Here is a 72,089-nt window from a genome sequence, read left to right on the forward strand (position 1 = left end):
CTTATTTATCTATTTAATTTTTAAATTATAAATAAATTAATTATTGTAATATAAGAGTGAGTATCACCTCTTCTGAATTTCAATTTTATATTTAATTTATTAAAATATATTATTATATATAATAAAGATTAAATTTTTTATAAAAAATTTTAAAATTACTATCAAATTATTATCGTGTTGATTTTAAAGTAATAATTTTATAATTACTATTAAATTTTAAAATAATGTAATACTTTTTGGAAATACTTTATTTCTGAATGAGACGACTCTTGATAAATAGAACTTAATCTTAGTTTAAAAGGCTGAGAATATATGCGATTGATTTTAATTTTTTTAAAGAGGGAAAGAGAGAAGAAGAGAATGAAAGAAAAGGTCATTCCTAATATGTTGCCCATGTCGTGTTACGGCCCAATAGCTAAAAGTCATTGTTTTGAGGAATATATATAAGCGTGCCGTTCTCTTAATCCACTAGAATAAGAAATTGAATAATTTCTTTGATCTTAAATAAGACAATCAGCATCTTCCCAAAGTTTTTGTTCTGTTTCTTTCTATACAGAAAACAAGAATCTTTTTATGTTTTGAACTCACAGAGTGAACACTAGACAGTTACATACATACCCATTTGATATTTCCGATGATTGTTGTCTGTATTTTCTACCCTTGAATATTCTGATCGATTGGAGGTGCTCTAGATTGCATCAGGGCGTTTTCTTCTTGATAGTGCATCTCATGACCATATCCTTTCTCGTCTCTTTCAACTATATCAACCTTTATCCATCTAACTGATCCCATGATTTCCAAAAAGAGTTATGGAGTCAGTTATGTCTTGTCTACAGTTTTCTGCACTTACCCTAATGTTATTAATCGTCTGCTGCACTTTTTCAGGCATTCAATTTTCCTTTTCTTTGATTAAAAATTAATATAGTTTTTTTCTGGGTTTTTCAGTTAGATAGAGAATGATCGATTCTGCTGAATTATCTTCATTTTTTGTCATGCTATGCAGATTGCTATGATCCTCTGGATCCCAATGGAAGGATTACTGTTACTTTCGATATCCATGAATGGAGAACTGATGGATATTTGGTTAGTATTCTTCTTCTGCCCTGAACTAAAAAAAAAAAAAAATTATTTAAATCAACCTTTAGAAAAATTCCTGAAACTTGGTCCTTATTCTTCCATGCTTCTTTTCCAGGCGAGAGTCACAATCCAAAACTACTATCAGTACAGGCATGTTGATAAACCAGGATGGAGCATAGGGTGGGCTTGGACTCAGAAAGAGATCATATGGTCAATTTCTGGTGCGTTTGCCACCGTTCAAGGGGATTGCTCTGCTTTCAAACACCAAATCCCTCACTCTTGCCAGCCAAAACCTGTCATTGCGGATCTGACGCCAGATGCTTCACCTGAAAACACGTCTGAGAACTGCTGCCGTGGTGGCCTTCTTTCAGCTTGGGCTATTGATCCTTCTAATTCGTTCTCTTCCTTTGAAATTACTGTTGGCAACTTGGATATAAATGCAACTCTACATCCTCCAGCTAATTTGACTTTATCCGCACCAGGTCCTGGTTACACTTGTGGTCCAGTAACGGATACTAATCCAACGGAGTCGTTAGATATTGGGGGCAGAAGAAAAGTTCAGGTTTACAGTAAGTACACTATGCTTGAGCTATTAGAGCAAACTTGCAGATTTTTTTTAACCATGCAACTAACCATATCCATAAATTTGCTGTTCTAATTTTCAGAAACATGGAAATCAACATGCACTTACTCTAGTTTCTTGGCAAACAAAAAGCCTGTTTGTTGTGTTTCACTCTCAACCTTCTATAATCGTAAGGTCACAACATGCCCTGAATGTAGCTGTGGATGCAAAGAGACGAACCAAAACGCAGTTGAATGTATAAGGTGAACAATTTCCTAGTTACCTGTGTGAGTATAATGAGCCTACAGTTTCCATATATAGTAACATATCAATCTCTGTGTGTGTGTGGAATATCAGTGAAGGTTCCTCCTCGTCATTGTCAGATTTGAACAGCCTAGACATGGTGCAATGTACAGATCATATGTGCCCAGTAAGAGTTCATTGGCATGTTAAGAACAATTACATGAGTCATTGGAGGGTGAAAATTACAGTCTCTAACTACAATTATAAGAGAAACTACTCAAACTGGAACGTATTAGTACAGCATCCTGGCTTCAGCGAGAAAGTAATTACATATAGCTTCAATAGTACAACGCTTCCCACCTTTGGCTTTACTGGTACTCATTCCATTTCTTCTTATTGCCTGGGCTTTGCAGTTGTAATCTCTATCTCTATTATTATATTTCAGGGTTTAGACAATAATACCGTAGCATCAGTGGTAAACTTATTATCTTAATATTATTAAGCTAATAGTTTGACAAATTTTAAAATTGCTATAAAGAAAATTCAATTTTTTACTATATTTAATAAAATACTTCAATAAAATATTTATTTTATATTTAATAAAATTATAATTTTAATTGTATTTTTTATCGATCGCAAAAAAATAAGTAAAACCGCTGCCTTATACTTCGACATCAAAGACATATCAAATGCTTTCAAACCCTTGCTATCGACTTATGGCGGCAATATTAAAATGTACAAGGCAATAATTTACCATTGTTGCATTAGACCGATTTTCATAGTAGTTCTTAGGACTATTGCAGTAATGACTACTTGATTTATCAATAAAGTGATTGGGATTCCTGCAGACAAGATTGCCTTGTTCTGGGGTTTACAGTTCTACAACAACGAACTGTTGCAAGCTGATGAAGAAGAACAAGGCTCAGTGACAACAGATATACTTCTGGAAAAGGATTTGAGAATTTTCACTTTAAGCAACGGATGGGCCTTGCCACGGCGAATATATTTCAGCGGTGAAGAATGTGAGATGCCTCTTCCGGACACCTTCCCGGTGCTACCAAATATTAGCTCCAGCGTAAAACACCCTCATTGTCTGATGCTTATCCTTCTAGTTTATTTGACTTGCAAGATGCTAATAACTTGACCTTGATAAATAACTCTGCACATGCTTACAGTCCAATGCATAACTTAAAGCTATCCAGGCGATTCTTAATTGGGTACCAAGGTTCAATATTGTAGATGGTTGCCTTGCCTATAGTAATTGCTTGTGAATGTCAGGCTGTCTTTTGTTGATATTGTTACTTCCTGAAGGCAAAAGGTCTTTCACTGTATTTGGAGGAGAGAATTTATTTTTGATAACTGACAATGATACTTGTTCATTAAAATCAACTTGAAGACTTGATTGATATTTAAAACCCTTTTCGTTTCATTGAAGGATTAGTTTTCAAGGATGGTTGCAGCCTTTAGCTGTACTACATGTTTTTGTTTCCTTACTAAATGTGTGGATGACTAGCTAGTAAAAACTGGCCATATGCATATATTTTGTTGAGAAATCAAAACAAGCATATTAGTGTTGGATTCAAAATGAAAAAATAGATGTTTAAAACTAAAATTAGATATCTAAAAATAGAAAATAAATATCTAAAATCAAACAAAAACAACTCAAAAAATGTAGTATTATGAAACAAAATAAAAGTTTTTGTAAAATATGTAGTAACAAAATAAAGATGAAAAACAACTTGTATTAGATTAATAAATACATCTAAAAACATGAGTATATCATAACAAAGAGAAAAAAAAAAAAAAGATGAAGACAAATAAATATAAAACTTCATAAAAAAATGTAGGGAAAAATATAAAAAAGTATCATGTGATTATATTCATTTTAATTTCAGGGTCTGTAATTTAATTTGTGTTAAAATAGTACTTATGGTATCGTGCCATTAGTAAATAGCGATAATTTTCTAATTTTATTAAGAAATGCTGCTGTAGCAAATAAAATATAATTATTAATTAAAAATATATAAAAAAGTATAATGTGATTTTACTCATTTGATTTCACTTATTTTTATTTCAGAATTTGTGGTTGAATTTATGTTAAATTAATATCTTATTATATAATTTTCATATCAATATTCTTAACGGGCGTCTGAAAATTATCACTATTTACTAATGGCGTGATACCACAGATACTATTTTGATACAAATTGCACCACAAACCTTGAAGCCTGATGTGGTAAAATTTTATACAATTATTTATATATTTTTAGACTCACATCCTTTTAATTTAATTATTTTTTTTATTTTTATTAGGTTTTTATATTTAATTTTAGAATTTTTAATTTTAATTTATTATTTGATATTTTCACTTAATTTTTAATATTTTTATAGGTCAAAATAAGTAAAAAAAAAAAATGAAGGAGGCACGAGAGAAATTCAGAGAAGTTTAAAGATGTCTTTAACACAGCATAAATCACGAAGAATTTAAGGAGAAAGATTTGGAAGATCTAGAAGAAAAAATTCATGAAAAAATCCATATATCTAAAGTTTTTATTTCTTCTTTTATTCTTTTATTTGTTGCTCACAATTATTTTAGGATGATTTTGAATAATTTCTCAATAGATTTTATTGTTGAATTCTTGAAAATAAGCAATTAAATTTTGTTGTTAGGATATTTGATGTAACTTAGATTGTTGATTCTCTTTAATTTATTTGAATTGATTTTTTTTTACTAATCTATTATTCAATTTTTGAGATTAATGCTTTTGAGTATTTATGAGATGTTTGAATGATTATATTTGAGATTAATACTGGAAGGAAATGTTTTAGAACTGAATTAGAAATTGAATATCATAGGAATATTAATTGGATTGGGAATAAAAATTTGATCTGTGGAGTCTTCGACAAAATAGTCACAATATTTATGAAATTAATAAAAGAATTATCAGATTATTAGGAGATAGATGATAATTTTTAGTTAATTAATTTGTTCTTATATATGTGAGAGGGTCAATTACCTTAGAATTATTTACTCTAGATTTGTTAACTAAAATTGAATGATTAACCAAATGAATTAATTGAATTAGGTCTAAGTGAAATCAAGATATTCTAATACTTAATATTAATTATTTCATGAATTATTCATGTCTTATTGAGTGTTTAATTTTATTTTCTTATTTTATTTCAAATTTACAATCATACTTCATAATTGGTAGTCTAAATAATAATTAAATTTACAAATATTTTGGTACTTAATTTTCAATCTCTCTAGATACGATACTCTACTCCCTCTTTATTATTTGAGACGATTCCATACAATTGTAGATATCGCCACCTATCAAGTTTTTGGCACCATTGCCGAAAACTAGCAACATTAATATCAGAATAGTAAACTCTGTTGTTACTTAGATATTTTATTTTATTTTATTAATTTTTATTTTTATCTTTTTTTCTTAGAGCTAGTATATGAGAAATAAGAGTATTGTAAAATCTTTTGCAGTATGATCTAGAGATCAAATTCATTTATCGTCAGAATACAAAGAAAGTTAGAGAAAGCAAAAAGTGCTACTCCACTAGCAACTGAATTGAAAATTGAACCAAACATGGCTGAAAACAAAGTTGTTGAAGCTGGTGATGGAAACAATAACAATATAGTAGTTGCAAATCAAGTGGTTGGAGGAGAAGTTAGACCATAGAACCGCAGAACGCTTTGAGACTATGTCAAACCTGACATCAGACATATCAGTTCAAGTATTGTTAGACTAGGAGTGCAAGCCAATAACTTTGAGTTAAAATATTCATTGGTACAGATGTTTTCAGTTTTGCAGGTGACTGGTGCCGAATCCGTCAATTTAAGATTTACTTCCCTTCTCTTGATTGTTAAGAACTTGAAGATAGGGTGAGTGAGTATCGATCCCACAGAGACCTTAAATTTGTTTAATTTAAATGACCAAATTGAAATAGAGAAATAGTTTAATGAAAAAGTGAGAAGAAGAGATTTTTATTTTCTATGAAAATGGTTGTACCTTGGGCAAGCCAATAAAAATAAACTTAAGAGAAAAATAAATAAATGAATAATGTAATTGAAAATTTAGAAACAACTAATTAATAAAAACTTTCAGCTGAAGGCAATCAAATTGAGGTATTTTGCAGTTGATCATTGGTTAGAAACAAAATATTTCATATTATTATCTATTGTTTGGTTATAGTGGTCAAACATGCGAATCCCACCAATTCTTCCTTATTCTTCCTTATGAATACATTAATCCGCTTCGCGCTTAAATTAATTCCTAGTTAACTAACAATCCCAACACGCGTGTAGATTTAATTAGTCAACTGCATTAAGAGAGAAGAACCCAAACTTGATCAATAAAAACACGCGTTTTATTTAAATCAAATCCACTAATTTCTTAATATAAACTAATATATTAACTGCTACTTATTATTAACCCAATTAAACAATTACGGATTTAATTAGATTAATTAGCAATATGTTGTCTTCCCAAGAGATTCAATGGGCCCCTTGAATTCTCAAGAAAATAACAATGGAGGTGGTGTTCCTCGAATTCAGAAATTAATAGAAAATAGAAAATAAGATGAAGAGAATTAAAGCACATAACCTCACAACTTAAACAAACCTCAAATTAAATTAACCTTCAACTGAAAAATAATTGTCTAGCCACTCATGGCCATAATAAAATTATAACAATTAAGTAAAAGAAGAAGAAAAAGAAAATGGAGAAGAAGGTGGAGGACAGCAAGAGAGGAAATGAGAGTGAGAGGTAGAATCTGTCCCCTAGATTGAATATTAGGGGCCTTTATATAGGCACAAAAAGATAAAACTTAATAATTAAAATATATTATTCTTATCTTATCTCTATCCTAATCTTATCTCTATCATCATCTTATCTCTATCCTCATCTGATTGAGTTTGTTTCAACTTGACCCATTTGAATCTGATCTTATCATTGCTTAGGTGGCAAAATCTATCTTTATCTTCCCATCGATTGTAGCTTCCCAGTATAAAAATCCTTTAATTTTCAGCCTTTTTTTCTTCATTTTCTCAACTTCTGCTCACTAACCTGTTCAAAATCAAATTCAAATTAAAATTTCAATATTTATATCAAAATTACAGTAAAATCAAGAAATTAAATGAGGAAAAAAAATGTGAATTTTGCAACTCATCAGCAGGTTACCTAGTAAAGAAAAATATTTTTACACACTTTGATGTCCTAAGAGAAATCATCACCGATGGAGGTAAGCATTTTTGTAACTATTATTTAGATCCTTTACTAACCCAAATATGATATTACTTATCGTGTAGGTACACCATACCATCCATAGAGGAGTAGACAAGTGGAGGTATTTAACAGAGAGCTAAAACACATCCTTGAGAGGACAATCAATGCTTCCAAAAAGGATTGATCCAAAAAATTACACAATGAACTATGCGTTTATAGGATAGCCTTTAAGACCCTAATTGGCATGTTTTCTTACCGATTGATATTTGAAAAAGCATGTCATTTTCCTGTAGAGTCAGAACACCGAGCCTAATAGGCAATCAACTTGCTGAATTTCACTAGGAAAGTTGCAGGAGAAAAGTGCTTATTGTAGTTGAATGAGTTAGAAGAACTTTGTCTACATGCTTATGAAAATGCCAATATATAGAAAAAAATAACTAAGAGGTGGCATAATAAACATGTTGCTAAATGTGAGTTCCATGTGGATCAAAAGGTTTTAATCTTCAAATCCCGACTCCGTTTCTTTACAGGCAAATTGCATTCTAGGTATTTGAAGTAGTTCAAATATTTTCCCATGGGGCAGTTGAAATCAAAGATGAGGATTAAAACTTCAAGTTTAATGATCAGAGGTTGAAGCCATGTGTTAGGGGGGGGGGGTTTGAAACAGTATAAAGCCTCCATAATTTTAACACAGCAACCTTGTAGTGACCTTAAAGAAGCGCTACTAGGAGGCAATCCAGATTGATTTTAATTTTCTTTAATTATTTACTCTTTTCTATTTCATTAACTTAATTATTATTTTTTAATGTCTTTTTTTTGTGTTTTATAAGAGAAAAAGCTGAAAAAGGAAAATTAGAGTCAGGAAAAGAAAGTCGAAGAAAGGAAATTAGAGTTAGGTATGTTTCTTTACTCTAACAAAAAAAGGAAGAAACAACAGACTACATAGGGTATTATCCGTTTACCCTATATTTTTGTTATTCAACACGGGTCCATTGTAAAAAAACCACAAAATAGTGAAGAACACGGGGGTGGCGGGGGAGCGTGCAATCGGCACCTGCCCCATGTTTCGCTGTTAACAGTGAAGCTGATGAGTTGCAAAACTCACAATTTTTTCCTAATTTAATTCCTTGATTTTAGTATAATTTTGATATAAATATTTAATTTTAATTTGAATTTAATTTTGGACAGGGTTGTGAGCAAAAGTTGAAAAAAGGAAGAAAAAAAGGCGAAATTAAAGAATTTTTATACTGGGAGGCTACAACCTTGATCAAACCTGTAACCCGAGGCGATGGAGAGATAAGATAGATTTTGTCACCTAAGCAATGATAAGATCAGCTTCAAGTGGAGTCAAATTGAATCAAACTCGATAAGATGATGATAGAGATAAGATAGGGATAATAGATTTTATTTTAAATTTTATCTTTTTGTGCCTATATAAAAGCCCCTAGCATTCAACTTGGGGAATCATATTCTACCTCTTACTCTCATTTCCTCTCTTGCCGCCCACCACCTTCTTCTCCATCTTCTTTTCTTTTTCTTCTTCTTTTCCTTAGTTGTTATAATTTTATTATGGCTATGAGTGGCTAAACAATTTATTTTTAGTTGAAGGTTAAATTAATTTGAGGTTTGTTCAAGTTGTGAGGTTATGCACTACAACTCTCTTCATCTTATTTTTATTTTCTATTAATTTCTGAATTCGAGGAACGCCACCTCCATTGTTGTTTTCTTGAGAATTCAAAGGGCCCATTGAATCTCTTGAAAAGATAACATATTGCTAATTAATCTAATTAAATCTGTAATTGTTTAATTGGGTTAATAACAAGTAGCAATTAATATATTAGTTTATATTAAGAAATTAGTAGATTTGATTTAAATAAAATGCGTGTTTTTATTGATCAAGTTTGGGTTCTTCTCTCTTAATGCAGTTGACTAATTAAATCTACACGCGTGTTGGGGTTGTTATAGTTAACTAGGAATTAATTTAAGCGTGAAGCGGATTAATTTATTTATAAGGAAGAATTGGTGGGATTCGTGTGTTTGACCACTATAACCAACCAATAGATAATAATATGAAATATTTTGTTTCTAACCAATGATCAACTGCAAAATACCTCAATTTGATTACATTCAGCTGAAAGTTTTTTAACTATTTGTTTCTTCAATTTCAATTACATTATTTTTTATTTTTCTTTTAAGTTTATTTTTATTGGCTTGCCCAAGGCAAAACCCCTCTCCTCAAAAAAATTCTCTTCTTTTCACTTTTTGAATTAAACTATTATTCTGTTTCAAATTGGCCATCTAAATTAAACAAGATTAAGGTCTCTGTGGGATCGATACTCACTTACCCTGTCTACAAGTTCTTGTCAATTGAGAAAAGGGAAGTAAATTTTAAATTGACGGATTCGGCACCCGTCAAATTTTGGCGCCGTTGCCGGGGACCTCTAACAATTTATTTTTGTTTTTATGACCAGATCTGAGAATAGCAGAATTCAATTTGATCCAGAAATCGAGAAGACTGCAAAAAGGTTGAGGAAAGCAACCAAGTTGCAAAAACAGGCCAATTCGGGAGCCTCTCAACCATCTGCCCGATCCCCTTTGCGCACCGAAGAGACTTCATCTTTAACACCAACCGAGCCTCCAATTGACACAAACCAAAGAGACAATATGGCCGCAACTGCTGCCACTGAAGAGCAACCCCTTTGCATCACATACCCAATACTGAATGCACCTTTGAAATTACGAACATGTATGATTCATATGTTACCAAAATTTCAAGGCTTGGAGAATGAAGACCCTCATCGTCATTTAAAGGAGTTTTATGTGGTTTGTTCAAGTATGAGGTATAACTGACGAACAAATAAGGTTGGTAGCTTTCCCTTTCACTTTAATTGAATCTGCTAAGGATTGGCTCTACTATTTGCCCCCAGGTTCAATCACCACTTGGGTGCAAATTAGAGACTTATTCTTAGAAAGATTTTTCCCAGCGACCAAAGCATCATCAATAAGAAAGGAAATAGGTGGAATTAAACAAAGAAAAAATGAAACTTTACATGAATATTGGGAAAGGTATAAGAAACTAATTGCAAGTTGTCCAAAACATGGAATCACTCCAAAACAGCTTAACCTTCATTTCTACGAAAGACTTTTTCCATTAGAACGAAGGATGATTGATGCTGCTAGTGGAGGTGCCATTTCAGAAATGGAACCTGAAGAAGGTAAAACCTTAATCTCTAAAATGGCCGCCAATTCTAGACAATATGGCTAAGAAGAGGACATTCCAAGAAATGCCAATGAAGTAAGTATTGCATCTTTAGATTCTAAAATCTCACAACTAACGGCTGCAATTCAACAATTGGCTGCAGGGAATAATGTACGAACTTGTGGCATTTGCAAACAAGCAGATCACCCCATAAATATGTGTCCTATCCTTCAAGAAGGAGAGCAGCAGGTAAACGCCATTGGAGGGTTCAATGGACAATAATACAATGGACAACAAAGGAAGTATGACCTATTTTCAAGCACTTACAATCCAGGGTGGAGAGATCATCCAAACCTTAGCTATGGGAATAGACAACAGAACTTCCAGCCAATAGCAAACTATCAAACTGCAAAATCAGGTATGTCTCTAGAAGATATTGTTCAATCCCTTGCTAATAGCACTCTTGCTTTTCAACAGGAAACGAAGTAAAGCATTCAAAATTTGGAGAATCAAATGAGCCAACTTGCTACATCAGTAAGCAAGCTGGAATCACAAGGGAAACTGCCTTCCCAAACCGTGCCAAATCCAAAACAGAACGTAAGTGCAATTATGCTGCGAAGTGGGAAGGAGTTAGAATCTGCCAGCCCGAAGAAGCTTGCCCAAGGTAGTAAGGCAGACCAGAAGACAGAAGCAGAAATAGAGATTCTAGAAGAGAATCAGCCTAAAAAATATGAGGAAGAACAATCCCCAATGCAGGTAATACGTCCACCTTTTCCTGAAAGATTTGCTCAATCAAAAAGAGAAAAGGAAGAGAAAGAGATCTTGGAGATTTTTCGCAAAGTTCAGGTAAACATACCCCTTATTGAGACCATAAAGCAAATATCCAGGTACGCGAAATTTCTAAAAGACCTTTGCACTAATAAGAGAAAATTGTATGGGTACGAAAAGATTAAAGTAGGGGAGAATGTATCAGCTGTACTCCAAAGAAAAATTGCACAAAAATGTAAAGACAAAGGCATGTTTGCTATATCATGTGAAGTTGGAAATCTTGAAATCAAGAAGGCAATGTGTGATTTAGGAGCTTCCATAAATGTTATACCTCTGTCAGTTTATTTGTCTTTGGATGCAGGTCCTTTGAAACAAACAGGAGTTACACTCCAACTCGCTGATAGATCAATAGTTTATCCTAAGGGCGTGTTGGAAGATGTTTTGGTCTAAGTGGGAATATTAATTTTCCCAACTGACTTTTTTGTCTTGGATATGGAAGATAACAATTCATCCCACTCTATAGATTTATTGCTAGGAAGACCATTCCTCAGCACAACTAGAACGAAGATCGACGTGCATGAAGGCACGCTTTTAATGGAGTTTGATAGAGAAGAGGTAAAGTTTAATATTTATGATGCAATGAAACATTCTGATGATAATTTTTCTCTTTGCAGCATAGATATAGTTGATCCTCTCGCTCAAGAAGCCTTTGAACTAAGCAAGAAAAACAAGTTGGAGGTAGTTTTAATCGAAAACTTGACAATGGGCTGCCTTGACAATAGCACATCGCAATTCAATGAAGAAATCATAGAAATAATCCACTCATTGGACACTTTAAACCATAAGGCATCAGAACTTGAGTTAAAATTACTTCCAGCTCATTTGAAATATGTATTTTTGGAAAGTAATAACACATTTTCAATCATAATCTCCTCCAAGTTGAATCCTTTAAAAGCAATGAAGTTAATTTGGGTGTTGAATGAATATGAAGAGGGAAGTGGATGAAACATAACATGCCACTGTCCAGCCTTAGACAATAAACAAGGGCGCTGTTTGGGAGGCAACCCAAGGTTATAGGCTTGTCCAAGCCTGTAGAGTCACAAGTAAGTTTTCCTTTTAATTTTTAGTTTTAAATTAATTTACTTATTATTTTTGGAGCAGATTGAACTTTTTAGGCAATTCGGGACTTTATGGAATCTTTTTGGAGGTAAGTTATTATTTTTAAAATTGCTCCCAAAGAAAGGTAAGTTATGTTCTACTTCATCTTATTTTTTACTTAAAAATAAATAAATAAATAAATAAATAAATAAAAATAAAAAAAAAGCAAAATAAAAAAATAAAAAAATAAATAAAAGAAAAAACTAATTCTTTCTCTCTCCTGTCATCTTCATCTTCTATCTTTTTCTTTTTCTTCTTTTCTTTTCTTTCCTACAGATGTCGTCTCCTCCCACGCCGCTCCCTCTGCCGGTCGCGAAGCCTGCACAACCTTCATCGCCGGACACAGCGCCCCCTTCGCCAATCGCGACGTCTTCGCTGCCGATTGCCAGCCCAGCCACGCCTTCTTTGCCAAATCGCGAGTCCAGCCTCATCGGTTGCCACCTCCTCAGCGCCGACACCGCCTCCGCCGCCGTCAACCTCCTCACAGGTTGTAGCCATGCACCAGCGTTTGCTGATGAGATAGAGTTATGATGATGAGGAGGTGAAATCTGAGATGATCCAAAAATGCAACCCAACCACCACCGGCTTGAGCTTTATACGACTTATCCTCGAGGAAGTTCTCTTTGACTTACTTTTATTTTATTTTATGGACATTCCCCCGTTGATTGATTTTTTTTCCACATTGAGGACAATGTGAGGAGTAAGTGTGGGGGGAGATATGGTATAGAAATTGAAGTGTTTTTTTTGTGCTCGATGAGAGTGATTGATGCTCGATGAACATTCTGAAATTTTTGGAAATTTTTATTCTTTTTCTGTCATTTTTCTATTTTTTTTTCTTTGAGTTTTTTGTGTTTGAGTTAGAGGCTTGCCCAAGCCTATAAACACTTGATCTGTTTTTATGATTTTCAGTAGTTTCTCAGCACTTGCACTTTAAATTGTTTCTCAGATTTAATTTTTATGATTTCTAGTATTGACATCATTTTGTTCAAAAAGAAATAATAAAAAAATAATAAAAGAATAAAAAATATTTTTTATACAGCCCCTCTCTTAGCATGAGAAATTGATATGTCCTCTATTATAGAATTTAAGTTTTTATGTCATTTGCATGCTAGCTTAAATAGAATAAAATCATCATTGTTCATTTTGTTAGTTTTATTTTTAAGACTTATTTTGAAAGCTCACGAAGTATGGTTCTTATTTAAATAGTTGGGTAAAAAATGCATGTTCTTTTAAATGAGTTGCCTTTGTTGAGAATAAATTAAAGGACATTTTCTAGACTATATATTTATGTGAAAATCAATGGGTGTCTTCAAAGAAAAAAAAAAGAAGAAAAAAAATATTAAAAAAAAATCAGAAATAAATGCACTCCTATGACCCATTCCTCTAGTTGCTTGATCAATTGGTTACCAACCCGATGGTCCAAGTAGTGCGGTACTTGGTGATCCCTTAAGGTGATTCCGTATGGAGAAATCGGTGTTTGGAGAGTATCACCCATTTTGGGCCGTTTAAAAATTCGCCCATACCAATTATTGGGTAATTATGAGTGGAGCTAGTAGCCACCTGAGCTGAATAACCTGGGGCAAGTTGCTCAATAACTATTTGTTTCACGTTCACTTTATCGGTTTCAGGCAAGATATAGTAGGAACTGTAAAAATAAATAATAAACCCCTAAATCTTTAAATTTCATTGGTCTAGTTAAGAAATCCTAAGATTCTATTCTTTAAAAAGGGCAGTTTAATATTATATAACATTTTAATACTTTATGTGCTTGAAATTGAATTGAGGACCAACTTTATGTCTTCAGAAATACATTTTAAATATAAAACTTGTTGAAGTGAACTTTGGTGAATTAAGCTATTTCTGCTATCATCCTATTGCATGACAATTTGGTTCTTGACTTTTAGATTGGTTGAGGACAGGGCTGTATTGTTTCATTTTAATTTCTGTGCTTGAGGACAAGCAAAGGTGCAAGTGTGGGGGAATCTGATGAGTTGCAAAACTCACAATTTTTTCCTAATTTAATTCTTGATTTTAGTATAATTTTGATATAAATATTTAATTTTAATTTGAATTTAATTTTGGACAGGGTTGTAAGCAAAAGTTGAAAAAAGGAAAAAAAAAAGGGCGAAATTAAAGGATTTTTATACTGGAGGCTACAACCTTGACCAAACCTGTAACCCGAGGCAATGGAGAGATAAGATAGATTTTGCCACCTAAGCAATGATAAGATCAGCTTCAAGTGGAGTCAAATTGAATCAAACTCGATAAGATTAGGATAGAGATAAGATTAGGATAGAGATAAAATTAGGATAATAGATTTTATTTTAAATTTTATCTTTTTATGCCTATATAAAGGCCTCTAGCATACCTCTCACCCTCATTTCCTCTCTTGCTGCCCCTCACCTTCTTCTCCATCTTCTTTTTTTTTTTTCTTCTTTTTTTCTTTAGTTGTTATAATTTTATTATGGCCATGAGTGGCTAAACAATTTATTTTCAGTTGAAGGTTAAATTAATTTGAGGTTTGTTCAAGTTGTGAGGTTATGCACTACAACTCTCTTTATCTTATTTTTATTTTCTATTAATTTCTGAATTCGAGTAACACCACCTCCATTATTGTTTTCTTGAGAATTCAAGGGGCCCATTGAATCTCTTGGGAAGATAACATATTGCTAATTAATCTAATTAAATCCGTAATTGTTTAATTATGTTAATAACAAGTAGCAATTAATATATTAGTTTATATTAAGAAATTAGTAGATTTGATTTAAATAAAACGCGTGTTTTTATTGATCAAGTTTGGGTTCTTCTCTCTTAATGCAGTTGACTAATTAAATCTACACGCGTGTAGGGATTGTTAGTTAACTAGAAATTAATTTAAGTGCGAAGCAGATTAATTTATTCATAAAGAATTGGTGGGATTTGCTTGTTTGACCACTGTAACCAACCAAAGTTTTTTTAACTATTTATTTCTTTAATTTCAATTGCATTATTTTTTATTTTTCTTTTAAGTTTATTTTTATTGGTCTGCCCAAGGCAAAACCCCTCTCCTCAAAAAAATTCTCTTCTTCTCACTTTTTGAATTAAACTATTCTTTTATTTCAAATTGACTATCTAAATTAAACAAGATTAAGGTCTCTGTGGGATCGATACTCACTTACCCTGTCTACAAGTTCTTGTCAATTGAGAAAAGGGAAAGGGAAGTAAATTTTAAATTGACGGATTCGGCACCCGTCAGAACCATCCCGCATTTTGCTGTTAATAGCGCTCTTTCTAAAAGAAATTAAAAACAAACTAACAGCCTCGTGCCCTCTTCTCTTTCCCTCGTTTCTTTCCTCCTCCTCTCCCTTTTCTTCTCCCTTCCCCACGGACATCACAACGAAAACACCCACCACCTCGTTCCCTTTCGCTCTGGCCATTTCCTTCTTAGCAACCTCCTCCAAAGTAGCCCAATCCCCTTTACCTGATGGTAGATTGAGAATACACAACCCAGCGGCAGCAACTTGCAACCAGCACCAATTGCAATGCCACAACCCCCACTGCCACCAATAGCAACCCAGCCACATCCCGCTGGCCACTCCAGCCCACTTATGGCTGACCATAGACCACAACACACGCGAGATTTCCAGTTCACCCAGCCGCCGATCATTGCCATCGATCTTCCGGCCGTCCCTCACTCCTCCCTGGTCACACTGGTCGCGATTCTGGCAACCCTCCATCACCTAAGACCCACATTCCTTGCTTCTTCCATCTTGATGTGATTTCACCATCTCACCGATCCAACACTCTTCCTGTATTTCATATTTTCTTTGCATTATTTTTCTCTCAGGTATTCTTACTCACTCATCCTTCTTAGGGATGTAAACGGGTAGGGTACCCGCGAAAATTGAACTACCCGAATCCGAACTCGATTAAAAATTAATTTAAACTATCCGAATCCGTTCCCAACCCGATTATTATTATCCGAATAAAACCCGAACCCGTTTAATCTTATATATTTTAATTAATAATTTATATAAAAAAATATTTTTTATTAATAATTTTCATTTAAAAAATATAATATTTCTAAAGAATATTTAAATTTAAATTTTTAAATAAAAATATATAAAGAAATTTATAAATATTATTATAAAATATATTTTTTATATTAAATTAATTATTTATATAAACGGGTTCGGATAGTGGGTACCCTGTACATAAAATTCGAATCCGATCCGAACCCGCAACGGGTATTATTTTTAAAACCCGAACACATCCCAAACCCGATTATAACTACCCAAATCCGTTCTATTAGGGTTCGGTCGGATCGGGTACCCGAAAATACCCGATCCGTTGCCATCCCTAATCTTTCTTACTACTGCTACAGATACATGATTTTGTTTAGTTTGCATTTTTGTCATATTGTGATATTGATGCATTTTCTAGACCACTTGAGATTTGATTATGGACACAAGTATATGTGTATTATTTGGTTAACTAGAAAAAGTGTTTCCCAAGCATGGCTTGGGTGCTTTGCAGATGAGAATAATGTGTATTTTTGGACCTGATTAGATAATGACTATTATAGCTAAATATTTGCATGCATGATGCTCAGATTGATTGCCTTGAGATATGAATATTGTTGTTTCACGTAAATTGTGGACATTTTGTCTTTGCATGATTCGGTAAGCATATGTGCATTGACTCATTTCTACATGCTCGATCACTTTTTGTCGTTATGTTGCCCATGCTTCTATCATTGCTTTTATGTTTTTCGCTTGACTTTTTCTTGATATTTGTTTCATTACATACACTTTTCACTAGATAATTTGCACACTATTTATTTGTCAAGTTTCATATGTTTTTCTTTCGTCTTATATGTCCATTCACCCCTTTGCTCTTTTACATTTATCTGCTTTATTTTATTCTATTTTAATTTGTTTTTTCTCTTTATCTGGTTCCTTTACTACATATTTTCCTTTGTGCAGGAGTTGAAAATGCCCCCCCAAGCGCAGATCTCATGGCCACGAGGCATCATCTTCACGACTTTAGAGACTCTCTCAAACAGTTGCACACCCGCTCAACGCTCACATCGTGCACCCTCTCCACCGCCTCCACCACCTCCACCAGTCTTCCCATGGAGTTTCTGTGATCTACAACACGAGATAAAATATGAGTCTCTTTTTGTCAAACAAATTGTCAGTACTAAATTTGTTAATGAGTATACCTTGCAGATCCTCAGTTTAGATGCAGATGTCGCTGATTATTTGCAATGTGTCAACTGACACGTTTTGCATACTTGGGGGCACTTACTTACTGTGAGATTACATTAGAGTTCCTCAGCATCCTTACTAGCACAGTCTATATTTGGATGGGGAGAGAGCACTGGAGTGGTTACCAGACATGAGCTATTTATTTTATGGGCTATGATGCAGAGGACGTAGCTTAGCACCGGGTTTTGGCTGTGTAACCACTTAGCACATGTCTCGCGATATGAGGTGGGACGGATAGTAGTGGGCGACCTTATTACTACCATTATTGAACATTTTGGATTTGATGAGACTACATTGGGCTTCCAGTCAGTTTCAGCTAAGACATGCATAGACTTTGTCATCTATCCGTCTATGTGCCTATGTGCTAGAGGCCCTGTTAGTTAATCCAAGAGACCGTGGCAAATCAAAATTAGCAACGAAATAAAATTTTGATCTCTAGATTACCTTCCAAGAACCAAGTGATCCGTTTAATTCGAAAAGAAAGATTCGAATTGTAACCTTTTAGAAACTTTCTTCGAAATATTCAGTGGACTTTAGGTGTTACTTCTCGCGAATACTCTTCGCTGTGTATCTACACAAATGCTTGCCGTCTAGAGTGCTAGCTCTTGAAAAACGGTTAGAGATTCTCTGTTTCCCTTTTTCACTCAGAAGAAGAATTGCACACGCTTATTCTCCAAAGAATAAAATGCGAGTCATCATCTCAAAACGTGAGTTCTTAACTCCTTACTCTTTAGAGAACATGTATCTATTACGTATGGTCTAAAAAAAAATAGACACTGCTATATTTATCCAATTCAAATTGGAATTGAGAGAGAATCGATTGATATTCAATTCATATAAAATACAAATTGGTTTGTTAATATTATTATTATTATCTAATAATAAAAATAGTAATAATAATAATAACGAAGATTAATATTATTATTAATATCAGATTAATAGACATCAAGTCCATTAATAATGCTTAGCTCAATAATGCATTCTTTGTGTGCGACTCGACAAGTTACATTAATTGGCAGTAGACCTAATCTTTATTAAAGTTTATAAGTTATAAATAGCCTCTAGCAAAACATTATAACTATCTAATTAATATGAGGATTAATTGTCCAATTAAAGTCTTATAACAGAACATGCATTAATTCATTTGTCACATAATATCTAGTTTGAATATAAGTCATGTACAGTGTCATACTTATATTGTTCAAACTTATTATTACTCGATCTCTAAGTAGATTGATGAAATTAAATTTTATTAATCACACTATAAATTCATTTGAGTATGACCATGCATTTCTCAGTCTGACTTATCAAAGGGCCCAAAAGATATCTCTATCAGAAAGAGGGATAAATTCTATCTTGATTGTTCAATATCCTCTATATAATTTCTATCATGCTCGATCATAACCTTTATGATTATTTGAATAAAAACAACATTTAATTATGTCAAAATATAGTAGTCCTTATGTTGGAAACTATGACAATCTCAAGTTTAAAGATTAATTCCTAACTATTATGAGATTCACCAATGACACTAGTCCATGTTAGTGATCTCAGTGTGGGTCTATCCAATGCTTTGTTCTCTAACAGGCATCTAGGATATTGATTTGCATCACCATATACATAATTATCTCATGATCATCAATCAATATGCACACTAATTATATATATTATTGTCTCTATAATAATAAAAACCAGGGATGTAAATTATTATTATGTAACATGCAAACAAATAATAATGATGACAAAAATCTCTTTATTAATAACAAAATGAGTAACATAAAAGTCCAAATTAATAGCCTAGAGTACATACACTAACAGGCCCTGACAGAGTATTCCACTTGCTTGATCCAGAGGATTAGCCTCTACTTAGGCAAAAACATGCAGCTGTATATCCACTTGGTAACCCTATTGCTTAGTTGTCGCACCACCTATCGAGTCTCGTCTACCTTCTACATCCATCGCTGCTGATCCAGTTCCACAACCATCATACTTCATTCCACCAGTTGCTAAGCCATCTACTACACCACTCACCTTAGAGATGCTAATGCAACACCTAGATAGACACTTCGATCAACTCAAGCTATAGATTGCTATTGATCAGAGGTAGACCCGTACTAACATCGAGTGGCTTGAGCAAAGAGTTTAGACGCTAGAGGAAGACTGTGCCACTCATTTTGCTACTATTGAGGATAGGCTGTGGGACACCAAATCCAATCATTGATAGGAGTTTTCTTAACCTTACTTCGCCTTTTGCTTATTATTCTATATTTTGTTTCTTTTCTTTATTTTCTTTTATTGTTTTTTTTATCTCCTTGCCTGTATATAATATTATCCACTCTTTTGACTCTTCTACATTAGTATGCTACACCTCAGTTCTCGATGTCAAATGGATAGTCAAACATTAAGGACAATGTTTATTCTAGGTTGGGGGATCTCATATATGAAAAAGAATTTAAAAAATATATATATATATAAAGAGAGCAATATCATAAACTTTGTGAAATCTGAGCTTTCTTAATGTGAGTGTTAAATTATATCTTCTTCTCGCAATCACTATAATTGTGCATTCTTGTTTAGTTTATTTCATTTATTGCTTTTAATTATGTATCCACACGTAGATTATATAGCATCTAGCATGTACTAATTAATATGTATGTATACACTTGACATGTAGACTACCTCACCAGTCCTAAGTCAGATTCAATAAAAGTAAAATAATCAGTGCTCACATTTAGAGAGAAATGATATATGCATTATTTGTTTTGACCATTAAACCTTAGCCATCCTTTTTTAGTTATTCTTTATTTACTATTTTGAAACTTTATCATTTAGCATATTTTCCTTTCTCCTTAAGACCTACCAAAAACCCACCTTTTAAATGGAAGTTGAATACCTGCAAAAAAAAAAAAAAAAAAGTAACTTTCTACTCCAATATTTTGAGTTGCTTAGTAACTAGGAGTATGCATAAGTCTCATGTGTACTTTTACGTCAAACAGTAGCTCAAGCTAAGTATGTAAAGCACTTTGAATAGTTTTATCTATTGAGTAACATGGTACTAGCATCGCAAATGTGAGTATTTGCGTAAAAAGACAAATGTCAACTCAAAAAAGATGTTACAAAATAAATAAATATTTAAGTCATGTGTCTGACTTCCATTCAATTTTATTGTCTATTGTCTTTCTTTCTATAGCTTAATCTTACCATATATCCATCTTTATCCCATGTGAAGTCCTCTTGATCTCTTTATTTGTGAGTACCATAATAATAAAAAAGTGATGAATTTGCTTAGGACTGGAGAATAAGAAAAAGCTTGAGCTATAGATTTGAGGTGATTAAGATGCGAATAAATACATGTCTCTCTTTGATTACATGATACATACTATGTGATTTAATTATGAATATCTAATTACAAGTAAATATTTGAATTCTACTAAACATTAATGCATGAATAAGTTTTATTGAGCTATTATTTAAAATTATATTTTTTTATTGAGTTTGACATAATTATTGAGATAAGTTGGGTTGCACTCTATTTATCATACTATTAACATTTGACATAATTATTGAGATAAAGTTGGGTTGCACTCTATTTATCATACTATTAACAAATTAATACTCCTATTTATTTTTCTCTATTTTTTTTTGCTTGAAGACAAGCAAAAAATCTAGGTTTGGGGGTATTTGATGTGGTGAAATTTTATATAATTATTCATATAATTTTTAGACCCACATCCTTTAAATTTAATTATTTTTATTCTTGTTGAATTTTTATGTTTAATTTTAGGATTTTTAGTTTTAGTCTATTATTTGATGTTTTCACTTAATGTTTAGTATTTTTATAGACCAAAACAAGTTAAGAAATGGAGGAGAAACTTTGGAGAGAAACTCAAAGAAGTTTGGAGAGATTTTTTAAGAAATTTACAAAAACATGGGGCATCATGTCCTGTGTTTTTATCTTTTCATAGTATTTTGGTCCGCTCCTCGTGTTTCTCTCTAGAAAAAAATTTGAAGGGGTATAAAATATCATAATTAAGAGACGGACACGAAGAACTCAAGCAGGAAGATTTAAAAAATCTAGAAGGAAAAATCCATATATCTAGAGTTTTTCTTTCTCCTCTTATTTTTTTGATTTGTGTTCACAATTATTTTAGGATGATTTTAGATAATTTCTCAATAGAGTTTATTGTTGAATTCTTGAATATGAGCAACTAAATTTCTTTGCTTGGGGACTTGATGTAATTTGGATTATTGATTCTCTTTAATTTAGTTGAGTTGATTTTCTTTACAATCTATTATTCAATTCTTGAGATTAATATTTTTGAATAACTATGGGATGCTTGAATGGTTTTATTCTGAGATTAATACCGGAAGGGAACGTTTTATGACTGAATTGAAAATTAAATATCACATGATTATTAATTGGATTGGAAATGAAGATTTGACCTGTGGAGTCTCTGAAAAAATAATCATAGTATTTGTGAAATTAATTAGAGAAGTATCAGATTATTAGGAGATAGATGATAATATTTAGTTAATTAATTTATTCTTCTTAGGAGAGATGATCAATTATTAACCAAATGAACTAATTAAGTCTAAGTGAAATCAATATACTCTAGTACTTGCACTCACAGGTTTACCCTGGTAGTAAGTGTATCTGAGTAAATCTGAGAGGTCTCAGGTTCTACTCTCCCAATTCCCAATTCCCATTTAAAAAAAAAAAAATACTCTAGTACTTAATTTTAATTGTTTCACGAATTCTACTTTGTTGAGTGTTTAATTTTATTTTCTTATTTTATTTCAAGTTTACAATCATCCTTTATAATGGTAGTCTAAATAATAATTAGATTATATGCTTGGACATAACGCCAGCCTGTCACGCGGAATTTTAAGAAGGGAGATGTCCTTATCTTTCCTCTCAGACCAAATTATCTTCATTCTTTCTCTTTTCTTTTTTTTTTTTTGTTCTTCTTCTTCTTCTTCTTCTTCTTTTTCTTCTTCTTCTTCTTCTTCTTCGCTTCTTCTTTTTTAGGGAGGAGGAGAAGGAGGGACTATTTCGTTGACAGAGAGAAAAGATAAGGACATTTTAATAAGGTTCTGAAAATGTAGAAACTTACTTGTTAATAATGGCAATATCCGAGACTAAATAAGTGGTTTATTGAGGGCAAAATTAGGTTCTAAAATTTTTCTCTCTCATTCTTCATCTATTTTTTATAAAAAAAAAGGACAAAAAGGACTATTTTGTTAATGGAAAAAAAATATAAAAACGTTTTAATATATTTCTCAAAATATAGAGTCTAATTTGTTAATAATGAAAATAACCAGAAACTAAGTAATAAATCTTCTTTTCAATAATTATTTCCATTTTCTTTTAATATATAGTTTTTGTACTCACTGGGACTAACCATCTCATTCCTTTTTATGTCCATCTCTTCAGAGTGAAAGAAACAACCAATAAATTTTAACAATTTAGCTCCAAAGTTTGATGCATCACTTTTACTAATGAGATATAATTTTTGGTGGAGCTAGTTATTTTGGATGTGTATTATTTTTTACTCTCCCTCAACACCTTTCAATTTGTGGTGCATTTGAATTTCCTTTTTTTTTCCTTTTTATTTTTTAGAATACTTCATTTAAGATGTTAATGGAAAGTAAAACATAATTATTATTCTTTATGCATAATTATTAAATTCAAAGAGGATATAGTGTGATAAATTTATCACTTGTGATAGTCAAATTTAAATTTAAACAGGAAATTTAGAGATTAGTTTTTCAGAAGTGAAAGCTTACAGTTATGTATTAAGTATGACTAAAAATATATATTTTCAGTGAATAAGATCCCTTCCAAATCGTTTCTTCTTTTCCTCTTCTTACTATTTCACGTTTTCTATCTTGGTATCAGGTTCGCTTCTGTTCATCAATGTCTCTTTCATTGAATGTTTGAAATTTTGTTACGCTTAAACTCTCTCAAACTAATTACCCATTGTGGAGAGGACAAGTGTTGGGTTTGATTAAAAGCAGGGGCGGAGGGAGGGTACCGCAAGGGAGGCACGTGCCGTACCGGCGACCGAAAAATGCTTTGAAGGGGGATGAAGGTGCCGCAGCGGCGTAGCCGGTGGTGCCGCAGTGCAGTTGCAGCTGGTGGTGCCCTACCAAAGGGAAGCTCCTGGCTCCACTGATTAAAAGTCAAGACTTAACTGATCACCTTATGAGTGAATCTTCAGCTCCACAACAATTCGTTACTCCATGCTCACCTATTACAGACAATTACGTACCACAGCTTACAACAGATTTCATAGCTTGGCAAAAGTTCGTTCTCTCTGGGGCTGGATTGTTGGAACTCTCTTTGAAGAGTCACTTAGACTCATCATTGGACTAAACATTGCTTATGTCATATGGTCTACTTTCTAGGATGCTTACGCATGAGATTCTCAAAAGAGAGAATTTACACTGTGTAAATAGTTGAGTTATTTGCGAAAAGATGAGAATAAAACCATAGCAGAATATATACACATTTTCAAAGGGTTGTGTGGTAGTCTAGCAAAAATCAGAAAATTTGTTCCAGACAAAGAGAAGGTGTTTTGTTTTCTTACGAGTCTAGGACCTCAGTTTGAAACCTTCACAACAACCATGTTAAAACCTCCAAGGCCATCATATGCAGAGTTGATATCGCAACTCCAAAACTTGAATCAACGATGGAGTTGGTTCACAAGTCAAATCGAATCACTATCTCAATTATCTTCATATTTGGCCTTTTACAGTCAACAATAGAAGCAATCTGCTTCCAACTGAAACAACACCTTCAATCACTCAGGTTGCGGTTCCTGGCACAACAATCGCGAAATCAAATCAATTCAAGTCAAAACAATTTGTTTGGCTCTGGTTCTCAATGTCGACCACCACCACCAAGTCAATGGCGAATAACAACTGTTGAATGTGACTTATATCGAAATGAAGTCTATCAAATATGTGGAAAAACAGGACATATTGCATAGATATGGTGGTGGTTGTCAAAGTACTTGAAGCAGCGCGAAGACATATCACAAGCCCTTGCAGCGCTTTACTTTGGATAATACTATTTCAAATACGAACTTGATTGCAGACACAGGGGAGTCAAATCACATAACAGGTAAGAAACATATATTAGGTAATATTGATAATTATTATGATTATGATTCTATAGTTATTGGAGATGGTTCTTATTTGTCTATAGATGGAATAGATAATACTTGCATTAATTAGAAAAATTAAGTTACCACTTTCACTTTCAGGTGTGTTAGTTATTCAAACAAAATTTACTTTCGATTGGTCAATTAATTGATTGTTATCTTGTGAATTATTAATTTTCTAAAATTTTGTAAAGAAACGGAAAACGGGCAAGTTCTTCGCAGGGTCAAGGAGGTGTAATTTATATATTTTGTCTAATACACCAGCAGCTTACTTTTCTAGCTGTTTTAAGTCTGGTACTACGGACATTTGGCATCAACGATTAGGTCATCCTCAAGCTTCAGCTATTTCCATCTTAAGTAATAAAAAGCTAATTGTTGTTAGGAGTTCATTGAAATCTAAACAGTTGTGTGATAGTTGTCAGTTAGGCAAATTAAGTAAATTTCCACTTTGTTCTTCAAAACATTCTAGTTTAGTTACTTTTGATAAAATTCATTGCGATTTATGGAGCCTTGCTTTTGTTTTGTCTATTGGAAAATTTAAATTCTATACTTGTCTAGTTGATGATTTTTCTAAGTTTACTTGGATTATTCCATTAAAGTATAAATATAATTTTTTTTTTTATGGCTTACTTAGCTTTTGAAAAATATGTTGATAGACAATTTGGTAAAAAAATTGAAGTGTTCCACTCTAATGGAGGGGATGAATTCATTGACTTTAAGTTATCTTTCATGTACCTATACTTCAGAACAAACTGGAATGGTTGAGAGGTGACATCGTATAATTCATGAGTTAGGAATGATGATGATATTTTATAGTCATGTGTCGTTGTGTTTATGGATTGAAGCTTTTAGTTTTCTTCTTAATAGGTTGTCATCTTCATCTATTGCTTTTGACATGCCATGTTCTAAGATATATAAAACTCATTCTGATTATAATTTATTACGTGTTTTTGGATCAAAATGTTTTCCTTATGTTTGGGATAGTCGAACCAATAAATTTAATCTCAAAACTTATTTATGCATGTTTGTTGGATGTAATGAGATATATAAAGGTGCCTGTTTTGATGAAACATCATTTCCATTTAAATTAAATTCTGATTTGTCAAGTCATTCTCATGCTAATTTAGGTCTTTAATTCTTGGTTACCTTCGATTGTTGAAAACGCTGCTACAAGTGCGCAGGTCAAGAACAACGGTCTTTGTTACCATTTATTCCTTTGCCGTCTAACTTTAATTTGTAGGAAGCTACTATTAACACTATTAGACAGGGACTAGAAAATGTTGACGCAAATGTTGATGATAATGTTGCAGCATAAAATGTTGCCGAAAACCAAGATGAAAATGTTGGTGAACTCGTTGGAATTTAGGTAGCAGCATCTTTAAAATTGGGACAGCAATATCTGATTGTGTGTTGGGTTTTTTACCACATACAACTGCTGCTGCTGGTCTTGAACAAGACCCGATAGAAACTGGAGTTGATTTAGGTGAGTCTTTTTGTATGGGTGCTGCTACTAATTCTACTCCATCATCTTTTGTGTTTGCAGGTTCGAATGTGCCACATTCCACAGCTTCATCAGAACCATCAAGTCATTGTATGGTCACTAGGTCTCAATTGGGTGTGTTTAAACTAAATCTCAAATATGTCTTGGTTGTTCAGGTGTCCACAACCATACCCAGTGAATCCAAGTTTGTTAAGTTAGTGTTAGCTCATCCGGGATTGAAGGCTGCCATGGTAGAAAAACTTAATGCTTTACATAAAAATAATACTTGGAGGTTAGTTGCACTTCCAGTTTGAATGTTACAGGGTCTAAATAGATTTTCAAAGCAAAACTTAAGCCTGATGGGTCACTAGATTGGCTAAAAGCTCGTTTAGTTGATAAAAGCTATACTAAAATATTTCAATTAAGTACAAATAAATAACTTAATTAAATGAGTTATGTGAACAAAATTAAAAAATGTAGTGAATTATGAGGGCAAAATTAATAAATTTTATGGCAATACTAAAATATTTCAATTATATGTAAAAAATTTCAAAGGGGAAGGGCAAATGCCCCCATTGCCTCCATGTTGTATCCGCCCATGTTTGGTTGGTATTTTTCTTGTTACCATAATATATTGGATGTTGAATAATAGAATGCTTCTTGTTTCACTTCCTGTTTCTGTAGCTGCTCTTAAGATCTCCTAAGCAGATTCTGTAATCTGTATCTAATTGGTTTTAAGTTTGGAATCTAATACCTTTGTTACACTTTAACCCACACTTTGTAGTTCAATGATTTTGAACTTCATATCCTTGTTCTTGTTGGCATATGTCTGGAAGGCTTTTATTATATTAAGCAAGGACATGGGCTTATGTACCTGTAATATAAATAGCAGCACCAACAGTTCAGCTATTATGAACTAGGTACCAAATATTTACTTAGATCTTTAAACATAACTTGCATGAAAAGCTTGCTTCTCAACTAACTGCTTTTTATATTTAAGCATAGCAAACTTTTGTTTCACACCCAGATGAAAATCTAAAATATTTTAGCTTCCTTTAAGCTTATTTCAATGTCCAATTCATGCAGTGCACTTAAATCATATATAGCGTTCTCTTTGATTCATAACAAGGCAACCAAGCTCATTAGTGTCTCTTCTGGGCCCTGCAAGTTTATTGGTGTCTGTTTCTGGAAGAGAGAATGGGGAGTGGAGAGATTGTACACGCAGGTTCAGCCCTGGCAAGGCTACAATTCTGGCTCTTGGCAAGGCATTCCCTCACCAGCTTGTGATGCAGGAGTTTCTGGTTGATGGTATTTCAAGAACACCAATTGTGATGATCCAGAACTTAAGCAGAAATTAGCCAGACTCTGTACCCCTTCTAAATTTTCTTTTCTGTAGTGTTTTTGCATCCCTTCTTAATTAATAAATGCATGCATGCATATATTGGTCTGTATACTCTTCAGACCAAATTAACTTTACTGTTCCCTCTATGGTTCTTACAGGAAAGACAACAACTGTCAAAACAAGGTATGTAGTAATGTTAGATGAAATATTGAAGGAATACCCTAAACTCGCCATTGAAGGCTTCTATTAGTTTATTGCTTATGTTACTTTAAACTCACGTGCTTGTCATGTGTTCTTATTTATTTATTTTTTAATTGCTTTAATTATCTCAGATATAGTCTTTAGGGATCTGAAGATTTTTTTTTCCCCTTCGTGCTTTCAAGCACTACTTTAGTTGTTGATTTTAGTTGCGTCAATTTCTGCTTTTCAGTTCAATTCATCACTATAAATGTAAAGGAAGAGTTCATGAATAAATGGATCCTTTACAACAATCTTTCTCTTCTTCTTTCTGTTTGCAATTATTCAATATCCTTTTCTTATAATTTTTTGTCTTTGTTCTGTGTTTTCAATTGTTAAACTAACAATTGGTATCAGAGCCCTGTTCTTGAAGGGACTTGTGAGATGGAACCCGAGGGGAGTTTTCCAAAAGCTCCGATCATCTTTGACGGAGAAAATTATGAAATTTGGGCAATTAGAATGGAAGCCCACTTGGATGCTCTTGATCTTTGGAAAGCCGTGGAAGAGGATTATGAAGTTGCTCCGCTGCCTGCAAATCCGACCGTGGCCCAGATAAAAAACCACAAGGAAAAGAAAACCAGAAAATCAAAGGCAAAAAATTGTTTGTTCTCCGCTGTTTCAAACACTATCTTCACCAGAATTATGTCTCTCAAAACAGCTAAGCAAGTTTGGGATTATTTGAAGGAGGAGTATACTGGTGATGATAGGATTCGGGGTATGAAAGCTCTCAATTACATTAGAGAGTTTGAGCTGCAAAGAATGAAGGAGTCAGAGACAGCCAAAGAATACTCCGAAAGACTTCTCGATATCGTCAATAAAGTAAGGTTACTCGGCACTACTTTTGACGATTCTAGAATTGTTCAGAAAATGTTAGTTACTGCTCCTGAACAATATGAGGCTTCTATTACCACTTTGGAGAATACAAAGGATTTGTCCAAAATCACTTTGGCCGAGTTACTGAATTCTTTTCAGGCACAAGAGCAGAGGAGATCTATGAGGCAAAATGGTTTCATTGAGGGAGCGCTTCCGGCCAGACATCATGAAAAAAAGGACCTTCCAAGAAAGCAAGCTGGTTCAAATGATGAGCAGAACGCAGATGATCAAAATTGTGGCAAAGGTGGAGGATCAAAAGAATATTCAGCTTGTAAACATTGTGGCAGAACAGGTCATGCATCTTTCAAATGTTGGAGAAGGCCAGATGCCAAATGTAAGAAGTGTAATCAGCTTGGACATGAAGCTATAATTTGCAAAACCAAGAAGCAAGAAGCAGTTGTCCAAGTTGCTGAGCAAGATGAAGATCAGATTTTTGTTGCATCATGTTTCTCAGCAAAATGCGTTTCAGAAAGTTGGTTGATCGACAGTGGTTGTACACATCACATGACCTATGACAGAGCTCTTTTTAAAGATTTGAATCCTACCAAAATCAGTAAAGTCAGAGTTGGTAATGGTGTTCACATTCTAGCAAAAGGAAAAGGGACTGTCACAATTATAACAATGTCAGGTATAAAAACAGTGTCTGATGTTCTTTTTGTACCTGATATTGATCAAAATTTGTTAAGTGTTGGACAGTTAGTTGAAAAAGGGTTCAAATTAATATTCGAAGATGGGTTTTGTGACCTTTTTGATGCAAAAAGAGAGCATGTTCTGCGAGTTAAAATGAGAGGTAGAAGCTTCTTATATGATCCAACACAGGAGGAGCAAGCTGTTTATGTTGCAGAAACCAACAATATCACTGAAGTATGGCACAAAAGACTTGGCCATTGTCATATTCAGCGTATGTTGGAGATGAAAAAGAAAGATATGATCAGAGATTTGCCAAAGCTTGCTGAGAAATTGCCAGATTGCTATGCTTGTCAATTTGGTAAACAGAATAGATTGCCATTTCTTACATCAACTTGGAGAGCCTCACAGAAATTGCAACTAATTCATACAGATGTTGCAGGACCTCAAAGAACTCCATCCCTCCAAGGTAGCCTTTACTTTATCTTGTTTATTGATGATCTTACAAGAATGTGTTGGATTTTCTTCTTGAAGTATAAGTCAGAAGTGGCTGGAGTTTTTTGGAAATTCAAAAATATGGTGGAAAATCAGAGTGGCTGCAAAATTCAGGTTGTGAGATCTGATAATGGAACAGAATACACCTCATCTCAGTTCAATGCTTTTTGTGAAGAAGCCGGCATTGAACATCAATTTACTGCTCCCTATACACCTCAACAAAATGGGGTCAGTGAAAGGAGGAACAGATATGTGATGGAGATGGTGAGATGTATGTTGCATGAAAAGAACTTGCCTAAGAGTTTTTGGGCAGAAGCTGCCAACACAGCTGTGTTTCTCCAAAATCGACTCCCAAGCAAAGCATTGAAGGATTAAACACCATTTGAGGCCTGGTATGGTTTTAAACCTTCATTAAAATTTCTGAAAGTATTTGGTAGTGTCTGTTTTGTCTATGTTCCACAAAATAAGCGTGACAAACTAGACAAGAAAGCTATTCCTGGTATCTTTGTCGGTTATAGCTTAGTATCCAAGGCTTATAAAGTTTATCATCCACAAACTGGAAAGATGACTATTACCAGAGATGTTCACTTTAATGAAGAGAAGCAATGGGATTGGAATGACTCATCAAAACTTCTACATGGGCTTAGTCTTCCTGAAGAGCAATCAAAAGACAACTTGCTGGAAGAAAATCTTGATGATTTACCAGTTAGAGGAACCAGGTCACTTTCTGAAATCTACCAAAGATGTAATATGGCAGTTTATGAACCAGCTGGACATGAAGAAGCTCTTGGAGATCCGAAATGGAAAAAAGCAATGGAGGAGGAGATGTCGATGATTCAAAAAAACAAAAAATGGGTGTTAGTTGACAAACCTGCTGACAGAAAAATTATAGGAGTGAAGTGGGTGTTCAGAATAAAATTAAATGCAGATAGCACCATCAACAAACACAAGGCGAGACTTGTGGTTAAGGGTTATGCACAGATTTTTGGTGTTGATTACTCAGACACCTTTGCTCCTGTGGCTCGATTGGACACAATCAGAATGCTTCTAGCTATTTCTGCTCAAAAAGGCTGGAAAGTATTTCAATTAGATGTCAAATCTGCATTTTTGAATGGTGTTTTGCAAGAAGAAATATATGTGGAGCAGCCTGCTGGTTTTGTTGTTCAAGGTGAAGAAGATAAAGTCTACTTGCTCAAAAAGGCTCTTTATGGCTTGAAACAGGCACCCAGGGCCTGGTATAGCAAAATTGATAACTATTTGCAAAGCTTAGGCTTTAAAAAGAGCTTATCGGAGGCAACTCTTTATGTTAAACATAAAGAGAACAATGTTCTTATAGTCTCTCTTTATGTTGATGATATATTGGTGACAGGAAATAATGATCTGCTGGTTGAAAAATTCAAGCAAGAAATGGAGCACGTTTTTGAAATGACGGATCTTGGACTCATGAACTATTTTCTTGGTATGGAGATTACACAAGGCCAAAATGAAGTGTTCATTTGTCAGAAAAAATATGCCAAGGAAATTCTAAAGAAATTTCAAATGGAAGAATGCAAATCAGTTGCTACACCCATGAATCAAAAAGAGAAGTTGAGCAAAGAAGATGGAACTGAGAAAGTTGATGAAGGCCACTATAGAAGCTTGGTTGGATGTCTTATGTATCTTACTGCTACACGACCTGACATTCTATTTGCTGTAAGTCTTTTATCTCGTTTTATGCATTGTGCTAGTGAGTTACATTTAATTGCAGCAAAGAGAATGTTGAGGTATATTAAAGGTACAATCAATTATGGTGTCAAGTTTGGAAAAAGTGAAAATTTCAGGCTATGTGGATTCTCAGATAGTGACTGGGCTGGATACGACATGAAAAGTACATCTGGGTATTGTTTCAGTCTTGGTTCAGGTTTCTTCTCTTGGTGCTCAAAGAAGCAAGAGATTGTGGCACAATCTACTGCTGAAGCTGAGTTTATTGCAGCAACAGCAGCAGTTAATCAAGTTTTATGGATAAAGAAAATTTTGTGTGATCTGAATATGGAGCAGAAAAGTGGTGCTGAGATTTTTGTTGATAATCAAGCAGCGATTGCGATCTCTAACAATCCGGTCTTTCATGGAAAAACAAAGCATTTCAACATCAAATTGTTTTTTTTGAGAGAGATACAAGAGAATGGAGGAGCAACACTGGTTTACTGCAAAACTGAAGATCAAATAGCAGACCTGTTTACAAAGCCACTCCCAGTTAACAAGTTTGAGCTGCTTAGGCAGAGACTTGGAGTTTGCAGTAACGAAAGCAAGGAGGAGTATTAGTTTATTGCTTTTGTTACTTTAAACTCACGTGCTTGTCATGTGTTCTTATTTATTTATTTTTTAATTGCTTTAATTATCTCAGATATAGTCTTTAGGGATCTGAAGATTTTTTTTTTCCCCTTCGTGCTTTCAAGCACTACTTTAGTTGTTGATTTTAGTTGCATCAATTTCTGCTTTTCAGTTCAATTCATCACTATAAATGTAAAGGAAGAGTTCATGAATAAATAGATCCTTTACAACAATCTTTCTCTTCTTCTTTCTGTTTGCAATTATTCAATATCCTTTTCTTATAATTTTTTGTCTTTGTTCTGTGTTTTCAATTGTTAAACTAACAGCTTCCCTACTGTAAAGCAGCATTTGGATATTTGTAATAATGCTGTGACACAAATGGCTATTGAAGCCTCACAAATTTGCATCAACAACTGGGGGAGGGCTATGTCAGACATAACTCACTTAGTCTATGTCTCCTCAAGCGAAGTTAGGCTATCAGGTGGTGATCTATATCTTGCAAGAGCTCTTGGACTCAACCCTGGAACGCAGCGTGTCTTGCTCTACTTCATGGGTTGCTCTGGAGGTGTAGCTGGTCTTCATGTCGCCAAGGATATTGCTGAAAACAATCTCAGGAGTCGAGTTTTGTTAGCCACTTCTAAAACTACTATTATTGGATTCAAACCTCTAAGTGCAGAAAGACCATATGATCTTGTCGGAGTTGCACTCTTTGGGGATGGGGATGGAACTGGAGCTGGAGCCATGATAATAGGCACAGACCCAGTTTCAGACATTGAACATCCTCTCTTTGAACTACACACAGCAGTCCAGAGTTTCTTGCCTGAAACAGACAAGATAATTGACGGCAAGCTCATAGAAGAGGGGATCAGCTTCAAGCTATCAAGAGAGCTTCCTCATGTAATTGAAGACAACGTTGAGGATTTCTATCGTAAATTAATGGGAATTGCTGGAGTAACTGAAAAGGAGTACAATGAGTTGTTTTGGGCTGTTCATCCAGGAGAACCTGCAATATTGAATAGGATCGAAAAGCGACTTGATTTGGTTCCAGAGAAATTGAATGCTAGTAGACAAGCTCTGATGGACTATGGCAATGCTAGTAGTAATACGATTGTGTTTGTGCTTGAGTACATGATAGAAGAAGAGAGTTTGAAGATGAAGAAGAATAATGAGAGTTGCGAATGGGGATTGATACTTGCTTTTGGACCTGAAATTACCTTAGAGGGAATTCTTGTCAGGAATCTCACCGTCTAAATATACGTTGTCATGTCTAAATTCTCATGTAATAACTTTGGCTCTCTCTAGATGTCCTACCAGAGAATGCCGGCACTTGATTTCCTCAACATAATGCCTTCTATATAACTTGATAATACATTTTGCTTTCTCCCTCAGACACAAACACACCCACAAGGCCACAACTCAGATCTTAATGGATATCCAACTCAAACTCTTAGCAGTAATTGCATCTCTAAATTTATATTTATCAATATTATATAGTATAATATTGATTGTTAAGTCTGATTATCATATGTCCATCAGTTAACAAGACATTATCATATGTCACTATTCCTCCATCATATATGCCCATCACTTTGTCCATCTCACTATCCCTTTATTATCATATGTCTATTAGTTAACAAGACATTATCATATGTCCATCTCACTATCCCTTTATTATCATATGTCCATCTCTTTCACTATCCTCCGTTGAAAATCAAAATTTTCAATTGATTTCTTTTTTAGTAATTTATTTAAAATTCTTTATGTAAAATGTTAGGGAACTAAAAATCATATATTAATTATTATAATATTATTAATCATAAAAATAGAGCTTAAACTTCTGCATGTCGCTACCCGTACAGATTTTTCAAATTTCAGAGGACGCATTTCATAACCAAAACGAAACATGCTGCTAAGAAAAGCTTAAACCGTAAGCGGCAGCAGTTTCACTGAATCAGCAGATGACAAATTAACGAACATTTGCGTTAACCATGCTCCCAAAGGTGATCTAGATCAACCTAACCACCCCTTCATTTAGGGGGACGACGGGGGAAGGGGCGCTCGAGAGCAAACTAGTACAGACAGAATAAAATGTGTGGAATTCTATACCAAACGCACAAGTAATCCAACTAGATTCAGCATTTCATAAGCAGAAAAAGAGTGTATCACAAGCCAAGGGACTGGTCTACACTTCAGTAAAAGGATCAGCATTGCCATTGACAAAATAAGTAATCCAACTATCAAAATTATGTTTTCCAAATATCAATCATATTCATCGGAGCAGAGTTTTTGCATCCCCAAATTTACAAACGGCCTACTTTACTTCCAGTTGTAACAGCGAGGGGAGAAACCTGTATGGGGAAAAAAAATTTTGCAACAACATTGCCTAAAAACATTAATCTTCAAAAGCAATGTTGTTCAAGGAGCACACCAGGATCTTCACTCACACAACTCCTGAGGGCAGGCGGAGAACAAGCTGTCCTCCAAACACACTGCAACCGCAAAATCAAAATAATTAATAACAATGCCTGAAAATTGTAAATCGACATCCATTCAGTCCTTGGTTTAAAAAAAGTATGCTCAAAAGTTTATATACCTTTTGATGTAATAATAACAAAAGTCTGCTAAGATGAAAGTCTGGACAATTTCTGAGATAAGAACCATAGAAGGCCATAATCCATACCCCAAGGCCACCAGCAAGTGCCCACGACTATCTAAAACCTGTTCAAAGTAAAAGCAACAATGGATTATTGCCAGTTAGAATTAAACCAGGAGAAATTTAATTGACAATAACATGGAGTACCATGGAGCCCCTTAACCAACTAGTTTATTTACGATATGTGCTTGTAAAACAACCACATACAATTACAATTGCAATGAACCAAACTTCTCCTGAACTATTTGAGGCTCGACTTGATAAAATTTCAGCCTAATTTGGTTTGTTTTCTAAATGACTAAGCTTAAGCTCAATTTTTAGGCTTGTTTAATTAAAAAAAAAAAAAAAAACCCATAGTTGAGCATGTTGATATTCAATTCATTAAGGCAAATGAGCTTATTTGCTAAACAGGTTCGTGAGCCAGCTCATGAATGTGCTCATTTAACCTAAAGTTATTTCTAGTTTTTAAACTTATTATTTAAAACCAAAAAATCATTAGAGGGTTATAAATGGGTTGAGTTGCTTGTGAGATACTAGGAGATTAGGCCACATAAACACTTGGTTTGGCTTAGCCCTTTTAGACCTAAACAAGCCAAACTTGAGCTTATTGATTTCCACACGAGTTCAAAGAGTTCAAATTGATCTCGAAAAGTTTTGACCACTAAACCCTTCAAAGCTCTACTCATCTTGGTTCATTTACATCCCTACATACAGTTTCATGCCAGCATCATTTGTACCATTGTAGCGCTATGAAAGTTGGATTCAGGTATAAACCTCAAAAACAAGTACATATCCCTATGTCGACTTGCCAACTCTTTGACTAGAAAACACGGGAACATAAATTTAGATGCAAATACTTGGATATATTATGTTATATAAAATAAAACAAACTAAAGAACATAAAATTATGTAATAACAATTACAGTCTACATAGGTCATCAAACACAACCAAATATATCATCTAAAGTACAACAAAAAATAATACTTTGTTGTCCATGCTCTAACCTTAAGAGAAAAGTGTTCTATTTAACTATGATTTCATCTGTAGAGATATCTATAACTCGAGTGTCTGATTTCATGAACATGTGTTGAACATATATTTCATGTTGTGTCCCATGCTGCATCGTATCGACATGTGCACAACATAGCAAAATGAAGAGTCAAAATATCAAAGTTATAAGGTATATGTAGAAAGAGAAAACAGGCTGCAAAAGGAGGAACTTGCTCATCTTCTACATGAAGTCCTTGTTATATTGCAATTTACAATACGTGGGTTCTACAAATACTGATAGAATTGTTCCACATTATTCAAAGTGACCCACCAAAATGACATTGATATCAACAATGGTAGCTAACTGAAAGAGCAGATCAACAAAATTTAGAAGCAACTACCAACAACACAATTCTATTTTGGTATCCCTTCATCATGCAGACACAAGACCAAGACAGAAGCAACTCAATTACATACTAGAAGTTATTAGTTCAGAAAATTTCAGAAAAGCAATTATCATCACCACTCCTACAATTAATGTTAGATAAAGGACTCAATCACAACACCTGAAACAAAATTACAAAAATATCTCAAAAAATAATATATAAAGATTCAGTTCTGCAAGAACAAACCTGGAGAACCCAATGGGCACAACTCAAGAACCTTGCAACACCCAATGCAAATACATAATGTGCAGTGAATGGTTCAACTATCTGAAAGGACAAAAACAAGATGAGTTTCAATTTGAAAACATTCTAAACATAAATCCTTTGCAACAGTACCTTTGTATTCTGCATGACCCGCAGCTGTGGTAGTACTGAGACAGCTTCCAGGTATACACAGAATGCCCATAAAATCCTGTTCAATAGATTATGAGATGTTGATGGATGAATAAACAATGCTAGAATAGCACAGGGTAACGCCTGCATCCAAATTCAAGAACAAGGATCTGGATTAAAATATAATATCAGAAATAGAACATCATTCCATCACGAGAAAAGGTGCTAGACATGAAAGGACTCGGACAAGAAACCACAGATTGGTACTCACCACATAATATATTGCAAAGTTATCTTTGTCCTCCATATAACTAGCCCTCAATTTGAAACGGATCATATAAATAACCCACAGAGTCGTTGCCAATGTAGCCAAATCAAGTAAGGTATGTATATCATATTCCATCACAAAGCTGCAATACAACCTGACAGCTAAAAACATAGCTGTCAATTCCTGGGACTTCAGTGATAGTCCTACAAAGCATTCAAAGGATGATTAAAACAGAGCTGAAATGAGTCAATATAATAAATTAAATAAAGAACTAGGAAACCATTATTTATCAATTAGCAGATAACTGAAGCTTCAAATTCGTATTTTGTTTTGTTAGTTTGCTTGAATTTTACAAGAAGACCGCAAACAAGCAAATACCCATTTTAAGCTACACAAAATTGGCTAGAACTAGAAGGAGCATTTACTAAAACAAAATCCAATGAGACTAGGCTCCACCATTGAAAACTGACCTTTGCTCCCATCATTGAACACAAAATGAGGCCACATTGCATCCAGAGGAAATCAGTCAGATGATCAGAATAAACTCACACTACAATCAGGTTTACATATTATCAATATGATGCCAATTTAGGCCATATTAAGTAAACAATTAAAATTTTGCATTGCATGTTCCATGTATGATCGAACCCACTAGAAACCACTCACTCCAACAAGCTGCAATACGCACACATTCAACCAAAGAATTGATCTTCAAATTTAACTCCCAAAAAAAAAGCACAGCTCGCCATTCAGAGAATAAAATCCTACAGCAGAAATAGATGGTTGAAGGGTTTAACAAGTTCCATTCATGCAAACAACAAAAATAAAAATAATAATAACAGCCAACTTGTATGCATAAAAACCGACAACCCAAATGAAGAAACCCTAACAAAAATAAAACTACCGAAATCAATCAACAGAACCAGCAATTCCAAAATCGGTGCTAAGTCATAAATATCTCTCTAATTTCTATAATTAACATTTAAAAAACCTAAAAAATTTATATTTTTGTTACCAGCGCAAGTCTTCTCCTTCATGAGCTTGTATATAAGGACACTGATCCCGAGAGAGTGCACAGCTTCGGCAGCGACGAAGAGATTGTCATGATCATGTACAATGAATCTGAGCAAGACGAGAGCAGCCATCCCAGACACAACCGCCAAAAAAGCCTTGACCTTGGGCGGCTGTCGTCGCACCCATGTCGTGACAGCGTGGATCGGCCTTTTATGCGGCCTCATCGGAGAAGCTGATTGGTTTCACCGGAAAAGATAAAAGTTGAGGGAAAAGAGGGTTGAATTTATATGTAGAAGAAGCGAGGAAGAGAATCTCTTATTGGGTCGTGTGAATTGTTTATTAATTTAAGACAATAGATTGCTTTGAGATGAAATGCCGTAGACCGAGGGTTTAGGGCGGGTTCGATGGGTTAAACGTGTCCGGATAAGAAAGCCATGATTTTCTTCTCTTTTTTTTTTTTTTTTTTTTTTTCTTCTTAATCGAGGTTGTTTAGGATTGTTTTGTTTAGTTTTTTGCTGCTTGAAACCTAATTTCTAGAAATTAACATATTTGATAAGTTTTTAAGATATTTGATAGGTAATTAATATTTGATCGTTATCAACTCTATTTTGGATAAACTTTACAATTGAAATGTTTTTCCATCAGCTCATAGTTTTTTATTTTATTTTTTATTTATAATATATTTCTCTTTTAAATTTATTGATTATAATTTTTTAAATTATTTTTTGTTACTATATAAATTACTTAAAATTATAATACATAATAAATAAGTTAAAGCTACTATATATACTAATTAAATTATTTATAATATTTATTATTTTTTTAAACTTATAATTTGGATATACATAGAAAATAATTATATTTTAAAATTTATTTTATATATTAGTTATTTTATATACAAAAAGCTACAGTGACTGTCAAACATTTAAGTTATATCAAACAATTAATTTTAATTTTTATATATTAAACTTAACTATATCCTAATGCAAATAAAACTTATGATAAAAAAAAAAAGTATGGTTTTTATGTGTGTGCACAGTTTTTGACTATATATAAAAATTAAACAATTTTTAACATATAACTGTTTTTATGTGTGTACACAAATTTTTACTCTCTTATAACTAATTAAAAGTATAATTTAAAATATAAAATTGATTTTTAAAAGATTTATCAAATAATTTAATTAAACTGTTTAGATGCTTATTAACAATAATTGTACTTAATAGCTAAATTAAATATTTTTAAAAATATTAATATATATATATAATTTAAATATTGAATATAATTATTTTTTATTTTACGTTTATCTCAGTTAAACATAATAATTTACTTTTACAATTTACTATAATCTATTTTATCATTTAATTTTATCCCACTTATTATACAACTTTTCTACTGATAGATTAATGGAAGGAGATTATTCAGAATGGGATAAAAGAATTTTCTGTTGTAATTTAACTGATTTAATTTTTTTTCTTAATCATTATACAATAACTTTAAATGATAAATACATGTGGATGGAGAGAGCATTAAGATTACTATTAAAATAAATATTTAATTATCTATTTATCATATCATATTTATTTCATTATTAAATAAATAAATAAAAATTAAATTAAATTAATTTTAAATAAAAATTAATTTAATTGAATTAGTCTGATTTAATTCAATTTAATTTAATTAAACTTTTTAGTGGAATTTTTATTCTTTAGACTTTATTTTTAATATTTAAAAATTTAATTAAAATATTTGAATTATAGTATAATTTCTTTATATTATCAAAAATAATAATATATTATTATTATTAGTCGATTTGATTTTTTTTATTAAAATCGAATTAAATTAAAATAATTAAAATTTTTAAAATTAAAAATTAATTATAAATAAAAAATTAAAATTAAAATTTTAAATTAATTTAATTCAATTAATTTTTTTAATTTGAACTACATATTCCTAAAGTTAATCTTTAACTAATAGTATTTAGTTTACTAAATAGGTTTTGAGTATTTGTTCGATTTAAATTTTTATCAGTTACTCCAAGACCCTAACTCAATATTCCATAGTCAACATAATAATCCAGAATAAATTTAACTTCTAAATGAAATTTTAAAAAAAAAAAAAGAGTTAGTTAGTATTTTAATTTTTTAATTGATATTAGCCTTTTATATTTTTATTGAAACATTTAATTATTAAACTTTGTAAAATATCATTAATAAAGTTTTGAACTTTACGACGTAAAACTATTAAATTTCTAAATTTCAAACGAGTGTAATGAAGCATCATATTTATATAATTTATATTTTATACATAGATTAAATAGTTATATTTTATTTAAATATTTTTTCTTTTAATTTTTATTTATTTTATTTTTATATATAATAAAAAATAATTTTTTATTAATTATTTTAATTATTTATTTTAAAAATATTAAATTTTATTAAAAATTAAAAGATATTTTTAAAAAAATTTAAAAATAAAATAAAATTATAATACTCGATTTATATGTTCTCGTGGAAGAAAGTAAATAATAATTTTAGAAAAAAAATTTAAAAAATTACATAAGCGTGAAACCTATTTTTCACAATTTAAAAAGGCCTATGTTTTATGCGATTAATATACACCCACAGTCTTAAAATAATCGTGATTAATCTATTAAATATCTAAATTAAAATTATAATTTATTTAACATTTATAATTATAAAAGTTATAATAATTAAATATAAATTAATTATATCATTAATAATTTATTTAAAAAAAATACAAACTGATATTTTTATAAAAAAATGCAAATCGAACACATATATTATTGTAAATTTTATTGACTGTGCTTTAAAGTTTTATAAATTTTTATAAATTTATAAATTTTGATGAGTCTAGTTTTATCAAATTTATAAACATATACAATATAATTAGTAAAATTGATAATAAAGTTAGTAATCAGTTGAAGTATTTTGACTTTTTTTTTTATAATTTATCAATAGTATTATGAATTTATATTTAATTGGTATGAATTTTATAAATTTAGGTGTTTAATAGGTTATAATTATAATTCAAGTATTTGATGGGTTAATTTCAAATATTATAAGGTATAAATTTGTATTCCACGAATATTAAAATTTAATACTTAATTTGGAAAAATTATTAAATAAGCATGGAATATTGTTTTATCAAGTTGAGATAGTATATCCTACTAATAAAAGTAAAATGCATAAATAATTTTACTAGAAAATAAAAATTTAATAACTTAGAAATTTATTTTAAACCATCTATGTAAAACGTAAATATTTAGTAGTGGTGTAGATTTTAAATATTTATTTTAAAGTATAGGATGATTTGTTATATTATTATTGGCTGGATATATCATATCAGCGTAATAAGAGATATGGTATTCTGGAAATATATAATAATTGCTCATCGGTGGAGAAGTTAGGATCATTATATGGTTGATAATTTACCACCTTAAATTTTTTTTTGAATTGGACTTTACAACCTTAAATTTTAAAATTAATATAGAGACCCACTCATATAGTTATAGTTTTTCTTCTTAGGATATGATTAAATAAGAAGAAAAGAAGGAGGAAAAAAATAACCAATGGAAAATAAGTTTAATAAAACACTTTCCCTTGTTCAGTTAATGGAAAGAAAATAATGGAAGAAGGAAAATTTTGTACTATTTTCTTTGAGTATTGTCTTTCCAAATCTAAGAGAAAAGTGAACTGTTTGGGAAAGATGCACATTTATATGTAAAATTACATATATGTCCTGTAAAGATGCTGTAGCTAAAAATCTTAGATATTTGTTAAGATGTTTTTGTGTTTTATTTCTTTATATTTATAGGACTTGTTTGTAATTTTATATTATTTCTCTTTTTTGTCACTATTTGGTATGTTTATAAACTTATAGAGACCGCTTATAAAGAAGCAGTAAAGAGAAAAGGAGTTTGGTGATCGATAAGTCGAAAATGACGACACAAGCACTTGGAGATCCCCTCACCTTATAATCATCGGATCATCTAGATATGGTTCTCATCTCTGCTCCTTTAATAGGGACCAACTTTATATCATGGTATAAAGCTATTAGAATAGCATTAGAAGTCAAGGAGAAGTTAGGTTTCATAGAAGGTACATTTTTATACCAGATAGGAACTCCAAACATTATGAGCTATGGAGAAAATGTGATTATATAGTCACATCTTGTATATTGAACTCAATATCCAAGTATCTAGTGGATGGCTTCATCTACATTGCTTTGACTCGTGAGCTTTGGCTCAAAATCACTGAAAGATTCGGGGAATGTAATGGGACAATGATATATCAATTACATAGGAAAATCTCTTTAATTATTCAAGATAATGTCTCTGTTTCAGTCTATTTTACAAGACTCAAGAGACTACGGGACGAGTTAGGGCCTATGGAGACTCTGCCTTTCTGTACTTGTGGTACATCAAAGGCTATTGATGAGATTAACAATAAAAACAAGCTTATGCAGTTTCTTACAAGTCTAAACGAGCTTATGGCCCTATAACGGATCAAGTCCTTGTAATGGACCCCCTGCCTTCTGTGAACAAGGCATATTCCATGGTACTCAAATTTGAGTCTCAAAAGGAAGTTTTAAGAAACATGAGCAGTAGCATGGATTCTCTAATCCTATTTAATAAAGCACAAGGACAATTTCCAGGAAAACAAAAGAAGCTTGAGTCCTTTTAAAGACACTACTCTTACTGTGACATGGATGGCCACGTTAGAGAGAGTTGCTTTAAACTAATAAGGTACCCTGACTGGTATAAGCCCAAAAATAAGGCTGGAGGTCAGTCTTCTAGACAAGATAGGAGCACAAAGAATAGAGATAAGATAGTGGCAGCTGTTGAAGGATCATATTATGAAGAGGACAATCATCTTGAAACATCAGATGCCACCATGAAGATTGATGAGCTAAGTTCCATGCTCAATTCACTACAACAGGAAGTTACAAAGTTAACCAAAGGCAAGGCAGTACTTACAGCTAGTACCAAAGTATCATATTGTTATCGTGACAGTACTTCTAACCAAGCCTCATGGACTTCACAAGTACTTTTAAATTGAAAACTATTTATTATGCATCTATTTGTGTTAATGTTGGTTGGATATTAGATACTGGAGCTACTGACTACATTTCATCTAATAAATCTTTGTTTAAATCACTGCAATTACTTGATAAACTGTCTTTGTACATCTCCCTAATAGCATCACCCTTAAGGTCATCCATAGAGGATCAATGTTCTCTTTATACTAAAATTTCATTACAATATTATCTTGGTTAGTAAATTGATCCATACCTCTTCTCTAAATATGATCTTTTGCTCTAATTGTGTATAATACATGACCTTCTGATTAAGAGAGTAGTTGCTGTAGGAAAGGACGAAGCAGGTCTATACAAACTGAATCAGTTAAGCTTTTTGTCTTTTGAAATTGAAAATTGCTTAATTCAAGTAGTTCATTTGATACCTGATTTACATTCATTTGTAAATATCATGCTTTTTAAGACTTGCATTAATAAAGAAAGCCTTTCTAATATATCTAATATCTGTATGCATGTTAATCTTCATGATAGACTAGGACATACTTCCTTTAGTAAACTCAAACATAACAAGGCATCCAACTCATTGGAAACAGAGACTTCGAACACCATATTTGTCCTTAGGCCAAACAAACAAGGTTGCCAACAACACAATTGCTAAAAGGCCCTTTGATCTTGTTCATATAGATATTTGGGGACCTTATAGAGAAGAATCTGTCACTGGGGCTAAGTATTTCCTCACAATAGTGGATGGTTGTACTAGAACTACCTGGACTTTTATGATGGCCCTCAAAGGGCAAACTGTTAATAGTATATCTGTCTTTCTTAAAATGATCAAGAATCAATTTGGTGCTAGAGTCAAAACCATCAAAACTGATAATGGCTGTGAATTTCTCAGCCATGATTGCTCTAAACTGTTTAAGGATAGGGGCATTGTTCATTAGAGAACATACACCTATACTCCACAATAGAATGGTATCGTAGAGAGGAAACATACACATTTTAGATACTGCAAGTGCTCTTAAGTTTTAATCTCACATACCAAAAAGATTCCAGTTTGAATGTATTCTTACTACTACTTACTTGATCAATAGGTTATATATGGAAAATTTGGGATGGTTGAGTCCTTATAAGAAACTATTCAAAAGACCTCCTAGTTATTCTCACTTAAAAGAGTTTGATTGCCTCTATTTTGCAACAAAACTAGGTACCAATGAAGACAAGTTTGACAGCAGATCCATCAAAGCTGTCTTTCTTAGATATGCTAATAACCATAAAGCATACAAACTTTATAATCTAGCTGATAACACTATCTTTATCAGTAGAGATGTGAGAGTTTATAAAAATGTCTTTTCTTTTCAAAATATTCAAGATGAGCATAAAGTTGTTTCACCTCTTCCTGCTTTAAACATAGATTACTCTTCTGTGTCACCTTTTGATAGCCAACCCACACACACTCAGCCTCACAGTATTCTCAGGAAATCTACTAGAATAATTAAACAACCCAATCGGCTTGCTGATTTTGTCAGTAATACGGTAACTACTAATCTTCCTCATTCACCCACAATCTACTTTACTTCTGCACATTCTTGCTTTGTCTCCAATGTTATGCCCAAGCATCTAAAAATGCAAAATGGATAGTTATAATGCACCTTGAGTTAATGGATGTAGAACAAAACAACAGTTGGGTGCTCGCAAAGCTGCGTAAAGGAAAAATGGCCATCGGTTGTAAATGGATATATAAAGTGAAATGCAAACCTAATGGAGAAATTGAAAGGCTTAAAGCCCATTTGGTGGCCAAAAGCTATAATCAAATAGAAGGTCTTGATCATAAAGATAGATTTTCTCATGTTGTTAAACTATCTACTATTAGAATTTTAAATGCCTTAGCCACTAACAAACAGTGGCCCATCTTTCAACTTGATGTAAACAATGCCTTCTTACATGGCCATTTGGATGAGAAAGTCTATATGGTACCTCCTTAGGGATATGACAAGGCCTTGCTAGGATAAGTCTATCTCTTGAAGAGGTCCCTATATGGGTTTAAACAGGCTTCCCAATAGTGGAACATTAAATTTTTAGGATATTTCAGAACTCTAGGTTTTAACTAGTTCTCTTATGATCACTGACTCTTCATAAAACATACAGATGACTATTTTTTAGCCCTTCTGATTTATGTGGATGACATTATATTACCAGTACTTCTGTTGATACTATCACTAGTATTAAGAATATTTTACATTTTCAATTCACTATTAAAGATTTATGCCTCCTTAAGTATTTTTAAGGACTTGAGGTAGCCAAATCATGTATCGCTACTGTGCTTAATCAAAGCAAGTTTATTTCTAATATTTTGAAAGATACTGGTATGATGGACTATAAACCTTCTTCTTTTCCTTTGCCCAAAGGTTTACACTTGTCTCCAGACACTGGAAATCCCCTTATAGAGCCTCTGGTATACAGGAGCCTAATTGGGAGGCTTCTCTATGTTAACTTGATCAGACTATACATCAGTTATGCTGTACAGCATTTTAGTCAATTCATGACTATTCCTATATCTCAAGGAAACCATACATCGGGGTTTATATTTTCCTTTCTCTGAAAAATTTCATCTCTCTGTATATTATTATTGTGACTAGGTTTCTTACTCTTTTACCAGAAAGTCTTTAACAGTTTTTTGCATATTTTTTGGTAATTCTCTTATTTCTTGGAAGACAAAGAAACAAAATATTGTTTCGAGGTCTTCTGTAAAAACATAGTATAGGGCCATAACTAGTACTTCTTGTGAACTTTTTTAGATTACTTATATTCTTCGAGATCTGCAGGTTTCCATTCAATTACCTATTCCTCTTTACTGTGATAACAAGGTAGCCCTCCACATAGCGGCCAATCCTGTTTTTCATGAAAGAGCTAAATATATTGCCATTGATTGGTATCTTGTGAAGGAACAATTTCAATTGGGATTTATCCATCCTTCTCATATGTCCTCTCAGGAACAGCCTACAGACATCTTCACTAAGCCTTTGTTTGCCAAGCATCATCATCAACTTGCTTCCAAGTTGAACCTGTTTTCCATACAATTCCAACTTGATGGGGGTGTAAAGATGTTGTAGCTAAAGATGTTTGATATTTGTTAAGATTCTCTATGTTTTATTTCTTTGTATTTGTAGGACTTATTTGTAATTTTAATTTCTTTTTTGTCCATGTTTAGCATGCTTATAAACTTATAGGAATTGTTTAGTTTTTTATCCTCAGCCTTATATAAAGGGCTTTTGACCGTTGTACATACTACTTTTTTATTTTGTCTTGAGATAATACAATCATCGGGCGATATTTTTTCTCTCGGTGCTTTTTTTCTCTCGGTGCTTCTTTTCAAGTCCCTTTTGTTTTATTTTCATTTTGAATTATCATATTTACTATTTTAGAATATTTTTCTTTTCCTTTTCATATGCCATGGGAGATTTTGGAGAGATTTTAGCTAGATCCTACACTTCATATGCATGCTTTATCATGTATTTCTTTTTCATTTTTCTCTCTTTTTTTTTTTTTTTGGTCGAAGGTGGGATTATCATTAAACAAACTCAAGGAGGCATAAAGTTAAAACAAAGTCACTATGAGCTGTCGGATTACGTATAAAATTTGAATTTTGTATAGCTCTTGTAGCAAAAAAATGAGCAGCTTCATTTTCAGATCTCCTAACATGAATAGACGAGCAAAAAATAAAAAAGGAGGTGAGGGAGAGAATATCCTTAATCAACTCATAAACAACAGTGGGAATATTGTGACCAGTAAGAGCTCGAATCACTATCAAAGAATCATATTCAATCATAATATTCTAGAAATCATGATTTCTTGCCAATAAAGCCACCTCTCTATACACTAGGACTTCCAAAACTAGCAGATCCAAAATACATTGAAATTATTTGCAGTGCCACGCTAAGAAGGAGCATGTATGATTTCTAGCTAATACTCCTGAGAAATCAAAATCTTTTTTGATAAATACAGCCACATTAAAAATAACTTTGATAAAATCAAAATTGGGAGGAATCCATGCATTTTCATAGTGTAATACTCTAGTTAGAGGAGGAGATCCTTAGGATTTTGTTTCTATGGTTGAGGAAAAATCTTCAAAATAGTTCAATGTCAAATTCTGAAAATCTTCATGAGAGTCCCGAAAAATAAGAGCATTATAATCTTTCCAAAGTAGCCACAAAAGAAAAATAATCAGTTGAATCATAAATAAAAGTTTTTTTATGTATATATTTAATAATTTGGGCAGTCATATAGTTAAATATAATGTAATACATTAAGGGTATATTTGCATTTTTAGTTATTTTCTTTCCATTCATTCCATTCCCAAACAAGGAAAAATAATTTTATTTTTCTTTTTTATTATTTTTTACCTTTCCAAACATAAAGAAAAAAAAGAAAAAAAAAATTTATTTTCCTCTTTTATTTTCCTTCCCCTCTCATAATTTACCAAAATAAAATGTTAATGATTAAGATCCCATTTTAAATTGTATTTTTTAAAATATATTATAATTTAAAAACTAATGCTTGGCAAGTATATATATATATATATATATATATATATATATATCTATATATATTTAATATAAGCATAGGATGTGATTCAAATAAAAAAAAAGTTGAAAAGTTTTGCAATTTCTAAAAATAATAAAAAATGCTCTTTTTTTAAAAATGAAAATAGATAAGTAAAAGAAATAAAATATAACTAAAAAATATATAAAAAAATAATTTTGATAGATTTTTTTTTTCCTTTCTGCCCATGCTCAATAAGAGTCCTATCTTCCTTACCGTTTCTTATGTATGTGTATTGAATAATTTCACCTATTTGTTGCTCTCCTTTTTGTTTTTTTTCTTGCTCATCCAATTCCATCTTTGAGTCACTCCTCTTTTGCTTATCAAGTCCCAAGCGTGTTATCCTCTCTCAATTTTTCTCTAATCACATCCCTTACTCGTTTTCATTTTTATCTACAGAAATCAATGTCACCGGTATTATTGTTCTTTGCCCAATCAACTTGAGTTTCTTCAAAAAAGCAACTCTTATTGATTTCTTTGGCAGATAAGACTGGTTTTATTAAGTTTTGAAGAGTGCAGTTAAATGGGTACTAGTGAAGTAATTTCCTCTTATTTTATCATATGGGTCTTTCAACACTCATTCTTGAGTAAAGAGTATGAAAATAGAAGAAAAGAGGTCAGAAATCTACTAGGGCTGCCTCCGATGAAGACCCTCCACCGATGTTCAAGTTACACTAAGACACTAGAGAATAGGGGCTTATTTCATAAAATTTGCAGGGAAGAAGAAGAAGAAGAGAAAAAAGAGAAAAAAAAAAGAAGAAGGAAAGGGAGAGGTCCCTTATCAAGATCTGCTGGACCAAACAAAAAGGGAGTCCATATATCTTACCTATCACACATTATGGGGAGATGGAAGAATATGCTTTAGTATATTCTTTGATAGAACTTAAATTTTAATTAAAACTAATTTTATAATTTTGTATATTATCAAGTACTATTAAATCATTCATTTGTGGTTAAATTTAAAAAAGGTTTACTATTTAATTTTTGAATATTGTCATTATTAACAAGTCAGTTTCTACATTTTTAGAAAACTATTAAAATGTCCTTATCTTTTCTCTCTATCAACAAAATAGTCTTTTTGTCTTTTTTCCATTAAAAATAGATGAAAAATGAAAGAGAAAATTTTTAAAACTCAATTTTGTCCTTAATAAACCCCCTTATTTAATCCCTAGGTATGTCATTATTAACAAGTCAGTCCCTACGTTTTCAAAAATCTATTAAAACATTATTATCTTTTCTTTTCATTAACGAGATAGTCCATCCTCCTCCTCCTTAAAGAATAAGAATAAGAAGAAAAAGAAGAAGAAGAATGGGTAATTTGCTCTTTTGCTATATTTTTCATGGTAGAAATAGACGGAATTGGATAGAAGGACTATTTTGTTAACGGAGAGAAAAGATAAAAACATTTTAATAGGTTTCTCAAAGTTGAGGGACTGACTTGTTAATAATAGCAATACCCAAGGACTAATTAGTAATTTTTATTAAATTTAATTAAAAGAATTATAGAAAAATTATTTTTTAGTCCCAGAAGTATAGTATAATTAACAGGTCTGTCCCTCTTTTTAGAACTCAACACTTTCGTCCCTAAAATTTAATTTCGTCAAAATCCAAAATTTCTCCATAAAAAATTTCTGTTAAGTAAATGATTTACGCCTGAAATTTAATTTCGTCAAAATCTAAGATTTCCCAATAAAAAATTTCTATTATGCAAATGATTTACACTTGGTTAAAAGAAAGAGATTAAATATAATTTTAAAAATATCCTATCAATAATAAAATGAAAAAATTACTATTTAGTCCCTATGGTATGAAAAAACTCACTAGTTAGTCCCTCGATTTTAAAAAATACATTAAAACATCCCTTTTAAAAAGTCTACTAGTTAGTCCCTCCATTAATTTCATCGTTAAATATTTTACTGTTTAGTCCCTATAGTTATCCTCAAATTATTAAAGTTTATTAATTAGTTCCTTTGTATCATGGGTATTTTTAGATTTTTTTTATAATACATAACAATTAAAATTAATAGAAAGATTTACTAGTAGACTTTAAAATATCAGAGACGTTTTAATACATTTTTCAAAACCGAGGAACCAACTAGTGAGTTTCACCATACTATAAGATCTAAGTAGTAATTTTCCCTGATAAAAATTCCTTCTACCCTTCAGCTTCTTAAATTTCTTTCATCTACTTTCCACACCCTCTTCATTATTCATATCTAACTCATACCTAAAACTACAAAATTTGTATGTTAAAAATGCATTTTGTAGTAATTGAAAAGGAGACAGAGGATCGACCAGTGACATGAGTGATCAACGATGCAAACAACAAGTGACGTGAGTGGTCGGAGACATAAACAGTGAGGAGCGAGTAATGCAAGGGGATGGAGATGAGAGCAGTGATAACATGAGGGGTTGGAGATGCAAGCAGCGAGCGACATTAGTTGTTGGAGATGTGATTAATGAGCGATGCCAATGGCTAAAGGCATGAGCAAGTGACGCGAGTTGTTGGAGATGCGATCAGCAGCGATGCGAGTAGCCAAAGATGCAAGGAGTGAGTGATGCGAACGGGAGGCGCATTGAGTGGCAAGCATTCCCAACTAGTGACTCAAGCAGCAGGCAACTAGAGTAGTGAATGCAAGCAGAGATCGCCAGCAAGCGATATTATAAAAGCAACTTCTATTGAGTTTTATTTTTTTTATTTTTAATAATTGAAATTTTACAAAGTTAAGAGTTTGAAACAAAGTTAAGAGTTTGAAACAAAGTAAACTTATGTAAATTTTGATAGAAAGTTTAGGAGTTGATTTGGATTTTTTTATTTAAAAAAAAAGGTAGTAGCAATCAGTGGACTTGAAAAGGAAAGGCTGATAAAAGAAGAAAATAAGTAAAAGGAGACGAATTAAAAAGGAAGAAATAGGAAAGAAATGTCAAAATTTAAATAAAATGGTGGGAAGGGGGGCCTTAAGTTAGTCAAAATAATGTAAGAAAAATGAATTAAACGAGCAAAACGATTGTTGGAGCTGATAGGTAATACTGATAGTTCATAATTGATTCTACATTGGCTAAACCTACAAAAGAGAACGTGAGGTGGTGGGTGTTCACGGTAGCCACTTAAACGCTCAAATTAGTAAACTGAAGAAGGGTTAATGTAAAACTTGAGAGTAGTTGTGTAAGAGAATTGTATACGTTGATCTCTACGATTATTTTCCTTTTATATTGTATGAGAATGTAGGTAAATATAGCATCCCCTGATGATCTAGCAATGATGTGGCCGGCTAACCTGATGAGGGATCCTGCTAGGTTAACTTGTTAGAGATTTCGTGATTACAAGCATAACAGATGCACGATCTAACAATAACTTTATGCTAAGACTCTTCCTATTTAGGGAAAGGTGAGTCTTGATGATAAATCGAGTGTTAAGGTATCCGAGTATTCCTTTTCTCGGTGAGACCGCATTACCCACTTATTAGATCCTTACCATGTGATCCTGTCTTGTGGTGACAGCTCATAACTCACTTTGGACAATTATTTTATAACATCAGAGGTCCCTCGCTGGTCTTCGATTCTTCAGATTCGAAGGTAACAGTTGTTCTCACAATTTAGGGCACATGGCTTATTGATATTGGTTTTTCCATGACTCATGTCGCTTTGCTTGCCTAGCTTTTCAATGATAGCTGCTCCATTTCTCGAACCGCATTTAAAGCCTGCCATTAAAACCATCTTATAAGAATCCTTCTTCTTCTCCAAATATCACTTTTGCTCTCAATTGTAATCTTTACTTTCAAAAAGACTCGGTTGCTTCTTCTTTCCTAATTATACTCCTTTACTTTCACGGTGATTTCTGTTTTCTTTTTCCCTTCTATGATGAATAGGAATACTTCCTCTTTTTTTCTTACTCCTGTTGGAGGTTTCACCTCCAGCTCCTCCTTTGACGGCCCCATCCATGCCCCCACTCCTATTGGTCCACTGAGAGCTGCTCAAGAGACCGAAGGCATCCTAATTAATGCCATTCCGTCCATCCTATCAGAGCAAGATATAGGTCGCCTTCATGATAAATAGGAGATGTCTTGAGAAACTTTTCATGTCTTTACCCCTTCCTTAAACGTTCATGTTAATGACCAGATCCCTACAGAGAATACTATTATAGTCTTCGAGGAGCAGCTGAAGGTGGGTCTTCGGTTCCCTATAGACCTATTTTTTATTGAGGTCCTTTGGTTCCATAAGCTTTCGGTCACCCAGTTGTATCCTAATAGCTGGAGAATCTTGGTGGCCTTTCGATTTGTTTGTCTTAATAATAACATTGAATCAAGCGTAGCCCTCTTCCTCTAGTTGTACTAGTTGGGTACCCACAAAAATGAGGAGTTCTGATTTTTTAGCGGGTGAAAATGCCAAACGATATTCGACCAGATACCTTCTTCATTAAAGCGGTGGAAAAACAAGTTTTTTGTGATAAAGTGATGTTCGAAGGTTTTGGATCCCTCCAAACGAGCTGTAACCTATGGGTGGAACTGAGGAAGGATGGGGTCCAACCGAGGAGGGATGAGGATGAGCGTTTAGCCTTTCTCTTGATGATGCCTAAGTCCCCAAAGAACATGGACATCACCCAGGTGGTGAGGAACACCGTTTTATCTTAGAAAAGTCATTTCTAGGTCAGCCAGGCTTAGGGTCCTTACCCGCCCTGTCTTCCCAACCTTGGGATTAGCACTTCCCTAGCTAGATATCAGGTTACTCTTCTTTCTGCCTTCTTTTAGATTTCAAATTGCCTTACTTACTTTTCAATTTGTGCAAATATGGTTGAATTAAGAAGTAAATTTGCTGAAGCAGCGCATATTGCCTGCAAAGACAAAGCAGTTGCTGGGACAACCGGTCCCCTTCCCAAGCATGCTCTCCGGGTAGAAAAAGTCATGCTTCCTCCTTCTCCCTCAACCTATAATAAAAAAGTCAGCTCCCTCATAGCCTGAGTCTTTTGCCATCGGTGCCTCTGCATCTGCCCCATATTTCAAGCCTTCTACTGCCATCCTCGCCTGCGAATGTGGGGGTTAATTCCTCATGGCCTCCTAGCATCCAGCGCCTGGCATTAGGGCTAACTTGAACGCCTTCTCTTCTTGAGGATCCTAACTTGGTCGTCCTGTTAACCAAGAATGCCCTGAGGCTTGAGGATCGTCGCCGCCTGAACGGGCTCCAGACAGATGAGCTTTTTGACAATATTATGCACTCATGCCTATGTGGCCAAAGAGCATAATGAAGTCCTGAGGCAGGAGTTTGGAGCTCAAGAAACAGATAGGAGACTCTTGGCAGAAGAATGCTCGAGGCTAAAAACTCGGGTCGATAAAGTGGAAGTCACTATGAAAGAGACTCTGGAGTCAGTAGATAAGCTCCAGGCAGATCTGGGTGAGGCCAACACTTCCCACCTTGCCCTTGAGAAACAAGCTAAAAGTGCTGAGGATCTAGTGGTTGTGCTTCAGCGCCAAGTCCAAAGCTGCAGTCTCATGTTGAGGAGGCCCGAATCGCCTCCATTAGGATCACTGAGCTTGAAACAAAATTTTGAGAGACGGTGGCCCAAGGTGGGGGTATATTCGTACAAGGCTAAGAATCCTTCAAGAAAGAGCTTCTCAGGCGTTTCCCTGCAAAGGACTTCTCTTGGATCGATGAAACCTTCCCCAATGAGGATGGGCGGGATAGGGAAGGCCTAATTGAAGACAACCCTTCTAACCTAGCTTCTAATGCAATAGCCAATGATGAACCTATAACAAAGCTCGGATGGAGGCGACTGATGATATCCTTCCTATCCTATAATAAGTCTTTATTTGAATGAGAAAATATTTTATTTTGATAGTTTTTTATGATCAGTATTCAGCCATAAATCTTGTCTACTCAAGGCTTAAATGATTTCTTTTAAAAGACTGCTAAAAGATTAACACCCGGCCATTATAATGGTGATAAAATAAATAACTTGAAAACTTTTGAACAGCAGGGTTAACACTCGAATATATAGCCTGGCAGATGCTTGCCTTGGGCCTGAGATACCTTATAGGATTTCTTATAATCTTGAGGCTAGTACTCATCTGCGAACACCTGTCTTATGGCTTGGGCCTCAAATGTCTCGCAAATTTTATATGAGGCTAACACCCGGTAGTTAGTTTGGCAAAAACTACGTGGTGGCTTGGCATGGATGCCTTGATTAGTGGGACCAATGCCCGATTTTTTAGCCTAGCTTATACTCGCCTTGTGGCCTGAGGCATCAAATGCTTTAGAACTTTTTATAGGGGACTAACACTTGGTCATTGAGATTAGCAAAACTTGCCTCGTAGCCTAGCATGAATGCCTTGATTAGTGGGATCCATGCCTAGTCTTGTGGCCTGGCTTATACTTTCCTTGTGGCATTGTTTGATGAGACCAATGCCCGGATTGTGGCTTGGCGAAATCCACCTTGTGGTCTAGCTTGGCGGAAGCCACCTTATGGCCTTATCGAGTGGGACTAATGCCCGAATTGTGGCATGGCGAAACCTGCCTTGTGGCCTAACCTAGCGAAAGTTGCCTTGTGGCCTTATTTAGTGGGACTGACGCCCAAATTGTGGCCTGGTGGAATCCGTCTTATGACCTGGCCTAGCGGACCCTGCCTTGTAGCCTTGTTGAGTGGGATCAATACTCGAATTGTAGCCTGGCGGAACTCGCCTTGTGGCTTAATTTAGTGGGACCAGCACCCATATTGTGGCCTGACAGAACCCACTTGTGGCCTTGTTGAGTGGGACCAACGCCCAGATTATGGTCTGGCGGAACCCGCCTTGTGGCATTTAATGAACGCCTCTTAATCTTCTTTGAAGAAGGCAACCCTATCATCCCTTGTCACTAGAGAATATATGACTCGGCCATCCAAATTGATCCGCCTATAAGACCTTGAGCGAATAACCTTCGAGACCTTAAACAGTCATTTTCAGTCTTCACCGAGCTTACCAGATCGGCTGTTACATCTGTGATTTGCTTATTTTTTCAAATTATCACTAGGCCCTTTAACGATTACATGAATAATTCCCATAGGCTCCCGGTCAGGGGTGGTTTCGAGAGACGTTGCCTCAGGTTCAGGTCTCCTCTCTTCCCTACTATTCTTGGTGCACTTTTGAAGAGTGTTGTCCCTTATCAGCCTCTCGATCTTATCTTTCAATTGCCGACACTCATCCATTGTATGACTGTTGTCTTTATGAAAACAGCAGTACTTGATCCTATCTCGTCTTAAGAGATAAAATAAGATGTTATGATCTATTTTTCATTAATTAATAGTTTAAAATTCAAAATTTAGATATAAAAGATAAAATATTTTGTTTTTCTGTATATAAATTTATATAAAAATTATTATTTTATAAAATAACTTTATATTATTTTATTTAACAGTAATATTCGCATGTAAAATAACAGTAATATCCGCATAACATAAACGAGAACTTATAGAAATATAATTAGAATTTTCAATGTAAATAAAATAAAAAGGAAAATATTTTTATTTTGCTTTGTGAATTTTCATCCATTCAAACATATAATAAAGGGATCTAGCAGTTCAAATTATTGCAATAGAATATAGCTGCCTATTGAAAGGATGGAGACTCCACTGATTTTGATATCTATTTTGTTTATGGCAGCCAGAAACCAATTACACATAACTATTTATGTGAGAAATAATTGGACACAGTATAATTTAATATTCTAAGTTGTTATTGGTTATCCAATTCATTCAGCTTATTTTCAAAATTCTAATAATTGAATTTATTAATTTTTTCTTTTTGATTATTTTTATACACTTATTTCCTCTTCTGTACTGTCAACTGGTTAGTTGTATACCAAACAATCAATGCCATGGATGAAGTATCACAAACACTAAAAAATTTTAAAATAATTCTGTCTTTATTATGTACTGTTTATCATATTTTAAAATTTTTAATTTAAATATAAATAATTGCGTGAATTATGATTTCTTTTCCTATAGCCTAAAGCCAAATATGCTTGTAAGACCCAACAATCTTAAGTCCATGATTACAACCATCTGATTATTTAACCAATCGGCTCAACAACAAAGCCAATAAATCAACGATTGAGATACACCAACACACCATGCCTCATGGGCGATATTTGCTATAAATACACTAGGCCTGGAATTTCTGAAGCCCTCTTCAAGCTTGATAATTTTGTAAATAGAAAGCATCCCACTACAAGGTAAAAAAAAATGACCTACTACTATTATGGCAGAAGAAGCAACTCAATCTTTGATGTGTTCACTCTCAATCCCCTGCCATACCCAGTTCTTTTAATCTTAGCAGTCATATCAATCTTTCTCGGCATATCCTGGTACTTCAGCTATGAAGAAATTGCAGAGACTGCAGAGATGCAAATTAATTGGTTGCTTTTGGCCACACCATTAGTGTTGCTCTTCCTTGTCCGTTGGTTGTCATCTATGGAAAATTCTGACATGTTGTTTGCTAAATCACCGTGGGAATGGAAACGGCGAACCCACCACCGTCCACCTGAGGGGAGCTCGCCGTGGGGTGTGGCTGCTTTGATTGTTTTGCTGCTTGTTTTGGTTCAATTCCAGTCTGCCTTTCTTGATAGCTGGTTTTGACGCTGTATATGCTCATGATACATAACCTGTTTTGGTTCATATGATTTCAAGAACATGGGTTTTGTTTTGATACTTTTAGCTGGTTGGGTATGATAATTTTATCTGATTTCATGTAAAAAAGAGGTTATAGAGAGTTGGTTTTGATTGTTATTGTTGAATATGTATTGGAGGATGATATATTAAGCTGCATGATTGGTGTTTGATGCTTTGTTTGATATAGTTTTTTGTAAGATTTTATTGTAGGTGTCTTTAACTTGTTGGGCTAATTAGTTGAAGTCTTGATCATCTAAAGCTAAATTTCTTTCTTGCTGGAAAAACTTTACTCCTGTTTGGATGCTAAGAAAATTGATGTAATTTGGATGTCGCTATGACTTCCAGTCCAATAGCGATATTCTTCTTTTCTTCTCTTGATATCTCTAATAAAGACAAATACATAAGGCTCACAACTCTCTAATTTCTTTTATTCTGCTGTGAATATATCTTCTCATGGCTGTTTACTATCAGAAACTTGAAAAATAATTGAAGATTGAGCAATAGTTCAAAATTTTAATTGATTTTTGCAGCAGCTGCTGCTGATTTTCTGGGTTTGCTTCACTGTATCTGAGCACTAACCTTATTTAATTGTTTATGACTAGTAATTGGGGTAAAAAAACAATTAGCACTCACTTAAGTTGCAAGATAATGGCCATTAGTCAAGTTTGTCTTATTCCTCAAAATGATCACATCGTAGAAGAAAAAAATATAGCTTTTGGAATGATGAAGGTCATGTCAAAAAAGCATGGATAGCAAATATCATGTTAATTTTGTGTTCACTTCAGCTTTATGAACTTTCTGTTTATGATGATCAGATTTAGAAGGTCACCTAAGATAGCATTAATTTGGATTTGAAATAGTTATATGAATAACGATTTCATTACAACAATTGATTATGACACTCTATAGAGTATTGTATATACAACGATTATATGTAATAATTTTTTTAAATAAAAGGGAATTTCACAGCTGAACTAAAATGGAATTTTTTTATATAAATTAATTCTTCATCTAATTATTGGGTATTCAGAGAAAAGCCCAAATCTTCTATGAACTCAGAGCCAAGTTTCTTGATGTCACTGTCCAAACCTACCTGGCTGATAAAAAGCAAGACTGGTTCAGAAAGTTGAAGAGGGAAGATGATGATGGTGGGAAATTCTTGTGTGTTTAATAAATTGGGTAGCAATTGTCCCACACAATGTGGTCATAGTGGAAGAGTTCTTTCATGGTGAAAATAGCCATTAGCTAATTATTCAATCATCCAAACCTACCACATGCTACGTGGTCCAATGAAAATGAAGCCTTGAAAACCATTTAAATTGATGGTGGGGTCAACACCTATAATGATCGCTTAATTCATTTGGCCTTATCAATTTGGTTGCTTGTGGGGATAAAGCTTAAGAAAAATCCCATACCCTAATGGACATTTGATAATCCAAAAGTAATCTATATACATGTAATAGAAAACCTACATTATGTATTATTTTCCAAAATTAAATGAAATATGTTTATATACACACTTAATTTATAAATATTTATGTTTTTAAAAATTATAACAAAGTTTATTTTAGTTAATAATATTCTAATCTGATTTGGTTCCGTGCTGGAAAGCATTTTACTTATATGAAAGACCCAATTTCAAGTCTTTATACCCGTAATCTATTATTCAAATAAATAAAAAAATGGCCTAACCAAGTTGTCTAACCACATATTACTCACTTAAGTTTGAATTTTCACACTCTAAATTTTTACTTAAAAAAATATTTTAATTATGTTATTTATTATTTTTATTTTAAACTTGTTAGAACTTAAAATCAAATCAAATTAGGAGAAAAAATTTGAAAGTATAAATATAAAGAGAGAGAAAAATATAAAGGGTTGGCATTATGCCAATAAGTGTGTTAATAAACGTGCCATGATAGTTCGGAGAGATGAGATAGTCTTCGAAAGTGATTTTGATGAAATGCCACCTTTAAAAAATTGTTCTAATGCAGAGATAGAAGAGTATTATTTTAAGGAGAGTTCTTAGTGATATTGTGTACTTTAAATGTTTCTGTTAAAGAAGATGACTTGAACAGCGTGAAAACATCTTTCACACTTGTTGTTTGATAAATGGAAAAATCTGTTAGATGATAATAGATTTGGGTAGTCAAGTTAATTGTTTTAGTACTATTTTAGTTGATAAATTAGGACTAGAAACTATTAAACACCATAATCCTTACAGACTTCAGTAGTTAAATGATAATAGTGAGGCAAATGTAACTAAGTAATGTAAAGCGTCATTTTTTATTGGTAAATATGTAGATGAGATTACTTGTGATTTCGTACCCATACAAGATGGTCATATTTTAATAGGTAGACCATGACAATTTGATAGGTGTGTCATTCATGATGAATATAGTAATAAGCTTTCTTTTACTTTTCTTAGTGTAAAATATATACTTGTACCATTATGTCCTAAAAATATATATGGAGATAAAATAAAATTACAACAATATGCTAAATTGAGTAAGAAAAGTGAGATAAGTAAAAAAGAATGAGGAAAAAGATGTTAGTAGTAAAAAGAAGGTCTTGAATAGTTCAAAGGAGAGTGATTGCACGGGTAAGGGTAAAAATGAGAGATGTACATAAGAGAAAACGTTAGTGAATGTTGAGATAAAAAGAGACTTGAGTGAGAGGAGTAAAAAATTCAGCGTGTCTTCCTTTTATTGTAAAGAGAGAGTGTTAAAGAAAGCACACTTAGAGAAGAAAGTTTTGATTATGTTACATTTTATTTTCAATTTTATGATTGAGACTAACTCTACTAATGATTTACCTAGTTCTTTTTCTAAGTTATTGCAAGATTTTGTGAATGTATTTCTTGAGGAGGTGACATTTGGGTTACCACCCATTATGGGAATACAACATTAGATCGACTTTATTTTTGGAACTCAAATTCCAAACCATCAAGCTTATCGGAGTAATCCTGAGGAGACGGAAGAATTGAAAAGGCAAGTTGATAAGTTGCTGACTAAGGGACATATCAAGGAGAGTCTTAGTCTATGCGTAGCACCTATTTTGCTAGTTTCAAAGAAAAATGGAATAATGCACATGTGTATTGATTGTCATCTGATCAACAAAATCATTGTAAAGTACTGTCATCTTATTCCTAGATTGGATGATATGCTTGAAAAATTATGTGGTATTATTTTCTTTACCAAAATTGATTTGAAAAGTGGTTATCATCAAATTAGAATGAAGTTAGGCGATGAGTGGCAAACTACGTTGAAGACTAAATATAGTTTATATGAATAGTTAGTGATACCTTTTGACATAACTAATGCACCTAGTATATTCATGAGATTAATGAACCATGTTTTGCTTATTATCTAGATAAGTTTGTGGTTGTATATTTTGATGATATATTAATTTATAGTCGAAACTTGGATGATCATATTAGGCATGTTGAACTTGTTCTACAGAAGTTGCTTGAACATGAATTATATGTTAACCTTAAGAAGTGCACATTTTGTACTGATAGTATCGTATTTCTAGGATTCGTTATTAGTTGACATGGGGTTGAGATAGATATTGAAAAGGTTAAGATTATACAAGAATGGCCTACACCTAAGATTGCTAGTGAGGTGAGATCCTTTCAAGATTAGCAATCTTCTATAGGAGGTTTGTTAGAGATTTCAAGACTATTGTTGCACCTCTAAATGAGATCATTAAAAAGGCTGTTGAGTTTAAATAGAGTAAAGAACATGAACTTGCATTTAACACATTAAAAGAAAAACTTACTACTACTCATATTTTAAGATTATCTGATTTTTCTAAAACCTTTGAAATCAAATGTGATGCTTCTGGGATTGGTATTGATGCTATTCTTATGCAGGAATGCCGACCCATAGCATATTTCAATGAGAAGTTAAGTGGCGCACATTTGAACTATTCCACTTATGACAAAGAGTTCTACGCACTGATTAGGGCTCTTGAAGTTTAGGAACACTACTTGCTGCCTAATGAGTCCATAATTCATACCGACCGTTAATCTCTCAAACACTTGAAGGGACAAAGTAAGTTGAACAAGTAGCATGGTAAGTAGGTTGAGTATCTCAAATTCTTTCCTTATGTAATTAAGTACAAGTAAGGTAAGGAGAATGTAGTTGTTGATGCATTATCTAGACATCATGTATTGATTTTCATGCTTAGTTCTAAGTTGTTAAAGTTTGAGCCTTTGAAATATATGTATGAAAATGATACTGATTTTGCTAATATATTAGGGTAAAACAAATATGCATACCTAATTATTCGATGTATGAGTTGCTTGTTAGAGATTCGTATTTGGGAGGGTTAATGGGACACTTTAGTGTGCAAAAGACTTTAGACATGTTGAATGAATACTGTTATTGGCCTAATATTCGAAAACATATAGAGAAAATTTGTGCTTAATGTTTTGCATATAAATAGGCTAAATCTAAATCCTTGCCACATAGGTTGTATACTCTTTTGTTTGTACCTACTGAACCTTGGAATGATATATCTATAAATTTTGTGATAGGTTTACTTAGGATAAAAAGAGGTAGAGATTCTGCATTTGTTGTTGTAGATAGATTTAGTAAGATGACACATTTTATTCCATGTCATAAAACTGATGATGCAATGAACATAACTAATTTATTTTTTAGGGAAGTAGTCTATTTGCATGGTATACCTAGGACTATTGTTTCTAATAGAGATTCTAAATTCCTTAATCATTTCTGGCATATTTTGTGGAAAAAATTAGGTACCAAAATTTTATTTTCTATTACTTGTCATCCATAAACAGATGGCCAAACTGAAGTTATTAATAAGACTTTAAGAATTATGCTTCATGCTATTGTGGGTAGGAACCTAAAAACTTGAAAAAAATGTTTGCCATGTATTGAACTTGCTTATAATTGTGCTAACCATTCTTCTACTGGTTATTCACCTTTTAAGATTGTGTATAGTTTTAATCCATTAACTGTATTAGATTTAATACATTTACCTTTTAATGAGTTGTCTAATTTAGATAGAAAAGCGAAGGCCGGAATGGTTAAATTAATATACATGAAAGCGCATGAGCATATTGAGAAGCGTAACTGAATGTATGAGAAACAGGCCAAATAAGAGTCGCAAGAAAATTATATTTGGACTAGGTGATTGGGTTTGGATGCATAAGGAGGTTTTTCCTAATCAAAGGAAATCAAAACTTGATGCATGAGGGAGTGGACCATATCAAGTGCTGGAACGGATCGATAATTACAAAATTGATCTATCAGGTGAGTTTGTTGTAAGTGCTGCCTTTAATGTTTTTTATTTGTCTTCTTTTAATTTTATACAGATTCGAGGATGAATCCTTTTTAAGAGGGAGGGGATGATGTAAGCACAACCAACAACACCAAAAATGATGAGCTAGTATTGCCTCAATGACCAATTATAAGATTGAAATCCAAGAAGTTGAAGGAAGCACTTTAAGGATTCATGAATGGATATATTGAAGCTTTATAAGTTCATATTGAAGTTGAAGAATAATCTGGACATTTCAAGTCAATTAGGCCTAATGTCCTTATTGATGATTCAAATTTTGTATTTGCATTAGTTATTTTGAATTATTATTAAACATTTGATGCTTGGCGTCCATTTAGGATTTTTTTTTTTTTGTTATTTTAGGTTTAGAGAATCGATTTATTTGAGATGGTTTAAGGGTTTAGTTGTTTGTTAAAGGCCAAATTTATGTGGGCTTTTAGAGCCATACTCCTATTTGGCTTAGATTAGTTAGTGCAGGCTTTAATTATTTTCTTTTCCCAATTGGGTTAGGTGTAACGATCCGAAATCGGACCGCTATCGGCGCTAGGATCCAGATCGACTTAAGGTTGCCAGGACCCGTAGCAAGCCTAACATACAACCTGTCATACCTGTTAAATTCCATACATGATCATACATTTACATAAAATTTTTAAACTTTTTCATTCACCAAGCTTGACCTGTGTATGCACCATAACATTAAACATACAAACCCCATACTAGAGCCCTCATCAAATGCTCTAGTTGGGTCAACATAACATATGCCAAGCTTGATTCAACATATATCAACATTAAAACATTTCATAAGATCATGTACAAAAGGGATTAACATATATTAGGGCCAAGCATCGTAACGACCCGGAAATCGGACCGCTACCGGCACTAGGATCCAGATCGGCATAAGGCCGCCGGGACCCGTAGCAAGCCTGACATACATCCTGTAAACCTGTTTAATCTCATACATGATCAACACATACATAAAAATTTTGAACTTTTCTTTTCATTCATTCACCAAACTCAACTTGTGCATGCACTATTCATAAACATAATTATAAACATTAACCCCTCTTTGGAGTCCTCATCAATGCTCCAATGGGGCGACAACATACCTTAAGTTTGGTTTACATAAACATCATAAAACATTTCATTAAAAGATCATGTAACCAAAAAGGGATTAACAACATACTAGGGTCAATCACAATTCTATACCTCAATACTCATTATTACATTACATAACTGTTTAATACTAATCATTACATTTCTATACTGTATTTTTACATTACATCATATTCATGTCCACACCTATCTATTACATGAAACATGACACTACTCCTGCTGACCTCCTGGTCTACCCTGTACCTGCAAACCTGGGGGTTAAGGGAGAGGGGTGAGCTATAAAGCCCAGTGAGCAGAATAATGAAACATTATATTTAAAACATATGATATCGTGAAATGCATCACATCATAAATAATTCACATCAAGGATGAACTTGTCACCATTTAGCCCTCTACATAGTCCAATCATGCCAGGGGCGTAGTGCAGGCCACACCTGGTCTTTCTCTTATACATAACATATCATACATAACCAATTGTGCCGGGAGCGTAGTGCAGGCCACACTCGGACTTTCTCTTACATAGTGCCAGGGGCGTAGTGCAGGCACGCCTGGACTTCCATATCATATCATCATGTCATAACATATGAGGGCTAATGGATCATTCAACATTCATCCACATCAACAACATAATATGCAATACAACATATTTGTGAATTCTAATGCAAGCACCCTAATATATCTCATGACATTCATGATGCGTGAATCATGCTAAAACTTTCATTATTTGCTTTGAACATAAAGAGTTATTCCACTCACCTCTGGCTGAAGCTCTAATGACTCTGAAGCAGCTATCTCACTGCTGAGGTCCTCGGTTCCTCGGGTCCGAACTTACACAGGTGGACTCAAATGAGGGACCAAACATCCATGAACATGACTCTAAAAATACTCCCCAAAAACCCCCTAAAACACCTTAAAACAATCACATAAATCATGCAAAGGAAGGCTGAACAGGGCACTTTCGGCGGCCGAAAGTCCCTCCAGAGCCGAAAGTCATGCACCTTCGGCGGCACTTTCGGCGGCCGAAGGTTCCCTCTAGAGACGAAACTCATGCATGTTCGGCGGCACCTTCGGCGGCCGAAAGTCCCTTCCAGAGCCGAAAGTCCACTTTCAGGGGCAGGGTTCGGCAGCCAAAAGTTGCCCTCCACAGGCAGGTTCGGCGGCCGAAAGAGCCTTCGGCTGCCGAACCTGGGTCTTCCCAAAGTGGTAGAACCCAGCCTTTCTCATGCACATACGCCTCCCAACTCATTCAACATGCATTAACCTATTCTACAACATGCAAACTCAAGCATTCAAGCTCCTAGGGGCTTCAAACTATCCTAAACCCCAACTACAACACATCAAACATGCATATCCAACATACATTGCTCATAAACACACATTAAAACCTAACAATGGTCAACTAACCTAAACATGCATTTCTACCCCATGAAACCTCTTAAAACTTGTTTAAAACATATAATGAGCTCAAGATCGACTCTTACCTCTTGAAGATCGAGTGAGAGTGTGACCTAACTTGGAGATTTGGGGAAGATGGGTTCCTGAGGTCTCCAAGCTTCACAACTTCGATCTAAGCTCAAAATCTTCAAAAACCAAGTTGAAATCCATACGAAACCATGAAAACTCGGAGGAAGAAGCTCAAAATCAACAAGGGATGGCGGAGAGCTCACCTTGGCCGAAAATGGGGAGAAAAGCTCGCCCGTTTCGGACAAGGGACCCCTTTATAGGTGGCTGGCCAGGCCACTTTCGGGGGCCTAACGTGCCTCCGCATGCACGCCATGTTCGGCGGCCGAACCTGGACTTCCCTCACTTATGCCTTCGGGGGCCTAAAGCACTCCCGAAATGCATGCATGTTTGGCGGCCGAACCTGAGTCTTCTTCTCAAGACTGTTTTCATTCAAAACTTAATTTCTTTCTTGCTTAAAACCATAAAATACATTAAAATATTTTATAAAAACATGATTTTACCTTTCTAGAGGTTTCCGACATTCGAGATTCCACCAGACGGTAGAAATTCCGATACCAGAGTCTAGCCGGGTATTACATTCTTCCCCCCTTAAGAACATTCGTCCCCGAATGTTCACCAAACAAACATAGCATGGCATAAAACATGAACATACAAAGCATAAAACAAAACCACACAACAAACACATAACGCTCACCTTAGAAGAGATGAGGATATTGCTGGAGTATGGACCTCCGTGTCTCCCAGGTACACTCTTCGATGTTGTGGTGATTCCAAAGGACTTTCACCATCGGGATTTCCTTGTTCCTTAACTTTCTGATCTGAGTGTCAAGAATCCGCACTGGTTGCTCAACATAAGTGAGATCCTCTTGGACCTCCACATCAGGCTCACTAAGAACCTTATCCGGATCTGACACAAACTTTCGTAGCATAGAAACATGGAAAACCAGATGGATTCTTTCCATTGAAGCAGGTAAATCTAGCTTATACGATACATTTCCGACCTTCTGCAAGATCTCAAAGAGTCCGATGTACCGTGGGGCTAGCTTACCTTTCTTCCCGAACCGAATCACCCCTTTCATTGGAGACACCTTGAGCAATACCAAATCCCCCTCCTGAAACTCCACTTGCCTTCTGCGGATATCTGCATAACTCTTTTGCCTGCTTGCAGCAGTCTTGATCTTTTCTCTGATTATGGGCACCACTCTGCTGGTGATCTCTACAAGCTTAGGCCCTGCCAAGGCCCTTTCCCCAACTTCTTCCCAGCAAACAGGTGACCTGCACTTCCTTCCATACAAAGCTTCATATGGAGCCATCCCTATGCTAGCATGATGGCTATTATTATAGGCAAACTCCACCAAAGGTAGATGCTGCCTCCAAGAACAGCCAAAATCCAGCACACACATTCTGAGCATATCCTCAATTATCTGGATGGTCCTCTCTGACTGTCCGTCCGTCTGTGGATGGAAAGCAGTGCTAAAATCCAACCTGGTACCCATAGCGTTCTGCAGACTCCGCCAAAACCTGGAGGTGAACTGGGGCCCTCTATCTGACACTATTAAAACAGGAACCCCATGCAACCTGACAACCTCATCTACATACACCTGCGCCAACTTGTCCACAGAATAGCCACTCCTGACAGGGATGAAGTGAGCAGATTTGGTTAGTCTGTCCACAATCACTCATATAGAGTCTAATCTGTTGGACGCTGCCGGTAACCCCACCACGAAGTCCATAGCTATGTTCTCCCATTTCCACTCTGGAATAGGTAGTGGGTTAAGCATTCCAGCCGGCTTCTGATGTTCCAGCTTCACCCTCTGACATAATTCGCAGGCTGACACAAACTGTGCCACTTCTCTCTTCATAGCTGGCCACCAATACACTCTCTTCAGATCTTGATATATTTTGGTGGCCCCAGGGTGAACACTGTATCTGGCATTATGAGCCTCCCTCATAATGTCTCCCTTTAGACCCACGTCATCTGGTACACACAGTCTATTCCCATAGCGAAGGATCCCCTTGTTGTCAAATCTGAACTCCTCATTCTTGCCTGACTGAACAGTCCTGGCAATCTATACTAACTCTAGGTCCTCGTGCTATTTCTGAGCCACCTGTTCCATAAACACAAGTGTTACTCTCATCTGGGTTATCAAAGCACCTGTACCAGACAACTCCAACTGTAGACCTTCATTAATGAGCTTATGAAACTCCTTCACCACTGGTCTTCTTTCTGCTGAAATATGGGACAAACTGCCAAGTGATTTTCGGCTTAAGGCGTCTGCCACAACATTCGCCTTACCCGGATGGTACTGAATCTTGCAATCATAGTCACTAAGCAGTTCTACCCATCTTCTCTGCCTCAGATTTAACTCTCTCTGACTCAAGATGTACTGCAGGCTCTTATGATCTGTGAAGATCTCACATTTTACCCCATAAAGGTAGTGCCTCCACCTCTTGAGTGCAAAGATTACCGCTGCCATCTCTAGGTCATGTGTGGGGTAATTCAACTCGTGCTTCTTCAGCTGTCTAGAAGCATAAGCAATCACCCTTTCATTCTGCATCAGTACACAACCCAGTCCCACTCGGGATGCATCACAATACATTGCAAAGTCTTCATTACTAGATGGCAGAGCCAACACTGGTGCTGAAGTCAACCTCTTCTTTAACTCCTCAAAGCTCTCCTCACACTGGTCGGTCCACACAAACCTCTGGTTCTTCTTGGTCAATCTGGTCATGGGAGCTGCAATTTTAGAGAAGTCCTGAACGAACCTCCTGTAGTAACCTGCTAAACCCAAGAAACTCTTGATCTCTGTCACTGTAGTGGGTCTAGGCCAGTTTGCTATAGATTCCACTTTCTTGGGGTCTACCTCGATTCCATTTTCTGACACCACATGCCCCAAGAAAGAAATGCTCCTCAGCCAGAACTCACATTTGGAGAACTTGGCATACAAGCCGTGTTCCCTCAAGGTTTGTAGGACTAACCTCAGATGATGGGCATGCTCCTCTGCATTCCTGGAATACACTAAGATATCATCTATGAAGACAATAACAAAGTGATCTAGGTACTGACTAAATACTCTGTTCATGAGATCCATGAATGCTGCAGGGGCATTGGTTAACCCGAACGACATCACAAGGAACTCATAGTGCCCATATCTGGTCCTGAATGCTGCCTTCGGTACATCCTCTCCTCTTATCCTCAGCTGATGATACCCATATTTCAGATCTATTTTGGAGAAACAATCTGCTCCTGCCAGCTGGTCGAATAGATCGTCGATCCTTGGCAATGGGTACTTGCACAATACTAATCCTCAATATTTACTTATACAATATCTTACAATACAATACATTACAATATCTTTCATGTCCACAACTAACTATTACATACACTATGCCTATACTCTTGCTGACCTCCTGGTCTATACCGAACCTGCAAGCCTAGGGGCTAAGGGAAAGGGGTGAGCTACTAGAGCCCAGTGAGCAGAATAGTAAAACAATATATTAAATCATATGCTTTTATGGAATGCATCACATCATAAACAATTCACATCAAGGATGGACTTGTCACCAATAGCCCTCTACACATTCCAATGGTGCCAGGGGCGTAGAATGGGCTTCACTGGTCTTTCTCTTAACATAACATAACGTAACATTCCAATGTGCCAGGGGCGTAGAATGGGCCTCACTAGTCTTTCTCTTACTCTGTGCCAGGGGCGTAGAATGGGCCTCACTGGTCTTACATACCGTATCATCGTCATCATATCATATCAAGGGCTAATGGATCATCCAACATCCATCCACACCAACATCATAGAATGCAATGCAATATATTCTTGAATTCTAATGCAAACAACCTAATATATATCATGGCATTCGTGATGCATGAACATGCTTGAAATTTATTTGCTTTGAAACATAAAGATCCATTCTACTCATCTCAGGCTGACTCTGGAAAGACTCTGAAGCAGCTATCTCACTGCTGGGGTCCTCGGTTCCTCGGGTCCAAACCTACACAGGTGGACTCAAATGAGGGACCAAACATACACTAACATGACTCTAAACAACTCCCCAAAAACCCCCCAAAAATACCTTAAAACAATCATAGAAAACATGCAAAGGAAGGCTGAACAGGGCACTTTCGGCGGCAGGTTCGGCTGCCGAAAGTCCCTCCAGAGCCGAAACTCAGCCACTTTCGACGGCAGGTTCGGCGGCCGAAAGTGGTTCCAGAGCCGAAACTCGCCAACCTTCAGGGGTAGGTTCGGCGGCCGAAACTCCCTTCCAGAGCCGAAAGTCCAAACTTTCAGGGGCAGGGTTCGGCAGCCAGAACTGCCTCCCCAGGCAAGTTCGGCAGCCGAACATGGCTTCGGCTGCCGAACCTGAGTTCTTCCAGAATGGCAGAACTCAGCCTCTCATGCACAAACAACCTCCCAAATCCTCCAAACTCAAACCAAACCATGCAAAAACACACTCTTAAGCATTTAGGCGCTTAAAACTAGTCTATATCCCAACAACATTACATTTTAACCAACACAAACATACATTGCATCATTAACTCACATAAACCCTAACCTTTTACAACTAAGCTAATCATGCATCAAACCTTTCTAAAACCCCTCAAAACTTACTAAAATCATAAAAGAAGGGTAGGATCTACTCTTACCTCTTGAAATATCGAGAGGAGAGGCGGTTCTAACTCGGAGATGGGAGAAATCGAGCTCCGGAGTCTCCAAGCTTCAAAAACTTGATCTTTAGCTCAAAATCTTCAAAACCAAGTTAAAACTCATAAAGAACATGAACGATTTGAAGGAAAACATCAAAACTAACCATGGAAGGGCATGGACTCACCTTTGCCCGAAAATGGGGAAAAAAACTCGCCCATTTTCGGACATGGGGCCTTTTATAGGTGGCTGGCCAAACCACCTTCGGGGGCCAAAGGTGCTTCCTAAACTGAACCATGTTCGGCGGCCGAACCTGGCTTTCCTTCCTTGGTGCTTTTCTTTGAAAAACTCAATTTCTTTCTTACTTAAAACCTTAAAACACATGAAAACATTTTAGAAAAACATATTTTACCTTTCTAGAGGTTTTCGACATCCGAGATTCCATCGAAAAATAGGAATTCTGATGCCGAGGTCTAGCCGGGTATAACATTAGGTTAATAGTAGGCTGCCTTAGAGTATATAAAGAATCTCTTTTTCCATATTGTAGACAAATTATCAATTACTCAATACAATTGCTTTACGCGATTCTTTTTTGAGAGTTTAAGAGAAATCTTGGTTCTTAACATTGCATCACGAATAAGGTTTGATACTAACTTTATGGTTCTTATTCTTATTACTCTTAAAATCAATAAATTATAAGTGTTCTTAATTGCATGTTAGTTAATAGTGCTTTTGATTGGGAAATTATTTTCCGTACTAAGTTTTTTTATACTAGGGTATGTGTCATTTCAGTCTCTAATAGGCTATAGTTCTGCATCAGGTCCACTAGGAGAGGGACACCTTTTGACTCAAATTCATGTTGGAGCTCTCATACCCTTATTAGGTACCGTTTCATCATTTCATCCCTTGCCTTTTGTACACGCCCTGGATTAGATTGACGACCAGCTGTGAGTCACTGAAGACCTTCAAGTCACTTACTATGATTCCCATTGCCAATTGCATCCCATTAATTAAAACCTCATATTCAACCATGTTATTTGTTACTAAGAAGTCAAACTGTAATGCATACGAGATGACCAAGTCGTTTGGCGCTTCTAGAATTGCTCCTGCTCCATTCTGGCTTGGTCCTGCTACCCCATCCATATGTAGGGTCCAATGGTACATATGACTACTTTCATCCTCTCCTTCCTCTTGAACTTTGTTCCTTTCTTCATTTTGATTTGGCTCTCTGAGGTCTTTTTCTTTATTAAATTTAGCATTCAACTATGAAATCTACCAGCACCTGAGCCTTCATCGTCATGCGATGTTTATATTGCAACAGTAAGGTCCTATTTTGACTGACCAAGCTAGCATCCACCATGACATCTCCAGTCGTTAGAATATTCTTCTGAGAGGTTGGTCTGTCACTATAATCCTTTGATGGTTTTACAAATAGACTTTGAACTTCTGAACTACCAGGAGTAGTGCCAGTGTGAATTTTTCGATATTGGAATATCTGACCTCAGCCCCTTTTAGTATTTTACTCGCATACAAATTTGTCTTTAAATCTTGTTCTCTTCCCTGACTAACACTGCACTGACTTCTTGGTCAGAAGCTGCCAAGCATATATACAAATCTTCCTCATCTATAAGTCAGCTAAGAATTTTTTGGGAGATTAAATAATCTTTCAATTCATCAAAAGCCTTTTTGACATTCTTTATTCCATTCAAAATTGGGAGGTTTTCTCAAGCTTTTAAAGAAGGGCAGACATTTTCAGCTGATTTTGACATGAACCTGTTTAATGCAATGATTCTTTCAGTCAACCTCTAGACATCCCGATGCAGGTAGCCTGAAGCATATCAAGGATAATTTGGACTTTCTCAGCGTTTGATTCTATACCTCGAGCACTGACCATATAACACAGAAATTTTCCTCATTTGATAAAAAAAGCACATTTGAAAGGGTTGAGCTTCATCTGATACTTGTCAAGAACCGCAAAAATTTCCTTCAATTCTTCTATATGTTCTTTGAACGACCTTCTCTTTATTATTATATCGTCCATATATACTTCTAAATTATGTCCTATTTGTTCTTTGAAATTTTTATTCATCGACTTTTGATAGGTTGCCCCTGCATTCTTTAGCCCAAATAGTATCGCTCTGTAGCAGTATGTATCGTCTTCGATTATAAATAAGGTTTTTCTTCGTCAGCCTCGTATATAGGGATTTAATGATAACCAAACATAGCATCTAAAGAAGACAAGTACTCAAAACCAGCCGTAGTATTGACCAATTTATTAATATCATGGAAGGAATAGCCATCTTTTGGATAGGCTTGATTAAGGTCGATGAAATCTATACACATTTGGTATTTATCATTAGATTTTTTTACAAGGACTGGGTTGGCTAACCACTTTGGATATGCCACTTTCCTTTCAAATTTAGCCTCTATCAATTTCTTTACCACAAACCTTGTAGCTTTTCTCTTCTCTGCTCCGTACATCCTCTTCTTTTATTTGACCACTTTCACATTTGGGTATGCATTCAGCTTATGGGACATGATTTGTGGGTCAATTCTGGATATGTTATCTAGGCCCCCTGACTAGGGCCTTGACTGCTTCTTTCTACTTGCTGTTTAGGTTTGCATTCATACTGAAGGTCTTCTTAAGGTGTTCCTTACTTCGAGTGAAGCTTTCAAGTTCTTCGGCTGGTTGAGTTCTCTGTTCCTCATTTCTTACCTCCATGACTTCTCGGTGTACCTCCTCTTCCTCTTCCCCGACCACGACTACTAAGTATATAGCTCGTGACTCATCTTATCTTCCATTGACTGTGGCTATCCCTCCTTCAGTTGGAAATTTCATGTATATATAGCGAATACTAGTAGCTACTTCAAAATCATGCAATATCGCTCAGCCAAAGATGGCATTGTATACTAGAGGCAATCTGACCACCAAAAACTAGGCATGCTGGTTCCAAGCCATAGAAGGTGTCCCAAGAGTCAATAACAGTTTAACTTTTCCTTCTATCGGTATTAACGCTGCGCCTATTCCTTTCACCGGGGCCTGATCTCATCAGGTTCTTTTTAGGTATCTTCATGGCTTGGAACACTAGATAGGGAAGGAGGTTGACTTTGCTTCCATCGTCCACTAGAATTTTCTGCACTTTGAAGTTATGGATTATTGCTTCTACAACTAAAGCATCGTCATGTGGCATTTATATCCCTTTTCCATTGACCGCCAAGAAGTGGACCACTCCTGGGATATGTTCTGTCATTTGCATAACTTCTATCTCTTTCTGCTTGCCATCCCTTCTCTTTTCTATTTACCCTAAAGGGTTGCGTTGCTTCTTCTTTGATTATCATATTGATGGTCTTGGTTGACCCATCATTCACTGGTCGTGCAGCCCTCTCCTTTCCTTTGGCTTATTATTCGGAGCAACCTCCTTTTTGAAAAAATTTTTCAGATGAGCCCTTTTTATCAGCTTTTCTATCTCATTCCTCAGTTGGTAACAACTATTAATGTAATACCCGGCTCGAGTCCGGCA

At 34.4% G+C, this 72,089-nt stretch overlaps 4 protein-coding genes across 4 annotated transcripts; 3 read left to right on the forward strand and 1 right to left on the reverse strand.

Annotated features, from left to right (window-relative positions):
* The first annotated feature begins 513 nt into the window (after positions 1 to 513).
* On the forward strand, positions 514 to 3,370 carry LOC110625624 (COBRA-like protein 2). Its single transcript, XM_043962186.1, has 6 exons — positions 514 to 885; positions 1,004 to 1,083; positions 1,193 to 1,646; positions 1,743 to 1,902; positions 1,997 to 2,256; positions 2,731 to 3,370. The coding sequence occupies exons 1-6, from the start codon at positions 810 to 812 to the stop codon at positions 3,024 to 3,026; spliced, it is 1,326 nt and encodes a 441-aa protein (XP_043818121.1). The 5' UTR covers positions 514 to 809; the 3' UTR covers positions 3,027 to 3,370.
* Positions 3,371 to 27,662: 24,292 nt separating this feature from the next.
* LOC110626852 (type III polyketide synthase B) lies at positions 27,663 to 33,425 on the forward strand. The gene is made up of 2 exons (XM_021772983.2): positions 27,663 to 27,733; positions 32,353 to 33,425. The coding sequence occupies exons 1-2, from the start codon at positions 27,678 to 27,680 to the stop codon at positions 33,275 to 33,277; spliced, it is 981 nt and encodes a 326-aa protein (XP_021628675.2). The 5' UTR covers positions 27,663 to 27,677; the 3' UTR covers positions 33,278 to 33,425.
* Positions 33,426 to 34,214: 789 nt separating this feature from the next.
* On the reverse strand, positions 34,215 to 38,171 carry LOC110626851 (ER lumen protein-retaining receptor erd-2.2). Its single transcript, XM_021772982.2, has 6 exons — positions 37,733 to 38,171; positions 36,721 to 36,920; positions 36,453 to 36,593; positions 36,303 to 36,383; positions 34,620 to 34,744; positions 34,215 to 34,515 (listed from the first exon to the last, which is right to left on the reverse strand). Exons 1-6 carry the CDS (start codon positions 37,953 to 37,955, stop codon positions 34,467 to 34,469), a joined length of 819 nt encoding a protein of 272 aa, XP_021628674.1. The 5' UTR covers positions 37,956 to 38,171; the 3' UTR covers positions 34,215 to 34,466.
* Positions 38,172 to 55,530: 17,359 nt separating this feature from the next.
* LOC122725054 lies at positions 55,531 to 56,194 on the forward strand. The gene has a single exon (XM_043961481.1). It carries the CDS (start codon positions 55,601 to 55,603, stop codon positions 55,991 to 55,993), a length of 393 nt encoding a protein of 130 aa, XP_043817416.1. The 5' UTR covers positions 55,531 to 55,600; the 3' UTR covers positions 55,994 to 56,194.
* Positions 56,195 to 72,089: the final 15,895 nt, after the last annotated feature.

This window comes from Manihot esculenta, chromosome 11, assembly GCF_001659605.2.
Source record: "Manihot esculenta cultivar AM560-2 chromosome 11, M.esculenta_v8, whole genome shotgun sequence".
In the NCBI taxonomy this organism is placed as follows: domain Eukaryota; kingdom Viridiplantae; phylum Streptophyta; class Magnoliopsida; order Malpighiales; family Euphorbiaceae; genus Manihot; species Manihot esculenta.

Coding starts and splice junctions, on each gene's coding strand:
- LOC110625624 (XM_043962186.1), top strand. CDS start 810: ATGGAGTCAGTTATGTCTTGTCTACAGTTTTCTGCACTTACCCTAATG. Junction 1,084..1,192: donor GGAGAACTGATGGATATTTG/GTTAGTATTCTT, acceptor CTTCTTTTCCAG/GCGAGAGTCACAATCCAAAA. Junction 2,257..2,730: donor TCCCACCTTTGGCTTTACTG/GTACTCATTCCA, acceptor GGATTCCTGCAG/ACAAGATTGCCTTGTTCTGG.
- LOC110626852 (XM_021772983.2), top strand. CDS start 27,678: ATGTTAGATGAAATATTGAAGGAATACCCTAAACTCGCCATTGAAGGC. Junction 27,734..32,352: donor GCCATTGAAGGCTTCTATTA/GTTTATTGCTTA, acceptor TTAAACTAACAG/CTTCCCTACTGTAAAGCAGC.
- LOC110626851 (XM_021772982.2), bottom strand. CDS start 37,955: ATGAGGCCGCATAAAAGGCCGATCCACGCTGTCACGACATGGGTGCGA. Junction 36,384..36,452: donor GGGTCATGCAGAATACAAAG/GTACTGTTGCAA, acceptor TTGTCCTTTCAG/ATAGTTGAACCATTCACTGC. Junction 34,745..36,302: donor GTGCCCATTGGGTTCTCCAG/GTTTGTTCTTGC, acceptor TACTTTGAACAG/GTTTTAGATAGTCGTGGGCA.
- LOC122725054 (XM_043961481.1), top strand. CDS start 55,601: ATGACCTACTACTATTATGGCAGAAGAAGCAACTCAATCTTTGATGTG.